The sequence below is a fragment of the Vitis riparia genome, chromosome 12 (genome assembly GCF_004353265.1).
Source record: "Vitis riparia cultivar Riparia Gloire de Montpellier isolate 1030 chromosome 12, EGFV_Vit.rip_1.0, whole genome shotgun sequence".
Lineage (NCBI taxonomy): Eukaryota > Viridiplantae > Streptophyta > Magnoliopsida > Vitales > Vitaceae > Vitis > Vitis riparia.
This window is the reverse complement of record NC_048442.1, coordinates 9,105,904-9,177,992: the sequence shown is the minus strand read 5'-3', so window position 1 is coordinate 9,177,992 and position 72,089 is coordinate 9,105,904. Positions and strand designations below refer to the sequence as shown.

At 32.4% G+C, this 72,089-nt stretch overlaps 4 protein-coding genes across 6 annotated transcripts; all 4 read left to right on the top strand.

Moving 5' to 3' along the window:
* Positions 1-6,766: 6,766 nt before the first annotated feature.
* Positions 6,767-7,596, top strand: LOC117927257 (vacuolar iron transporter homolog 4-like). The gene has a single exon (XM_034846708.1). It carries the CDS (start codon positions 6,790-6,792, stop codon positions 7,423-7,425), a length of 636 nt encoding a protein of 211 aa, XP_034702599.1. The 5' UTR covers positions 6,767-6,789; the 3' UTR covers positions 7,426-7,596.
* Positions 7,597-20,340: 12,744 nt separating this feature from the next.
* LOC117927357 (sucrose-phosphatase 2-like) lies at positions 20,341-26,468 on the top strand. Of its 3 annotated transcripts, XM_034846853.1 has the most exons (11): positions 20,342-20,475; positions 20,545-20,568; positions 20,858-20,928; positions 21,818-21,907; positions 22,183-22,482; positions 22,694-22,795; positions 22,960-23,154; positions 23,259-23,549; positions 24,897-25,083; positions 26,072-26,118; positions 26,189-26,468. In XM_034846853.1, the coding sequence occupies exons 4-11, from the start codon at positions 21,842-21,844 to the stop codon at positions 26,282-26,284; spliced, it is 1,284 nt and encodes a 427-aa protein (XP_034702744.1). In that variant the 5' UTR covers positions 20,342-20,475; positions 20,545-20,568; positions 20,858-20,928; positions 21,818-21,841; the 3' UTR covers positions 26,285-26,468. The 3 variants fall into 3 exon arrangements, with proteins under 3 accessions (XP_034702745.1, XP_034702744.1, XP_034702743.1); XM_034846854.1 differs by having other exon boundaries at positions 20,341-20,568; positions 21,818-21,880; XM_034846852.1 differs by having other exon boundaries at positions 20,342-20,568.
* A 7,466-nt stretch (positions 26,469-33,934) lies between these two features.
* On the top strand, positions 33,935-47,677 carry LOC117927299 (tRNA (guanine(10)-N2)-methyltransferase homolog). The gene is made up of 6 exons (XM_034846773.1): positions 33,935-34,292; positions 38,754-38,965; positions 42,439-42,756; positions 42,900-42,974; positions 43,112-43,186; positions 46,524-47,677. Exons 1-6 carry the CDS (start codon positions 34,094-34,096, stop codon positions 47,076-47,078), a joined length of 1,434 nt encoding a protein of 477 aa, XP_034702664.1. The 5' UTR covers positions 33,935-34,093; the 3' UTR covers positions 47,079-47,677.
* Positions 47,678-58,240: 10,563 nt separating this feature from the next.
* Positions 58,241-63,179, top strand: LOC117927228 (serine carboxypeptidase-like 42). Its single transcript, XM_034846679.1, has 10 exons — positions 58,241-58,612; positions 60,983-61,090; positions 61,197-61,289; positions 61,399-61,491; positions 61,586-61,671; positions 61,788-62,066; positions 62,171-62,304; positions 62,481-62,573; positions 62,666-62,783; positions 62,878-63,179. The coding sequence occupies exons 1-10, from the start codon at positions 58,357-58,359 to the stop codon at positions 63,040-63,042; spliced, it is 1,425 nt and encodes a 474-aa protein (XP_034702570.1). The 5' UTR covers positions 58,241-58,356; the 3' UTR covers positions 63,043-63,179.
* The last annotated feature ends 8,910 nt before the right edge of the window (positions 63,180-72,089 follow it).

The following is a 72,089-nucleotide window of genomic DNA, read 5'->3' as shown; positions in this document are numbered from 1 at the left end:
CATAAGAAATTCCAAAATTACCCTTTTATTAATTATAAATTTTATGCAATGATAAAAATTATGCAAAATAAGGAAATAAAATAATAAAAGAAACTTCTCATGGTCTTAGGGATCCTATTGTATATTTGGTAAGCACCAATATTGAATTTCCTAAAAAATCCAAAAACACTTGTAACACAAATTAGGGTTAGTAAAAATTTTAAAAGAAAAAACCCTTAAAATATCCCCCTTATACCCTTAAAAACTGTTGTTAGAGATGCTCAAGCGTTGGATGTAATGCTAGAAGAGTGCTCAAGCACTCAACAACTATTTGAGTAGTTGGATCAATGCTTGAGTGTTGTTGTCATGGTTGTTATTCTAAGAGTGATTCAAACTCTTCTCCAATCACTTCTCCATTGAAGAACTTAACTTTTTCCAGTTAGGGAATCATTTGTGGATGTTTTTTGATTAATTAGATTGCCTCCAAATTTCTCAAGGGTTATATAGAATGATAAAATCACAAACTTTTACATCTAAAAAGAAAAACCTATGCTTCATGAAACCAAAGCTTACAACCAATCTATGAGGAAAAGAAAAAAAAAAGAAAGAAAGACTTCTGTATTCCAATGAAATATCATATACCCCTTATGAGGTTTACAACCCATCTAGAGAAACAAAAACAATCAATCCATACATTCAAAATTCAATACATGAACAATTAATAATCATTCATTCATCCCTTTGGGCCATGGGATGAATAAAAAAAAATTAAAAAAAAAACCTACAAAACAATGGTTAGACTATCTTAGAAAGGTTCTAGCATGTTTTTCCCTAATTTAGGGCTTTGACACCACTTGTAGGGAATCTTGGATTACTTCATTCCCTAGTCCTAGATTAGTTAGTATTACTACTCAAAAAGAGCATATTTTAGATATTAATTCTCATGAGTTTCACATATTTTGAGTAGTAATTATACCTAAAACATTCAATTAACATGTTGTTACCCTTGCAAGAGTTACAAACAAGTTTTATGAAGTTTTAGAGTCATTTCAATGTATGATTTTAATAAATTGGTGACAAAAGAGATGAATCAAATTGAAGATAACAAATAAAGTTGATGAAGATCCAAATGCATAATGAAAGAAGTAATGCAAATTGTTTGGACTGGGATTTGGAGTTGATTTGGAGGTGATTGAGGTGGATTCAAAAGAAAAAAATAGAAGAAATGACAAAAAAGAGTTGAAAAATTATGTATTTCCATTTCACATAATCATGCGAAAATTTAGCACAATCATGCGAAATGGACCAAAAGGCATTTATGCTGCAAATCAAAGGGAAATCTCAAAGTTGATTTCGCATGACCATGTGAAAATTTCACACAATCATGCGAAATGCTCCAAAAAGGCGAAAATTAGTGCTTATTCATTTTTTACTTTGCATAATCGTGCGAAATTGCTGGATCTCGTGCGAAATGACCATTTCATTACTAAACTCCAGATTTCTTGGTGAAGAAGCCTCCAGAAGACCTCTTAGATGATGCCAAGTGTCCACTTGACCTTGGCCTATAAATAGAAACTTGATTTTCTCATGAAAGAAGCTTTTTGGATATTTCTAATTTGTAGAATTTTTCAGATTTCCTCTCTCTATAGAATTCTCTACTTTCCTTCATTTTCTCTCATTTTCTCATTAGCTAAACATGTCTTGTGAGACCAAATCTCCAAGCATGATTGGCTAAATCTCGTTTTTCTCAGATAAGGGAGGATCTAGAGGTAAGATTTATGGTGAATTAGAGAAATGAGACTGAATTGCAAAGGTAATTTGATCCAATTGATTGATTAATTGAATTTTGAGGATTTTTCTCTTCAAATTGTCTTGGATGATTACTACAATGCAAACTAGGTAGATTCATCAAATTCTTAAAGCTAGATTTGATGAGATTGAATAGTTGCATTGTGTGAATCATTAGAAGATAATTTAAGATGAATTGAATATATGATTTGAATTGATCTCTTGGATTAAATGACCTAATTTGAAGAGAAATTAGATCTAGATCTAAAGCTAAATAAAAAATCAGTTTCGATGAAAATTTAGGTTTTCAATCTAACTTGATGAAAATTAGATCTCAACATCTATTCACCATGGAAATTGTTTTCTAAAAAAATCCTAACTCCGAGAATTTCATTTTCTATTAATTTTCTTCTACTTCACATTTCATTTTTCTTCTCAATTTGAGACCATTATTAAATTGATTTTCCATCATGAATTTTTCAAATCAATTTCACTTTATCACAATCATTTCTTCTCCTCTCATTCAAGCCTTAATTACCAAGAATAATCTATCCTAGTGGACGACACCTAAAAACCACTATATTACTGTAGTTGGTACTAAAACCATTTTTGATCGGGTACAAGCTACTCTAGAATAGTGAATTAGGCTATAAATTGTGTTTTGATTCAATAAATGACAAAAAATCAAGTGATCAATTAGGTGCATGCAAAACTTTCTTAAGCTTCTAAATCTATGCACAATAGAAAAATGTAGTATAAAAAATAATCTATATTTAGAAGATCGGTGATTACCTCAAATATGGATGTTCACGTATCAATTCCTATCAGTGTAGAAAGCCCCAAAGTTGTAGAAGATCTCATAGACACAATAATATTGTATCTGGTGACTCTTCCTTGAATCATGGCACAAAGATGGTAGAGATCTCAAAGGTTTAGAAGCAATGGTTCTCTCTCCCTAGAATGTGTGGAAGAAAGGAGAAAATAATAGAACAAGCTTGAAGTCCTAAACCCTAAAGGGGCATTTATGGACTTCCCATGGGCTTAAGTGACTTAAGCCCACCTTGGGCTTGGGTCACCTAATTTATCCCAAAAAGGGTCCTAATTAATTAATTAGCTCAATGTGCATAGATCTAGAAGCCTAAGAAAGTTTTACATGCACTTAACTAATCTAAAGTTAAGAAATAGAGTAGTCCACGATTCCCTATAGAAAGCAGTAAAAATTTGAATTTCAAGGCATCATGTTGGATGGCTTGAAAATGAATAATAGTGAGGAATAGTCCCTGAGTGAGAGTCCATGAATGAAGAAAGGTAAAGTACCCTTGAATGAAATATCTAAAACATCCTTGGGAAGATCCATGAGTGCATATAATAGGAGGCATAGATGTATGTCCCTATGTGAGAGTTTCTAAAATATAGGTATCATGGTTGCATAAGAAAAAGTACTACTCAATATGATACATGGAAGCCTTATAAAAAGGTATATGGTAAGCTGAATATAAATTGTTGTGGAAATACATGTATGTTTTGGTAAGAATCCATGTCTTTAAATGAATTCTTGTGTGTTGTTATTGAAAAATATTTTAAAACCATTTAATAAATATTTTTATTATACTTAAACTCTTCCCTACTATGTTGTAGCTCACCCTTTTAAAAAACTGATTTTTCAAACAAAGAGGAAGGTGTGCAAGAGGGGAGGAATACTTGAAAATTATGTGATGTTTGAAGATAATTTTTTTTATTTGTGTTCAAAATGGATTTTTTTTTTTTTATGTATTTTTTGAATACTTTCTACCACTTAGTTGTTGTATGATGGAAGGAACATAGAGTTGTAATCATAACTCTACAAAAGATGACCATTGTTCATTAGATAGAACGTATTTGTAGGGTAATGTTTTAGAGATTTATAAATTTCATTTTGATTATATGAATTCAAGTTTCATTTATAAATAAGTTCTTAAAAGTTAAAATGTCTTCGATAGAAGTTTAAAGATGATTTCAAAAGTTTAAGAATGGAAAAGATGGAGAAAACTAGAAGAAAAAAAAAAAAAAAAACAGGAAAATTTCTCTTATTTGAAAGAGTTTTTAGCTCATGTTTTCATTGGTGAGCTACGAGATGCACTAGCTTTCTTGGTATGCCTGGAGGTGCACAAACTTTCCTCAAGGGCAAAAGGGTATGCTAGCACTGTCCAAGGATTAAAATATCTAGATATATCGTCGATATATCCACAATATATTCAATATCCGTGGATATCAATCCAAAATTCAGGAAAATATATCTGTTAACCAATATTTTCAGATATTTGATCAATTTTTCAATTTTTTTTTTTCCTGTTTCAACCGATATTCTGGATATTTTACCAATATTTCACTGATTTTTCGATTTTTTATTATTAAATAAATAAATTATAATGATTTATTTTTATATTTGATTTAATTTATTACCAAAAATATAAAAACATAATTTTCTTAATAGGTCTTTTTTATATAATCTATATATTTATTAAATATAATAAAAATAAATATTAAAAAAATTATGCATGTATTATTATTTATTTGATATCATTGAATACATTTAAATTAAAATGGACCATAATTTAAATATTAAATATATTTTAAAATTAGACAATTTATCATAATAATATTATAAAATCATCTATAATGCAACTTAATAATAAAGTACATTTATAAAATTTATATTTTTTATCCATGTAGAGGATATTATTATCAAATATGATAAATTATATGTATATATATATATATTAAAAATAACTTTAAAATATCTATTTTTACTTCTTATATAATTTTTATATTTTCAGAATTTTTATTGATTTTTTACCTTATCGATATTTTGTGTCAAAATATCCATCGATATGTCTTCGATATATCCGATATATATATCCATAAAATCGAAGTACCGATATATCTGTAATTACCGATATTTTCATCCTTGGTCCTGTCCACCTTAGGGTGCACAAACTTAAGTGGCACCTCTCCCCTCCCTATGTTTAAAAGGTGTGTCATACTTCTTTTAATTTTAAGGTGTGCCAACTTATAAGTGTGTCAACTTACTCAATGCATCCATCTACCCCTCAACACAATGATTTGTTTTATTTAGTATTTTTACCTTAGCACAGTTGTACTTTTATCGTATTTACATTTATTATTTTATCATTTATATTTTCATTTATTTTAAGTTGATAACGTAAATAATGAAATACATTCAAACGCTTTCTCAACTCAATCATGTATGATGGAATCATCAAATATTTGACATTTTCCAACCACGTCTATAACTCATTAGAGGCTCAGGAAACAAATAGAAGGTGTGTACAAAAGAAATCCAACAACAAGATCGATGATATCAATGAGATTGATATTCAAATATTTCTTCTTAGAATTTATTGATTTGACCATAATTGGGACTACCACCCAAAAGCATGTTGCTGCTGAAAACAAAATCTCATATTTCTTCTAAAGAATCTCCTAATTATTCCAGGGACATAGTGATCATAGAATTGCCAAAAACCAATCCTAAATTTCTAACCAATTGTGTAACCAATGGGCACCTGCTAGGTCCACGCTTTTTAAGTGAGAATTTTAAAAGGCAGACGGCGGAGAGAGAGACAGAGAGAGAGAGAGAGAGAGTACCCTTTTTCATCTTATTTTATTTTATTTTATATATTTTTTGTTTGTGAGGAACCAGTGGCTTGGGTTTGGAATGCATATATGATCTACCAATATAATGGTGGTTTTCTTGTAAAGTGAACACACCCTTCAATTTACTAGCAATATGTCTTTCCATAACCTTTTGTATTCATTTTAATAGTGAGGGCTGGTCTCTTTTTGTGTGGAATGCACACTCCCTTCAATTTACTAGTAGTAGACTTGCCACTAAATCTCCTTTGCTTCATTTTTATATTAACCACCGGCTTGTGCAATGCACCTACACTACATCTATAGCTTTCAGCTGCCTCATTTTCCGCTCAAGTGCTCTCCTATTCAGCAATCCATCCATTTAAGTTACCCAAGAAACAAGATTCCTCAACTCAACAAATTTACTAAATCACGGAGCTCGTTAGATGTTTGATAGATTGACTGAAAAATGGTTTAAGAGGTGCACATAAGTCCACAAAAATGCAAACATATATATATATATAGAGGAACAGAGAGAGAGAGAGAGAGAACTCTCAGAATTATCAAATATGTGTTAGGGACATTTGATAAGGATAACTTCTTTTATATATATAGCATTTCGTTAAAATATTATTTTCATGAAATGTACATTCACATAGTGTTGGCTGTCATTGAGACTTAGTAAATGAATATATACCCCTTCATAAATGTTAGCAAAACATTTAAATTAAACTTTTGAAGGTGTAAATACTAATTAAGGCTTCTTTTGATTCATGGAATTAATTAAATGTCTATTTCATGCATGAGTGGTTAGTCCAAGAATCAGCCATTCATATTCCAACATTTGAAGAATTTGTAAATATGGGCAGGAAATTGATTTTAGTCTTGATCATTTCTTTGTTGGGTTTCTTCATGGATAGAAATCTAGATTTATACTCATTGTCAAAAATGCTTTTTCCTTCAAGGAAAATGCTTTGATCTTTAAAATGTTCTCTCCAGGATGTTACTTAACAGCTTTAAAGCACTGATATTTTTATATGTATGAAAATTCAAGCCAGAAGATTAAAGAAATGGTGAGAAAATGATCACCATCTTTGTAAAAAGGTATAAAGCATGTCATTTTGTCTCCTTTGAATAATCCACTTAGAAGAAATAAGACTTTCTTACATTTCATAAACAACTACACTATCTGCTAAAATTAATTTAAAACAGTACCTTGAGAAGCATGTGTCTTCCTCACTATCTTCTCCTTTTCTGCCACCTGCAGTGCCACTAGCAATAGCAACTGGAGATTCCCTATAAATACCCTCCATGAAGACTACTAAAGACCACGAGCAATCATCCTATTTTTAGTCTCTTTGTGATAGTTACCCTTTACATTCATCCTTTATGGCAGCCCTTAATCCTGCATGTAAAAACGTTGAAATTTCGGTTCATGAGGATAACTTAGTGCCCCATGGACAACCCCAAGATCCTAAAGCTCAGCATTTCCACTCCTCTAACAGGGGACAATGGCTTCGGGCTGCTCTATTGGGGGCTAACAACGGGTTGGTCTCGGTTGCTTCACTGATGATGGGTGTTGGAGTTCTCAAGAGAGATGTCATGGCCATGGCTCTTGCTGGGTTTGCAGGGTTAGTTGCCGGGTCTTGTAGTGTGGCAATAGGAGAGTTTGTCTCTATATACACCCAGTTAGATATAGACGCAACTCAAATGAGAAGAAACAGCAGAGAAGATAGTAAGAATTTGGAGCTGCCAAATCCTTTTCAGGTTGCTATAGCATCTGCCTTGACCTTTGTGGTGGGGGCAATGGTTCCAGTAGTGGCGGCTGCAATCACAAGGGATCATAAGGTGAGGCTTGGGGTGGTGGTTGCTGTGTCGAGCTTGGCATTTTTGGTATTTGGAGGGGTAGGGGCAATTCTGGGGAGGACTCCTGTGGGGTGGTCTTGCGCCAGGGTTCTAGTTGGAGGCTGGATGGCTATGGCTATTACTTCTGGGCTCACCATGTTGATTGGCTCCAGTCATTAAATATATATGTGATTACTGCCTTTTGAAATATTCTTCCTCTCCATTTATCCTTTCTTTTTCCCTTGGCAGTATGTGTAGTATATATGTCAACTTCACCTGAAGAATCCTTTGAAATAAAGCATTCTGCACCATAAAATTTCGTATGAAGTGCTTTAGAGTGATAAAACTCCTTTGGGCTCCCTTGTAAGAAGTTCGTCACAATATCTATTGAGAACTATGTGGTAAAATCAGAACATTCTAATTAGATTGGATAAACATTAATTCTGATGCAATGGAGGAAAAAGTGGCAGAGAATCATGCCCAACCTGACTGAGAGGATGCATATTGCATTACTGACAATCTGGCGTTGAATCTATAGAATTGATGAATGTTACACTTCACAATGCAGAAATTCTAAGTATTATTCCCCCTATGAGAAGCTAGGAGCGTTTTTTGAAAAGAAAATTTTAAATTTAGATCCCTGTTTAAAATATTCATCATATTACAACTTTTCTAGCATATTAGGATTTATTTGACAATTGTTTTTTAAAACAATTTTGAAAAATAATGATAAAATTTGTTTTGTAGAAAAAAAAAATATTTGGAAATCTAAAATATTTGTAACCTGTTTTTAATATTTTTGAATATATTTTAAAAATAATTTTTATGTCTAGTGTTTTATTTTTAATCATATTACGTGTTCGTATAATTATTTTTTAAATCAGTCCTCAGAAAATAAGTTTTAATTATCAAACGGGTTTTCTCCCTCTTTTTTTTTTTTTTTTTTTTTGTAGAGAATAGAAAATTATTCTCAAAAGCAGTTACCGACAGTTACCGAATAGGCCCTTAATATCAATATGTTATTTTTACTTCTTTTTTTTTTAATCAAAATCACAATGGATAACTGTGATTTTAGCTTTAAGGTTAAACCCCAACCACCAACTGTGACCCTTGATATGGCAACTAGTTTGATGAATATGATGTAGAGTTAAAATTTTAAAGACCAAAAAAAAGAAAGAAAGAAAGAAAGAAAGATTACTTTTGTGGCCAATTGAGTTGCTATTTGGGAAGGATTATGACAAATGACAAAGTGCCAAACAGCGAAGGCAGTAGAGGTTCTAATGTTGATGAAAAAATAGCCTATTTAATGGTCAATGATGCCCAAATCCATGCATGAAACCGAGCTTCACTAGTATTAAAATTCATTGCCAATAATCTATATGAACACTTCAAGTGGTTATTGGTCTATTACAATAGGTGCTTTTTCCACAAAACACTGGCATTCTGTTTCCGAAAGTTTGTTGGGCAATACTGCAAAATTAGTGCATGCAGTGACTTTGGTTATGAAACTGAGCATGTGTATTACCTTAGCTGGTTTGGAATAGTTTTTCTGAGATGGCTGTACGTAGTGCATGTGGTCTTCAATTATAGAGATTATTCTCTTCTGAGGATCTTTCTCCTATTGAGAAGTTGATGATGATGGTGCCTTCCAAAGGTGGTGATCTCCAATATGATGAATTAATGATTTTTAAGTGATCAAAGTGTTGTTTAGATTTTTAATTCTATGAACCATAAGATTGCTTAACTTCCTTTTTTTCAAAATAGCTGAAGGTCCATGAGCTTTGCCAAATCAAACTTCTACTAGGAATGAATGAAATGTATCCTTATATCAAAGAACATCATACTTGAGATCCTATAACAAAGGCTATAAGAAAGGAAAGGACAAATTGTTTTCAATTGTTGGTTTGCTTGAAGCCTAAATATGACAGCTTAAGAGGAAAAATATTGAATAAGTGTTTACTATCTTATCCCTCCCAAGGATTAAAATGCTAAAAAATATGAAAATATTATTAATTTGAATTTATGAGAATATTGGGAAATATTGGGTGAAAAAGTGGAAAAAGTTATCGATGAGATGAAAACTAGTCAAAACTCATATAACATTGGAAAACAAAAATCTGATAAATGATAAAATAACACTACTTATAAAATAATGACACTCTAATCTATAACATTTGCAAAAAGCTCCATTATTGAGCTTATAGAGGGGACACTTTGAAAGAAAGAGGCATGGAAGAGATCAATGTTGACACCTGAAGGTAACTAATTATAGCAGGGCAGTTTGTAGGATTGGAACTATTTTTTATATATATAAATATAGTGCTTTATACAAGTGTCATTGAAATATCATGCATATAAATATATAATTCTCCTAAATTTCCCAATCTATCTATGGACCCACATTTTTTGTGTGCGTACCCACTTGAAATGGTGACTCGCTTTTTATTTGTAAAAATTGATTTTAAAAAAAAGATTTGGAGTCACTGCTTATTTTAGTTTTATTTTTAAAAAGGAAAAACAAAATAAGAAATAAAAACCCTAAGTATAACTCCTGAAAAAAAGGACAAGTCTGTGAAAATCGAGTCTGAATTTGAGGATCAGGTTACCTATCGGGAATGTATAGTGGTGAGTCGTACCACCCCTCAAAATTTGTATACATACAATCTATATTAAACAAATGAAAGAAATTGTGACAATTAATTAATTAATTAATCATGGATACATAAAAAATAATAACACAAATAAATATGTACAAATCATGGTAAAAATAAAATTACAATAATAAACAAAATAAATAAAAAGAGAAAAATATGAATCAATATATTAAGTTAATTAAAAAAGATTTTATTATTTCAAATATCATGACGCAATTTTAAGAAAATTTGAAATAATTTATTTGCATTAAAAAAAAGGTTGAGTTAATGATTTCAATTTGTAGAAAAATGTTTCAATTTATGAACAACAAATAATTTGATTTGGTTTAATTTGTATGCAATTTCTACTTTCAAGAAAGTTTTTTCACTCATTGTTGTTAAACGATTTATTAAAAACAATTTTATTTACAAGAAAATGATTTTTATTTACTTTTCGTCAGAAAAAGAATGAATTTTGACAACTTTATTTACAAAGTATTTCACTTTAACTATTATTTTAATACAAGTTATTTAGAAAAAGATACTTTTTATAACTTTATCTACAAAAGATATTTCAATTAAATAAACAAGACTTTTACAATTTTATTTACAAAAGAACATCAAAATTCAATCCAATTTTATTAATACAAAAAAAAAAAGATTATTAATAGGAAAATGAATTTTTACAAAATTATTACAAAAATGTTACAATCCCCTTTTTATTTACCAAAATTTATTTATTGTTTGATCTTATAAAAAAAATTATTGAAAAAAAACAAACTTTATCTTTGTTTGAGTTTAAAAAAAGGTTTATTTAATTTTATTAGAATTTAAAAGAAATATTATCCTTGATTTTATAAAATGAGATTTCAAATATATTACTTATCTTCCAAAATTTGGAATTTATAAAAAAAAAAAAAAACATAAAACAAGAGTTTATCCAATTTTATTTATAAAATGAATTTTGTTTAAAAAAAAAAAAACCTTATCTAAAAAAAAAGAGAATTTTTCTTAACTTTTACTAAATAGGGACTTTTATTTACAACTTCAATTAAAAAAATAATTTTTGCCTTTTAAAGACAATTTCACAAGTTTATCTAAAAACAAAATTTTGTTTATCCTTTATTTGAAAAAAAAAAAAGTATTTTCTCAATTTTATTTACAAAATAATTCTATTCCAATTACATTTATCTACCAAATATATCTTGATCATTTTTTTTTATAAAAAATGATTTTTATAATTTTATGAAAAAATAAAATAAAATAAAATGAAGCTTTTAAAAGAAATTATTTCAATTCTTTGAATCATTGTATAAAAAAGGGTTTGAATTTTATTATTAAAAGAATAATTGAAATTTGTATATAAAAAGAGTGATATCAATTTCCCAAAATACAATATTTTAGTTTTATTAGAAGCATAGATTTTAGTTTTAATATATATTTTAATTGATTTGTTATTTTTTAAAAAGGTGAAAAAGAAAAAAAAAATATTTGTTGAAAAAAAAAAATCTCTCCATAGCTTCCCAAACAAAGCTAAAAATACCAAGCCAAAATCTCTTAACCTCATTACATACAAAAACTCAAAAAATAACAGAGAGACCCAAGAAATCCAGAGCCATCCTCTTCTTCTTTACAAAAATAAAAAATAAAAAATTAAATCGAAAATATAGACAAGAAGTCTCCCATCCTGTCCACTCCAATCTACTTTTATGCATGCCCTGCTTTAACTACTCCAACTAAAACACTGTGCCCCAAATTTGCCTCTTCCCATCCTCAGTGCAATGCCAAAACACCAACTCAAATAAGCCCAATCAATTAAAATCAAATAATTTCAAGTAGACCCAACAACAATATCAAATCATTCAAGCCCAAATTAATGCCCAATAAATATAAAATCTCAAATCACACAAATTAGTAACCCAAATCAACAATCATGTAAGCCTAATATCTTCAAAGCCCATTACAAAATCCAATGCCCAATAATAAAACTCTAGTCTCTAAACAATGTACTGTGAAGATCTAAATGAAGAAAGAAATGAAGATTTACCATTTTCTAAGTTTTTGAAATGATAGTGGAAGGAATGGGTATCGTGGTGGAAATGATGAGAAAGAAAAGGAGAAAGAAAGACAAAATGATGGCTAGCTAAAAATGGTGTGTCGTAGCCAATAGTGACACCAACAAATATCGGCAATAGAATGTGGTGTTGGCAATGGGTGTGAGTGGTAGTCTTGTCGGTCGGAGATGGCCTGGCGGTAACTAATGAGGACAAAGGTAGATAAAGAAACGAGGAGAGAAAGGAAGGAAGAAAGAAAGGAAACAAGGAAAGAAGATATAAAAGGGTGGTCGGAGTAGGATGGTTGCTGCCGACAACGTGAGGCCACCGATAGTGACACGATTGATAGTGATGTGAAGGGTGGCCATGTCGTGGTTATGATGGGTATAAAGGATGAGTGAGGGAGAAAAGGAGAAAAATAAGGAGAAAAGAAAGGAAACGGGGTGAGTGGGCTTTGAATAGAAATAAAACAATGAAGAGTAAGAAAAAATAAATAAATAAATAAAAATAATAATAAAAGGTAAAATAATGAAAATAAAGGAAAAATGGGTGAGTGGGCTTTGAATGGGGAAATAAGAAAATGAAGAAAAGTAAGGGAAAAATAATAATAGTAATAATAATAATAATAATAATAATAATAATAAATGTGACAAATTTGGGGGTAAAAAAAAAATGGGGAGGACAAATTTGGGGGTCTAACTATTCCACCAAACATTTCCTCCAATTTCACATAACTTGACAAATCCTAAAAGTATAGGAGTTCACACACACAACATCTAAGGAATGGAGAAGTACCAACAAGCTACCAAAAACATATCAACAAGCCCAACAACCTTGACAACTCCATAAATCTTGGACCTACGCCTGTACTAGCAGGTTTTGGCATATTTTCTATGAGCTACAATGTGATACCCACAATTTGCTTGTAAAGTGTGTTTTCCACCTTCCCTGAATGATCCTTATTTAGCTTCAAGTTAAACTCAATTTTAGTGCTTATAGGATTGCAATCCTTCATTTGAAACTTGTCCAAAATGTCTCACACATTTCTTTTGAGAAATAAGGATTCCATTAGCAGACTACACTATTTTTATGCCAAGGAAGTAATGTATCATACTAATATCAGACATTTCAAATTGAACCATCATAGACTTCTTGAACTCTTCAAACATAACACTATCATTTTCAATAAATATAAGATCATTTACATATAAGCCGATAATGAGCATTTTTCCTCCATCCTCAACTTAACAAAAAGTATACGCTTATATGGATATTTGTGAAAACCTTCTTTCAAAAAAATATGCCTCAATACAACTATACTAAGCCTGTGGGGCTTGTTTTAATCCATAAAGAGTTTTCTTCAATCTGTACACTTTATGCTCATTTCCAGTCTTAAATAACCAAGAGGTTGATCAACAAATACCTATTCCTCCAAATTTCTATGCATGAACACGAATTTGACATCTAACTAGAAGATAGGCCATGAATTTTGTCTTGTAATTGAAGCAAAAACTTCTTTATAGTTGATCTCATATTCTTGCTTGTATCCTTTAGCCACCAATCGCGCCTTATACTTGTCAACTTCTCCATTCTCCTTTAGTTTTGTTTTGAATACCCACTTCACGTCAATGGTTTTATACCCCTTTGGAAAATCAGATAGCTCTCAAGTGTCATTTCTTTCAATGGCTTTAATTTCATCATCCATCGTGTTTCGCCATGTTGATTCTTTGATAGCACTTTCAAAAGTTGTAGGGTCACAATCTAGAAATAAAGCCAAACGAGTGACTAGATCTTTAGCTTGATCAATTCTGATTACCACATAATATGTCATCCATGCAAGCCTCTTTTGAGCATGACCAACACGATATTCATCCATTGCATTAGTGGCTTCCACTATTGTTGGTGAAGTTTCAACAATTGTTGGAGCTACATGTGGTGAATTTTTGGATATAGAAGCTGTTGGAATTTGTTGGTGTAGAGTATGTTGTCTTTGTTCTCCAGCTTTACTATAAAAAATGACTAGAGTAGGTTGTTGCTCATTCTAATTCCAAGTGCTCTTTTTATAAATAAAAAAAAAAAAAATGACATATACTAGTCACAATATTCTTTGTCAGTGAATTGAACAATTTATATGATTTAGATACTTCACTTACATTGAGAAAGACACTTTTCACCCTTATTGTCAAGCTTCATTCTTTTCTCATCTGGGACATGTGCATAAGCGATGCAACCAAAAATTATGAAATGTTCTACAATTGGTTTTTGCCCACTTCAAGCCTTTTCTAGTGTCATGTTTTGAACAACAATAATAAGACTTTTGTTTAAGACATGGAGGCTCCAATTCACTACTTCTAGACAAAAACTCATTAACATTCTCCCTCTTGCTAGCAAACTTCTCATCATATTGAGGATGATTCTATTTTTCCTTTCTAATATGCCATTTTTTTTGGGGTGAATAAGCAGATGTGAGCTATCTTTGAATGCCATGAGCATCACAAAAACTTCAAACTCTTTGAGCAATATTCTGCACCACAATCAGTACAAAGAGTTTTAATTGTTTTTCCTGTTTCATTTTCAACACATTCTTTAAAGCTTTTTGAATGCACTAAAATCTTTTGATTTCTCCTACAAAAAATAAACTTAAGTTTTTAAAGCATAATCATCAATGAAGGTAATTAAGTATCTTATACCCCCATTAGATGGTTTTGTCAACCTACAAATGTTGGAATGAACCAACTTCAAGACATTTTTTGTTATCCCAAACTTTCCTTTAAGGAATTGAGAACGATGTTGTTTGCCAACAACACATTCTTCACATACTTAGGAAGGAATGACAATTTGAGAAAGACCGGTCACCATATTTTTATGTTGGAGAGTCTTTAATCCACTGAAATTCAAGTGGCCATAGCAAAAATGCTAAAGCCATAATGTGTCTTTCACTTCAACGATCAAGCAAGGTTGAGCATAATCAATCTTTAATAGAAACAACTTGCTTAAACTTATTTGAACAACTACAATAGCTCCTTTAGAAAGGTCATATATTTCACAAGCACCTTTTTGAATAGTTATTACATAACCCTTATCTTGCAATTGACTAGACTTAACAAATTAGTTTTCAAGTCAAAAATGTAAAAAAAACATTGAAAATTGTTTCTACAAAACCATTCCTGGTTCTTACATTAATATCACCCTTTCCCATTACATTCACAACAGAACAATCACTAAAACTTACTATAGAATGAAATTCTTCATTTAAGTAAGAGAAAGAAGACTAACTTCCACAAATGTGGTTGTTGCATCCTATATCCACATACCATACATCTAACTGAGATCCTTCATTGACTTGAACCACCATCAATAAAGTTTCTGCTTCTTTCTTTTTTGTAAAATTTGATTTCTTTTCCTTTTCTTTGTCAATAAACAACTAAGTAGAACATTTAGAACAATAATGACTGAATTTATGACATCTAAAACACTCTACTTTGGATTTGTCAAATTGTTGTTCCTATCCTTTGCCTTCGCATTGAAATTGATCATCATCAGCTTTGAAATGCCTACTACCAGCTCAATTTCCTCGATCTCCCATTCCTCTACTTCTACCTCTTCCTCTAAAATTTGAGGAAGAAATAAAGGTAGAAGCTCTTAAAGCTTGCTCCTTTGTAGTTGAACTTCAATTCATCTTCTGTTCATAAGCCAACAAGAAGTTTTGAAGTTCATCAAGGGAGAGTGCATCTATATATGTCTTTGGATTCTTCAGTTGAGCAAACAACATAATCGACTTCGATGCCAAGAAACACAATATCTTCTCAACAATAGCAACATCCTCTATCTTCTCACCATGGAATCTCATGTTATTGGCTATTCCCATGGTTCTTGCACAATAGTTGGTAATATATTGATCATACTTCATTTGTAGAGTCTCGAAATACTTTCTCAAGGCTTAAAGTTATGTGTCCTTCACTCTAGAAAAGCCTTGATATTTTTCTTCATTGAATCCCAAATATCCTTGGAAGTTTCTTCGCTAAGAATAGTTTCCAGAATAGATCAATCAATGGCTGAGAACAAGTAATTCTTTGCCTTCAAATCTTTCAACTTTAGTCCCTCAAACTCTTTTGTTGTGCATCTATAAGAGGCTCTTCAATAGCAGGTGTTGTTAGATTGAATTCAACAACAAGCTAATACTCCTTAGACCTCAAGAAATTCTCCATCAACATACTCCAATGGTTATAGTGACCATCAAAACATGGAATGGTTGAAAGAAACACTCACCTCCTTTAAATTGAGACTTGTGGGTTACATTCCGATACCACTGATCACTCAAATAAAATAGATCTTGAAAGAAAAAATATTTTGTTCTTTATTTATTTAGAACTTTTAAAGCCTTTATATAGGCAGATACATAACAAGAGTAATGCACTAACATGCAAGGACTCTTCCTAAAAGATGCACTAATGTGCAAAGACTCTTCATAAAATATGCACTAACGTGCAAGGATTTTTTCCTAAAAGATGCACATTGTGCAAAGACTCTTCCTAAAATATGCACTAACATGCAAGGACTCCTCCTAGAAGATGCACTAACATGAAAGAATTTTCCCTAAAGTCTAGGTAACAAGACCATGTTATGCAGTAACTAATGCAATATCCCATATCAGATGGGAAGAAGTTTCTAGTACTATATAAGTATAGGTCCCACTTAACTAAGTAGACACATTTTAAATCCATAAGGGCCCCTTTGGGCCTAGAGCAAACAATATCTAACAGTTGAGAATGGGTCGTTACAAATGCTATTAGAGTTGATCCTTGACCTCGATGTGGGGGATTTGTTTAACCTCATAGGAGGTGTTTGTCTATTTGGCCCTATAATCTCGTAAAACACAATGAAAACGTTGTATTTGCATAGGGGATGTTTGTGATATCCCATATCTGATAGGGGAGAAAGTTCCTGCTACTATATAATTATGAATCCCTCTTAACTATGTAAACATATTTTAAAGCCATGAGAGCCCTTTTAACCCAAAGTAGATAATATCTACACGATTGGGTGTGAGTCGTTACAAATGGTATCAAAGTTGATCCCTAATCTCAATGTAGGGATTTGTTTAGCCTATAGGGGGTGTTTGTTTGTTTAACCTTGCAATCCCATGGAACACAACAAAGACATTGTGTCTGTATAGGGGGTGTTTGTGATATCCCATATCGAATGGGAGAAAGTTCCTAGCTTTATATAAATATAGGTCCCTTTTAATTAAGTAGACGCATTTTAAAGCCATGAAAGCCCCTTTAGGCCTAGAGCGAACAATATCTACACAGTTGGAAGCAAGTCGTTACAACTAAACTCCCAAAGACTAAGTCAAATTGGACTGAAACAACACAAAGTAATTAAACATGCAGAAATAATAAACAATATTTTATTTTTTTTTAACAATGGTAAGAAACCATTTCCTCACCATGAACTCCATTTTTTAATTACCCTAACCCCTTTCTCATTCCTAAAATATATTCATCACTTGTATGCTCCACAATTGAAATTCACTTTACCATTATAGGAGCCTTAATAGACATGTATAGATGGGTATAACTAGAAAAATCCAATACCGATTTCTACCATTGACATATGTCAATGGTAAGTCTCTTTTTATCTCATTGCTTTTCAGTTGTCATGGCTTAATGCGTTTTTTAGGTGTATTTGTGGATTTTATGGATAATATTATGAAGAGTAGCATTCACAACTCAAATTTTATAGGTATTTTGAAAGTGTAGATTCATGCATCCTACTAAGTCTAAGGCTAAGGAATGGAGCAATCTGAGATTCCCAGTAATCAAATGCGTAAATCACCATTTTTAAATTACCATGTCATGTGGATTATTGTTTTTTTAAATCACCATTTTTCACATTCATTTCAACTTTTATATTTATTTACTTATTATATTTATAAATATATATTAGCGCTAGTATCTTCTATGCTAATACTAATTGGTTTACTAACTTATACACATTAAATTTACATTTTTATATAAAGATACATTCATGATAATGTTATTGTATTTATAAGTACCAATCCCCAAAATTAAAATTAATAAACCTAAGATAACCATGAGCATGAATTCAATATTTGCTAAATATAACTTAATTCAACTCTCATCAAACTTTTTCTAATAACTACTAATTTTGTATCAATTATTCTACCAAGCTTGGGTTTGATTTCTTTATGTCCTCCATTCTTCTCCATTCGCATAGTGTATGCCCATTTGAATAGTTGCAACACATTGTAAAGCTATCCACACATGCATAATATAACTAGATTCCAATAGCCTTACAACCGTTCAACACTCACATTTGCAAAAATTGTTTTCAAATTTAATAGACATGACTCTTTTGTTGGTTAACAAGAAGTTAAAAGCATATATATTGTATACACAACATTTTTTTTTTAATTAATTATGATATTAACAAATCTATGATTGAATCTCATTGGCAAACACTTTTCAAATGGCAAAGCTTAGGAATTTTGAAAGTGGATGTGTCTTAATCATTTTATAATATCAAAGATTTTAGAGAATATTTGAATTAGAAGTAATACAAAAACAACGGAAATATGGGTTTTAACGATTGATCACTTAGCCAGTCCATCACACCATCCTGCTTGTATCCTCCATATTCCCACTTTGGTTAGGATTGTAAATTGGGTGGGTTAGTTGGGTTAATGACTAATGTGATTTCATCTCGAATTAAGAAATAATCAATCTAAACTCAACTCAACTCAAATTCTAACCTGAAGTACTCAACCCAAGTCACTCAACCTTATTTTTTTAAGTTTGGATTGAGTTTGAGTTGTTCAAGTTAGACTTGGTTTAATAAAGTTAAATTGGGTTGATTGGGTTAGACTCAAGTTTATCAAGTTGAATTCAAGTCGGTTGGGTTCTATAATGCAAAATCCATCTATAATATTTTTTTTTTTTAAAGAACTTATTATATTTATATAAAAATTTAAATAGTAAATAGGACAAATTTCAAGATAGCAACAAAAGAATAAACATAAGTTTATATATTTTTATAAAAGAAATGAAAAATATATAATATAATATAATTTGATATTTTTTTTCTTAAAAATAGAAGAAGAAAAAAGAATATTATTATATAATATAATATAAATTATAAATATTATAAAAATATTAAATCGAGTCCTTAACCCAAGCACAACCCAAATTGAGTTTGAGTTGAAAAAACCTAACTCAAACTTAACTTAAGTATTGAAAATGACTATCTAAGTTCGTCCAAACATCAGTTTGAGTTTGGGTTGGGTCAGATCAACCCATCCAAGTTGCACCTCTAACTTTGGTAGCTTCAAAAAGAGGGATTAGGTTATATAGTTTGATATGCTTGTATGATAAAAGACAACCTTCTTATGTACCCTTTTGAGCTTTCTATCTCTCTAAGAAAACATTAACCCTTATCCTCTTCTCAACTCTCACAAAATTTCAAAGAAAAAAAATTTAAAAATGGATCATATATTCTTTTAACCTAAAGTCAGTGTCCATTTTTAAATAACTTGGGGAGATTCTTGAGTTTTTTTGGATGGGTACAATAATTTTAAAAATATTTTTTTTAAAAAAAATTAATAATTGGTTAAAAGGGATGAACTTCATATTTATGAATTTATCTGCTTCCATATTTTTATTTGAAAAGTAACTCATTTTTTACATAAATGTACTTAACTATTTCAAGTATTTATAGTATGCTTTAAAAGAAAATGTTATTTGTACGAGAGAAAACAATAAAAACATTTTTATCGAGATAAAAAAAGGATGAAGGATTAGATTTCCAAAATTGGTTTTCCAATAACCCTTTTAAATCAAATAACCCTTTTTAAAAAACCATATTTCAAAAAATAAGCATGGTAAAAATTTTCAATATATAAATCCAATTTATCTTTTTAGAAGACAAAATGAACATAATAAGTGTAAAAACATTATAAGTGATGAAAATTATTGTATTTTTGTAAACCATTTAAAAGAAAAAATTTTAAGAATAAATCCATTAAAAAGAATAAAATAATGTTCACATTTATGAATTTAATCTCTTCCATGTTTTTTTTTAAAGCGTAACTCATTTTTAATATAAATACCCGACTATTTCAAATATTTATATATGAATTTTAAAATAAAAGGTTATTTCTATAAGAAAAAAATGAAGGCATTTGGTCAAAATGTGACAAAAAATAGATTGAAGATTAGTTTTCTTAAATTGGTTTTCAATGCCCTTTTGATCTAATAGCCCAATTTTTAATTATTTTTATAAAATATGGTCTAGTCAGTCTCCATGGCCTGATGTGGATATTACATATTATATTCAATCACCCATATTCCTGTCATCTTCCCGCTTAATAAACGATTTTAAGAATTGACCCCTTGAAGTTCACAAAAGAAAACGCCGAGGTATGGAATTCGATTCTTCCCCTTTTTCAACTCGTTCTATTGAAAGCATCCACCAATTATCTCTATATGCCCAAACCCTAATTTCCCAATCCAATATTGACTAAGGTGATTATTTTCTCCAGTTTTTTCAAGTCATTTTGTGATGGAATTCAAATGTTTCTCGTGAAACCACAGCTGATTCTGCAACCCAAGCACCTGGTAAATTGTTCATCATTGCCTTTATTCTCAATCTTTTCTTTTTTCTTTTTTGATCTTGTTTATAATGTCCGTTCAAAGTACCGGAAAAGAAAGGAAAGTTTGAAATTAATACAAACAACTGAGCTTAACAGAACTGAGAAAACAAAAACCCATATGCCAAACTGATATTGGAACAACTATTTTGCTCGGTGAAGTTGAGTTTGTCATTTTAATTTTTTCAGAAATAGAAGTCAACTGAATGAAAATTCATCTTCTTTCATTTTTTTTTCCTCCTTGGTTTTATTGGCAGCCGTGCAAATCAGCGGTGAAGTTTGGCTAGCTTCCTTTGCCTCGATTCAGGCTTTTTATGTGTCGATCTCTGTAAGTGTGTCTATATATATTTTGTGGATTATGCTCCATGGTAGTATAATTACAATCTTAATTTGGGATTTGCTTTTAAGCTTAGGAAATCATGTAATGGCTTTAATTTCTTGGGTTCCTACTCGTCTTAGAAACCGTATTTTGCACTCAAAAAATGATTTGTGTTTCGAACTGCCCCTCCCTTTTTATTCTGCTTGAAAGTAAGTGGGCACTCATACAAGTTAACGCAAATCAGTGATATGGATCACCTTGTCTGTTTGGAGAAGCAATCCCTAGAGTCACGAAGTGATCAGGGTTAACCTGGTATACATTGCGAGCCATTACCAAACGGCTTAAGCTTTTTTGGTTGAATTGGGAGGTTAATATGGTATCTAGAGTTTTAGCTTGACACTTTTGCACCTTACTCTGGCAGTTAATTTAAAGAAAAAGAATGGTTTTCTCTTTGGTAAAGATTAAAGGATCAGGTTTCATCATTTAATATATCCAACTTACTATCTTACGTGTATTCAAAATCATCGCAATTTGATTATTTTATTGATTTGTTAGCTAGTGTAAATGTAGATGAAAGGAATATTTACATTGCATGATCAATATGATTCTTTAAGATAAGGTGCAACGGTTAAGGAATTGGACAATTGATCCTTGGGTGGAGCCAAATCCTTATTTGCAGAGAAAGATTGTCTCTTTTGTTGTCATTGAGAAAGAAAGAATTAGGTGATCAATACCCACTAAAATGTAATCTGAATTCCGCCCATTACCATCACCCTCCCACAAATCATTGAGACATGATTTGGTGTTCGACTTCCAATGTTTTCTTTTCTCTTTAAGCATACTTATTTCAGTATATATAGCATATCTTTATGCTCACCATTTTTCTTGATTTTTGTAGTTATCAAAATTATTAATTGGTTGCATGATCATGGCTGGTGTCAACAGTTGTCCACGTCTCATGGTAGTCTCAGATCTCGATCTTACAATGGTAGGTTTTATAATGTAATAAATATTAGGCTGGCCACCTGTTATATCACTTAAGTTGGTGGCTAAGATAAAATTATCATATTAGCATGCTAACCCATATCTGTATTACATACGGTGACATGGTGGCACTGATGTAGTGAAGAAGTGTCTTCTGTGAGATGAAGTGGTAAAAGATGGTCATCTAGTATCATCCTTTTGATTGTTTGCTTTCCACTAATGGTTTCCTTTTATTTTTTGATAAGAATGCTGCAGTTTGACAAAATGTTCTACTTGCAGGTTGATCATTATGATTCTGAAAACCACTCATTGCTTAGATTTAATGCCTTATGGGAAGCCAATTATCGCCATAATTCTCTTCTGGTTTTCTCAACTGGAAGGTCACCTGCAAGCTACAAAGGGTTGAGGAAAGAGAAACCCTTGCTAAGCCCAGATATAACAGTTTTGTCTGTGGGAACTGAGATAGCATATGGTGAATCAATGGTGCCAGACAATGATTGGGTTGAATTTCTAAATCAGAATTGGGATAGGAACATGGTCATAGAGGAGACAAGGAAGTTTCCAGAGCTGAATCCTCAGGTGTAGTTTCTTAAATATTAGAACTTGTTTTCTTGATGATTAACTTTGAGTCAACTAAGGTTAATTAGACATTGGGCTTGGATTTATTTTTTTATTTTTTAAATTCTCTGTTACCAAGATATCTGAAGGGATTTGAGAATGTCACATCAATTAAGAAAATGGTTTGTGTTTTTGCACTCTTCTTATGGTGGAAATTTATGAGGTAGTGCAGTCAGAAACAGAGCAGCGGCCGCACAAAGTTAGCTTTTATATTGAGAAAGATAAGGCTGATGAAGTGATAAAGGCTTTGTCAGAAAGTTTGGAAAAGAATGGGGTAAGATTTTTCTCTTTTGGGCTTAATTTATGTTGCATGAGAATTTGTGAGCTATTTTTCATTGTTGCCTAGATTTTGGATAAAGGTAGAGTTTTATGATTTAATTTTGAAGCTTCTTTTTTCTTCCACTGTTAACTTTCAACTTTCGCTTGGTTATTGTCCAGTTGGATTTTAAAATAATTTATAGTGGAGGAAGAGCTTTGGATGTATTACCCCAAGGTGCTGGCAAAGGACAAGCTCTTGCATATTTGCTAAAAAGGTTAAAGACTGAGGGAAAGGTCCCTGATAACACTCTTGTTTGTGGGGATTCTGGAAATGATGCTGAACTTTTCAGTGTTCCAGAAGTTTATGGTGTCATGGTTTGTAGTTCACCCAGTTCTTTATTGTACTTTAGTTTTATATGCATGATAAGAATTTGTGAGGTTGTTATTCTCTATTCCCTTTAACATTGTTTAATGTGTAGGTTAGCAATGCCCAGGAAGAGTTGTTGCAGTGGTACACTGAAAATGCTAAAAATAATCCTAACATAATCCATGCAACTGAAAGGTGTGCAGCAGGAATTATACAAGCCATTGGTCATTTTAGCCTAGGTCCAAATACATCTCCAAGAGATGTTCCCCACTTCTCAGAGTGTAAGCCAGATAATGTCAATCCTGGTCATGAAATAGTGAAATTTTACCTGTTCTATGAGCGATGGAGATGTGCAGAAGTTGAGGATACAGATCCATGTATGGAAAATCTGAAAGTGGATTATGTATGTTTCCGTTATCCCTTCTCTCAGCAGCTTATCGTTTTTGTGAACATATAACATGTGACTTTTATTTGGTACTGATCAATGTCTAATACTCTTCCAAAGGAGAGATTTTAATGCCCTGCATACATAAGATTCTGGCATCCAGGACTTCCGTGCAACATTGCTGGATTTTGTATGCTCAAAAGTTTACATGAGATCTACTTGATTTTGAGTATAATTCTTCTAATAGAGAGTTCAAGGTGGAAAACAAAACAAAACTAAGGTGGTGTTTGTTTTTTTTAACTTAATGTTGAATGCAATTTGCTTTCAGACTTTGAATGGTTTGTTTTTAACTTTTTTTTTTGTTTGGTTATTACTTATTCTTTAAACTTTTTGACTGAATAAAAAAATCAAAATATTTAGCTTTTTGTTGAATGCCAAAAATTACTTTTTGAAACAATTAAAACACAATACCGACATGACCCTCACCCTATTAATACTTAGTACTTAACATAAATAAAATAATAAAAAAAAAAGAACTTAATACTTAATACTATTAAGTTGTATTTATAATTAAGTTAAATTAAATTCTATTTAGATTTAAGTGAAAAAACAAAAAACACCTAAATGTTTCTCCTTTTGTGTTTGGTATTTAGGAGGATTATTAAAATTTGATACCCAAATTGTCTAACTTTATGAAGTTCCTATTTTCTACCATGTTATTTGATTATATAGTTTGCGTCTTGAATCCAATTATTGGACTTATAAAGATGGATGCTTATGATTTTGACTGGGTGTGTTTTTGTGACTTTGTCAGATTTTGGTTCTCATCCCTTTCTTAATGCAGCTTATGTCTGATGGGCTAAGTAGATGAGTTAGATTGTGAATTTGTCATATTATTTGCCATATTGTATGATTAACCAAAGTTGAATTGTAAAGCTGGGTACTACTAATATATCATTAGGTTAAAATTTTAAATTGTCTTGAAATAATCAAGTAGAAACCGGTTATGAGTTACTAATTGAATCAAACTTGCTCACATCTGTATATGTACTTTTATGTGCATTCATCATTTTTTCTAAGAGCCACTTTTTTTCAGTAATTAGTGTTGGATTCCTTGGTTCCCAAAACAAATGGTTGCAATTTACTCAGGACACACATTGGCTTCCAAATGCTTTGTGTATGTCCATTCTTCATTGGCCTTGAGTTTGACAACTATTCTCATTGGAGAGAGACCACATGCGCATTTGCATATGTATTATTAGGGCTTGGCTACAGGAGTCCTGTTCACTTCTTTGTCATTTCAAACTGTTAATCTTGTACATCGCGACTAATCATCAAACTTTACTGCTATTATTTTATTTTCAGCATCCAGCTGGTGTTTTTGTCCATCCATCTGGTGTTGAACGATCTCTTCATGACTGTATAAATGCAATGAGAAGCTGCTATGGTGACAAACAAGGAAGAAAATTTCAGGTGTGGGTGGATCGGGTTTCACCAGTGCAGATGAGTTCAGACACATGGATAGTGAAATTTGACAAGTGGGAATTATCCGGTAAGGCCTACACAACAAGATAATCTTTGACTTTGCTTGTTGCCTTACTTCTTCCTATCTTGCCTTTTCCTCCTTTCCCTTTTTCTGATTTTTCATTGCACCACATCTTGTAAATTTAGTTGATGCCTTGGTATATTCTTTTGCTTTCAATAAATTATGTATTTTATATACCTGAATATCACTTATGTTTTGAGCCCATGCTTTTTCTACTGTAGTTAATAGGCAGAGAGAGTGAAAGGTTCTCTATTCCTGAGATTCTCTGAAAATTTAATTTATTAGGGAATATGTGGAACATACACTGTGAAACTTATTTCCTTTTTTCTTTCTTTTACACTGTCTAGAATAAACCTAATACAGTTGTGTACCCATTGAAGAGAAAGCAGTACTTCAATTTTGAAAGAAAAACTCATAATTGCATTTTAAAATTCTCATTTGAATTTGTCCACCTTTAAGGAGAAGAAAAAAGCAACATTGTAAATGAGGTGGATAATTTATTGCATATACAAGTGTTCTTCAAAATTATAATTTCTTACCCGATTGTCATTTTTTTTTTTCTGCTACATTTTCTGCTTTAGTTCCAAAAAATTGCATTGGGAAACTAATACTCACGATTCATTATTCATCAGTATGATGATTTGAAGAAGGATTAGATTGCTAAAGGGAACTTAAAACAGCTGGTTGAGTTTATTTCATCCATATCTGTTGAGCAAATTTCCAATAATTGGGCATGCTGGCACCAAAATCATGATGATACAGTTGTCATCCAACTCTTTCAACGTTCTCATTTTCCTCTTCTTTCATTGAAACAAATGCTGCTGCTCTTTCTTACATTCTAATAATGAAAAAGGTTTGTGTGATGTAATTTCTGCATAAATAGTGGGAAATTCTCAATACCATTTTTCTAGTTACTAGGGAAGGATAGGTTTTACTTCCTCTCTTGTTCTCTTGTGGTTTTCTGCTGCTCCTAACAACTGTAGAGCTCTTGCAGGAGATGAGCGGCACTGTTGCATAACCACAGTTGTATTGAGTTCCAAGGTAGACTGTAAGTCAATAGCATCCCATTAGCTCTTGAACATTTCTGAAATAATGGATTCCTGGATTTCAGGGGGGCGATGCTTCAGATGGTTTCACTTGGCGGCATATGCATCAGACATGGTTGGAAGGATGGGGAGTGAAAGACCATTCAAACTGGCTCTTCTAGATTGCACACACACAAAGATCTGAGTAACTCACTGTATCTTCTGTTAGAATAAATCTTACAGTAGTTAATACATATATTTTTTTTTTTTATCCATGTATCACATCATCAACTTCTTGAAGATGACTGATGAAATAATTAAACACAAGTCAAAATTTGCAGTCAGATCCCTTGTTATATTTTCTTCCTTCAAATGTCTCATTCTGGTTTGTTTCCCTACTGAAATAGAGTCATGCCATGAGATTGATTTCTCATCTGCATTGTGCCTACTTTGGTGTGGAATTATAGGAGCTGGTTCCATGTGACATTCCACACCTCACCCGATGCGTCCCAGTGCTTTTGATTACTAAGCCTGTAGTTCTCTTTAATCTTAGAAGAGGGACAGTGCATTTTCACGATATGTCAATTGACTATTGGACGGTCTGATTGACTGGTAGAGTATTTTTTAATATTCCGATATAGCTATATTTGTTCCCGTTGTCGATGTGGGATTCGTCTTCACAATGACAATTAGAAATCATAAATCCAAGGGCACTTTGGGCTTCTAGGATATGAAACACGGTTAAAACACTTAGAAGTTAATGTTTTTATCAATTTACCAATCACTCTTTTGGTCAATAAAATACATATAACATATATATTATATAATAAATTATAGATTAAACAAGATAAAATTATTGTAGTTAACTTTAATTATAGTAATTAAATACAAGACAAATGTAAATTTATAAATAAAATTATTAATATTTTTAAATAAAAAAATACTTATATATATAAACAATTTTTTTATATTCTTTAATATATCTGAATTAAATGCATAATATCCTTCAATATATATCAATTTTTTTGTTAAAATAACTGCAATATATGTATTGTTATTTTTGCTATTATTTTTTGAGTTTTTCCAATATTTTTGAATTATTTTTATCAATTTTCACCCACATATGTTTTAAATATCCATCAATAATTTTCAATATATCCTGATATATTTGTAAGATCAAGTTATTGATATATCCGTTAAAACCGATAATTTTATCCTTACTTTTAAGTTATCTATTTATGATTATTATAGTTTACTTGAAAATATATAAAATTTAATTGCTTTTAATTGATCCTTGGAGAGCCAACCTGTGTTGCAGGAAGTAAATATGGACGAGCAAGACCACCTTCGGCTTGGAGAAGAAGGTGTTAGCTTCATCAGGTGGTTCAACACCCTAATCCCTGATATGCAACATTAATTGTGGAAATAAGGGTTCTCATATATGTTTGTAGAAGTTCACAAATTTGCAAAAGCAATGCTTTGCACCCATGATGCAACCATGATTCCTTTGTGGCTTTTATAATTTAAAAAGTAAAAAATAAAAAGGATGACTTTAATGGAAATGGAGATGAAGTCTAGTATAAGCTAATGGGAATTAATATAAAGACTAGGGATGAAGAAGATTAGGATGAGGATTAATACATTTGGAAGAAGCCCATTGAAAAAGTATTTTGTTTGAAAGAAGATGAATAATTCCCATCCTCTTAATGTTGGTGCTTGGGAAGAAAAAGATCAACCATGGTGGAGCATATGCTAGAAAAATAATGAATAGTGATGTCAAGATGAAGTGATGGAAGAAGAAATATTTGGATAGAGAATTCAAAATGATCATAAAATTGGAAAATTAACCCTATTTGGCGTTGCATTTAGTTCTGTACATTTTTCTCTTTCTTTATCTCTCTCAAAACATCGCTTATTTCTCATTTTTGTCATTGTCTCTTGCTCTCTCTCTCTCTAACCAACATTTTTATTGCAAACCCTTACCATAACTTTTTTTTCTAGCTTGGTCTTTGTTTCACCATCATAACTTTACTACGAGTTAAGAAAAGCATATGGCAAATTTAAATTAAATAAGCAATGTAACCTAGCTGTCAAAACTTATGGTAGTTTTGATGTCCTTGGCACCTTTTAGTCGTGTGAGAAACACCAAAAATTTTGCATTACCATTCTAATATTGGTATTAATAATTCTTAGTGTTTTTCTTATTTAGTGGTTGTTGAAGTGGGAATAATACTTTTTTATGAAAGGGGTTGAGTATAAGATGGAAACATGTACCACTTCTAAGAGCATCAAGGTAAAGATATTAAGGATAGTAAGATTACAATTTATGAAGAATTATTGAGGGTTGTCTATCACATTCTAAAACTAGATCCAACAAAAGTATCATCTTTTGATGGAATACATATTCAATGTCAATATACCAACAACTTCGATACAACTAAGAGATGATGAGGATGTGAAACCTTTTATCTGTTTAAAATGCATCAGAAGCAAGCTACCGATTCCATTATTTATCAAAATAAAGCAAAGAAGTAAGAACCATAAGCATGAATCAATCATCAACACTAATTTTAATTGTGATACACTATCTCATAATGAGAAAGAAATCAATGGATATTCGAAATTCATTCATAATAGCTCTAGTCAATGATGATGAAGAAAATGCACCAAGGTTAAGCTATGAGCCACTTAAGCATTTTAATAATCATGACTAAAATGCAAACAAGGATGACAAAATGATAGGATAAATGTTAACCTTGTTGAGGATGACTACCAAAATTAGTTTAATGGAAGAGTTAAGATGCAACTACTACAAAACAAAGCATAAGACAATCATCTATAGTTGGTGTTGATGGCAGGTAATATGGAAGAGTACCAAATATATTCCAATAAAAAAATAATTGTAGAAGAAGTTTTGCATGATTACTCTAAAAAGAAACTTTGAGTTCAAAATATTGAAATCTTCAACCAAGTAATCGTATGTTGGATGTGTTGATAAAAAAATGCAAGTGGCAACTTCATGCAATCAAGTTGGAAAATTTTGATCTATTTCAAATAAATAAAAAATATCATTCAAGTCACACTAGCAATTTGGATATAATATCTTGTGATCATAACCATGCTAGTAGTTGAATGATTGATAAAAATCTAAGAGAAATGTGTCTAGGGTTAGTCGTCGATACCAACAAAAAAAAAGTTGAAATTAATATTTGAAAAGATTATGTGTTTGAGATCAACTATGATAAGGCATGGGAAGAAAGAGAATTTGCTCTAGGTTCTATTAAGGGATCACTAAGGAGTCCTGTGGTGCTTTACCATTTTATTATTGTATCTTAGAGCAAAAGAATCATGATACCACTATCCACATAGTCATTGACCATGACAATCAATTTAAGTATTTTTTTATGACTCTTGGTACATGTCTTCCTAGCTTCCAACAATCAATAAGGTTAATCATTATAGTCAATGGAACATATGTTTTTATAACATACAAGCATGGTAACAATCAAAATACCCTTATGCTTTGGAATTAGTGATTTTGAAAAATGATGCTTCTTGGAAATGGTTCCTCACAAAATTACATAAAACAATTAGGACATTTTGAATATCTAGTTTTGGTTTTGGATCATTGTAGCAACATTAAAAATTTATGAAAATGTGTTTTGTTATGCAAGACATATTGTGTGTAGTTACCACATAAGGTAAAACCTCAAAATAGAGTTTAAGAATGTCATAGTCTATAAATTACTTCATGATGCTACGTATGTGTATTGCTTTTCAGAGTTCAATATTATACTTGGGTAATTGTGGAGGATTTCTCCAACAGCAACAACATATGAAATGGATGTGGGGGTTGATTATTGGATTGTTCACCCTTTACTAGAAAAAAATATAATATCATGGCCATCGGGCCCACCAAAAGTCGTAGTGTTGTGTGGAAGAATGCAAATGATCTTCCCATTTTTCAATTATTTAAAAAGTTAAGAAACTTTTACAATTGAGCTACTTCAAAAATGATTTGTAAAATGTCAACAAGCATTGTCAATGACAATTAAGCTTAGCACATAAACTAATGGAAAATTTTGCCTAATGTATAATTCAATGTTAACCTATGAAGTTGAAACTATCAACTTAATAGAGTATAATATTAAATATGATGGCTCTATTGATCATATGAATTTTTACAATCATTTATGCAAATATCGATATTTTAATCTTGACCACATACTATGTTTACACACTATTGCTACCTTAGATATGCATATATTGTTAGGAATACTTGGATATATCAATGCCCATCCTTGGACCTCTCTATGCCCATCCTTGGACCATTAGGATGCATATTAAAACTATCCTAGGCTTCTTTAGATCTAAACAATGAAAGCAAAAGCATTTAAAACTTAGATCTAGATATAAGAAGACCATACCTGTGGTAAAAATTTTCCCATATCAAATCCAGTCGCTGAAAAATTGAAGTGGATCACGTAGACTAGTAGATTTTCCACTCAATAACTCTTTTTTCTGGATCTTAGCACACAAAGAAGTGGAATCGTTTCTAAAGGAAGTGGAATCTAGGGTTCCTCTCTTTATAAGTTTGAATGGTTGAAGATGTGAAGCCCTAACCCTTAAGGGTGTTTATATAGACTTCCTTATGGGGTTAAGTGACTTAATTCCATCGTAAACTTGGGTTATTTAATCCAACTCACTAGGTCCTACTTAATTAATTAACGTTATTAGACTTTAATTAATTAGTTGAATCTAAAAAAACTGTTCATAAGCTCCTATGCAACCTTACATTTTTACTAGAACACTTTTATGCACACATATGAACAAGGAACCCAAATATCTATTAAAAAATATGCCACCAAGGAATATGAGTTCAAGTGATGACCTATAGAAAAATATTGGCTCCTTTAGAATCTAATTCTAAAGTTAACATTCCACTACCAAGAGTGAACGACACTCCAATATCCTATGATATTAAAACAATTGGGATTGAGCCTTTAAAAGCAAGACATGATATAATAAAGTTAGAATTGACCATTCCCTTGCTATCCCTTATATGCATTGAGATTAGTTTGAGCATTCAACTTATATCCTTTACATTATACATAATTTAGGTGTATTAAGAGTTGTACAAATGATATAAGTTATGAGTTCTTTGTAAGTAAATAAGTTATCCATAGCCAATTCATGAATTTGGGTAATCCAGTAGGGATTATGGTGCATCACCCGCTAATTGGAAGGATGACTTATCTTGGTCGTCAAGATGAGTTTCTCATAGTGAGTACATTAGTGTATGTGATGCACATTGGATAAGACCTACGGTGGATCATGATGCAAGATTATCAATTGTTATGATTCACCAAACTATTATACTGTATGGACTCTTAACCTTGAGAGGATATTAAGCCTATGCCAAAATCAATTGGAGGCTTTGATCTATGGGTGAGATCCTAAAGTGATCTAGTAGGGATTATGGTGCATCACCCGCTAATTGGAAGGATGGCTTATCTTGGTCGTCAAGATGAGTTTCTCATAGTGAGTACATTAGTGTATGTGATGCACATTGGATAAGACCTACGGTGGATCATGATGCAAGATTATCAATTGTTATGATTCACCAAACTATTATACTGTATGGACTCTTAACCTTGAGAGGATATTAAGCCTATGCCAAAATCAATTGGAGGCTTTGATCTATGGGTGAGATCCTAAAGTGATCATACATCCTTATAGATTGGATCACTATTGATAGAGATTGGTGGTAACAAGTATTCTCAATAGAGGCACCATGATATCTCATAGATTGAAATAGTGTGTCCTCTTAGATGATCCAAAGTACATATGATCATGAAATCTATGGTTATAGTAATTCCTATAGTGAAATTTAACATATGCTCATTGGAGTTAGAGTATGTTGATTGATCACATAATAAAAGAGATTTGTAACTCAAAGATTTGAAAGGTAATCTTGATAGGTGATAATACTTCTTTGTTAGATTACGAACACCAATTCATGAGAAGTCTGCATACAATGGACAGTTGGTCACGAACTTGAGCTTCGTCTCGTTATTATTTACATAGGGATTGAAGTGTAGTTAATTCTCTGTAGTGGGATATTGAATCAACTTTAGAATTGAATTATGAGGGAGCCAACACTCCTATGGGTCCCAGTGGTCCCTGCTCTTAACTCATATGTCATGGCATGGTTTATGAGGATTGAATTAGCTTTAGGTTCACTCTTGTGCATGAGGGCGTTTTGATAATTATGTAAGGTTACACAAGGGACAGTGAACAAGGTCTTTGAATTAGGATAATTGATTAATTAGATGACTGTATATGGTTAGTTAATCAATTATAACCTATTTTGGGCTAAATTAAATGACCCAAACCTTGGTAGGCTTAAGTCACTTAAGTCTAGTAAGGGAACCCTATAAATATGCCTTTAGGGGTTAGTTTGTGAAAGTCATCTTCCACCTCTAGAGAGAGAGAAAAAGTCATAGCTTTCTCTTTTCCAAAGCCCACACTATGGAGTGTCAAGATCGTGGTTTAAGTCATAAAGCAGAAGATCTTAAGTGTACAAGACTTTTGGACTCTTCAAACTTCATCTTCATTGGATGGATTTTGATATGGGAACATCCAGATCTAGGTATGAGTTTCAAATCTCTAAATTTTTATTCTAAAATGGTGTTGAAGTCATTATTTTTCGTTATGATAGATTTAGAGATGCCTAAAGATAGATGTATGCACCCTATGAGATACAGGGCATGGAAATGTAGTAATTCGGGGTTCCCAACAAAAACAAGATATAAACCTAAGTTAGTAACTTACTATTCGTTGTATGCAAACTTCTCATGAATTGGTGTCCATAATTTAACAAGGTAGATGCTATCTACCTCTCAAGATTTCTTCTCCAATTCTTGAGTCTCGTACAATCTTATTATGTGATCAACTAACATAGTCTAGCACCCGAAGAACATATGTCAAATTCTAATTAAGGAACCATATATTCCCTGATCATATATCCTTAGGAAAACCCAAAGGGACATATTGTTTCAAATTCATAAGATATCATGATGTTTATTTTGAGAATACCTGTTGTAACTTACCTTAATCAATAATGACTCAATTTGTAGAAAATGTCTAACCACATTAAGGTCTTACTCGTAGGTCAAAACCACTAAAGACTTTAACACTATCTTAATATTCTTTCAAGATTGAGAGCTTATGCAACATAGTAGCTTAATAAATCATGACTACCTAATAACTAATGTCATAATATAACTATAAATCCTATCCAATGTATAACCATACACACTAATATAGTTATTATAGGAAAATATCCCGATAAACCAAGATAAATTATCCTTCAATTATGAAGTAATGCATTATAGTCTTAAATGAATTACCCAAATTCATGAGCTAACTATGCACTACTTATCATCTTGTAAAGAACTCATTTTTAATGCACCTAAGTCAAATACAATATAAGTGATATAGACGTGAATAATCATATAACGAATAATGCAAACAAGGATGAAAATGGATGACACTCCCATACGAGATCTCTTTTGTTAATAAAAAAGTGGATGAAAGTGAAACATACCCTATTCTTGTGTTGGATGTTTGTTGTTTTTTAATAAATAATGGCTGTATACGTAAATAAGGCTCAAGTAATGTATTTTTTCACAATAAAATCTATTGTGGTTAGATAAAGAAAAATGATTTCCCACGTGTAATTAATTGGAAATTAAACAGGATTTATGTATAATTTGTGAAATTAGTTGATTTTACCGGGTGAATTCAGAAGTGGAGGTGAGGTCATTCATTTTCCGAGTCGTGACTCGTGAGTTTATTTTTATGGGGTTTAGGGTTTAAGCACAAGCGTAGTGACAGGGCAAGGAGATTCCGAGCCCACAATAGTCCCTGCCTCCTCCTGTGGTGGAATCCCTTTTTTGTTTTTTTTTGCTTGTTTGGTTGGAGAGAAAATGTGGTATTTGTGCGTGTTCTACCACAGATTGTTGGATTACAGGAAAGCAGAAGTGGAATCCCTAGCTCATCTCTTTGGGGTTCTGGAAGATGGCTCTGCTCTTCAATGGAAGCTTCCCCAGCACCACCACCCTGATTCCCCTTTCCATTTTGTTTATCTCCCTTCCGAGGATGTGGCCAGGAACATCGCTAATCGAAGTGAGTCTTCTTTTTCCTTTTATCTCGCCAGTTTGGTTCCCGAGAAAATCCTGAGCGACTTCCATTTTTCTTTGTCTTTTTGTTATATGATGATGAAATCGACTTTCGGTAGGTGCATATGTTGTTTTACGTGTCAATCGAAAGACAGTCTCTTGAAATGTTCTTTGCTGTATATCACTGGTCGTTGTGTATGAAGTGGTTTGGTTTCTGAGTCAATCAATCAATTAGCAGACCCTTATCTTGACTATTTGTGGTTAATTGCATGATTTCTAAATCCTGTTCTTCATAGCCTAGTGGTATCTTTGGGTTCTCAAATACATGGGAATACAGTCAGTTTCTAAAAGCAAGGTGAACTTTCTTCAGTTAGTGGCACCTTATTATCCATGCAACATCCTATCGGTAATTATGCATTTTGAAAGATTTGGAACAAGCCCTTGTTAGGGAGCCCCATATGAGTAATGACAGGATATGTATAAAGTTAGACGTTCTGGATATGCTGTGTAGCAAGAGGAAAGTAGATGGGTTATGACAATTGTTTAAGGGTGTAAGCATACTGTGTTTTTTTCCCCCAAGGAAATCGATAATGAAGTTCTGGTGAAGGGGAAGATGGTCTTTCAAGAAACTTATGAGATAAAAATGCCAGCATTGAATTAAATTCTCTCTTCTTATGGCATTGGTTTGCTGGAAATAGCAGTAATTGATATCAATATCCTAAAAGAGTTTTTAGATCCAATGTTGACAGGGAGGACTAAATGGTGTGGTTTTCAGCTTAAATAAAAATGTCCCATTGTAAACAGTAGCAAATTTTGAGTGGTTAACTTCAAACATTCTGGATTGGTTCATTATTGGGTTTGCATCCTTGGAAGAAATCTGAATGACTAGAAGCTTAAAATGGCAGCTGGTGATCTTTATCAGTGCGAGTCCTCTAATTACAAGGGATTAGGAGATGACTACAAGTAGTTTGAGATGAAGGGGATCTCTTTTTCTCCATTTTAGCTGGTATAGATTATTTATCAATTCCTATTGGTTTAGGATGTGGCTGTTTAGGAGTACAGATAATCGCCCCGGTTGGGTTAGGAGACCTTGTGAAATTGGTAAGAATTTAATTGATTAGTGGGGAAGGTTGTGTGGATGTTGAAACATTCAGAAAATGCCATTTTTACCTGAAAAAGTTTTAAAGAACTTGTTTTTGGCTCAAGCTGGCCAGCCAATTGAGTGCCAAGCATTTTGAATTCCTTAGACAGAAGAATGGGTGGGAAATCATACCTTTTGCAGAATCTTTCAAGGAAGTAGTCGGGCATTCTGCAGCCTTGTTTAGCAGGGTCTCCAAGCCCCTCATGCTGATGGGTCCAAATCATTCCTGGAACAACTAGGTTATTTCATGTTTTGTGTGTGCCATGTGGATGTCTTTAATGTAGGAGAACCTATTAAGTTCTCACTTGGTTTGCATGGTGCATCATTCTCAATGTCAGGTAGATGCACTAGACTTAATTGTCCATAGTCGATAAAACATTTTTAATCCCTCTCAAGTTAATATTCTCTTTTATGAAAACAAAAACTATTGTATATGTTTGACATAGAGGTAGAAAGATGGATAATGATATTGAAAGTCATTAAAATCAATTGTCATACTGGCAGTAAGGAATGGATGTGATTCCTTAAGAGGACAAAAATGTCATTGAACTAACCATAGACTCACTCCTATGCCACTAGTGTGTAGTATGATTTGCGTGATGTGGTGGAACTCCAAGAAGAGACCAAGTCAACCTCTAAACGTTGTACAAACTCAATATAATAACTATCCAAGTGCCAAGTGCCAAGTTCCTTAATTACTTAATTATCCAAAATCTATTAATGTCTCTCCTTAAGCATGTTAAGGCTATGATGCCACGTTTACAAAGTTAAGTAACAATAAAAGGTGCCATTTGTGAGATCTTTTTTTTTTTTTCTTAAAGAAAATACCAAAAATTAGGCAGAGTCTTGTTTATTCAAAGAATAAAGTAAATATAATTAAAAGATTTTTTTCTAAAACCTAATTTTATTGATGAATGATGACAATAACCATTCCTATCAAAAAAAAAAAAAAAATGATGACAATAATCATCTTGATTCCCAATGTTTTAAAAGGCTAAAGTCTATCTTGAGGCGTTTTGCCCCCAATGAGGCGAAGCGTAAGCCTCGAAGTGGAACAAGGTGTAAGCCTCGAAGTGGAACAAGGCATAAGCCTCAACATAAAAATAATAATGAAAAAAGAAAAAAATCTCAAAAATCAGAAAAATACTAATAAAATCATATAAAAATTAAATAATGAGACGACCAAGGAATCATATTAATTAAATCAATTGTATTTCATTTTAAATAGTTTCTAGTTTAGTTCCTCTTTGTCTCTTCTAAAATCTAATTCTCTTGCGCCTTTAACAAATAACCTTTGAAACTCTTATCATTATCACTAGTAGGATCTTCCAATGAATTGTAATTATATCGAACTGATCTATTATCCTCCCATTAATGTTAATGGCAATTTATTTTTCTTTTTTATTCTTTAATTACCATGATCTTCTTCCCTTTATCTATCAATAATAAGATAATAATTATATAAGAGCTCAGTTACTATAGTGATTAATAATTCCTATATTTCTCCTTCTCAATCTCTTCTTTCCCTTTCCATTTAAAGGGTTAATTGGTAGCCAATTAAGCTCTTATTTTTTAAAAATGTTTAACACTAGTCTTGGATGCAAGACAAAACTTATAAATCTATACCCAAACCCCATAAAAGCACAACTCATGGAAACATATAAATATTGAGGCTAAAACCTCTTATAAAATCTATGCAAAAAACCTTATAAAAACATTAAACTCATTAAAACCTTTTGAATATTTGAGGCTTAAGCCTCAATAGCCTTAGGCTATAACGTCAAAGGCTATAAGCCTCAATTACCCTATACTAAGGCTATAGCCTCAAGGCTAATTTGCACAACCTCGTCTTAAGGTGAGCCTTAAGGAGTAAGGCTCATGGTCTTTTAAAACAGTGTTGATCCCTAATCAATCAATGTTTCCTAGAAGGGAAATTTTTGTTTTTAATATGCAAGTAAAAAAAAAAAATATTAATAATGCCTAAAAAAAGTGCAATAAAGTGCACAAGTTGTATAGCTTGCCAAGAGGCAGAGTGAAAAAAGTGAGGGGCATAAAAAACAAAAGCTCCATCACAAAGACCCCAACTAATCAAGAAAACCTATTATAGTTAGGGAATCCTCATCTATGTACATTCTAACCCACAACATAAGGTTACAAAGAAAGATGGGTTTAAGGCAATTCTTTGTTCTTGAATGCCCTCCAATTCCTCTCATTACTCAAAGATCAAAATATGCAGAACAAGATAACACTTGAAATCTTCTGCCATGTTTTTCCTACAAAAGAACCATGCCAACAGAAAAGGAATCTTCTTACCGAACTTTACTTAACCTGTGCAATCTTGAACAAAGAAAACACTAAAGCTCAATGCAAAAGGTTGTGATCTATATTTATTGACTCTTCATCTTCCTCAAAGTAAACAACAATTCACTAGAGGCCATCCCCCCTTTGCAGCCTATCCAAAGTCAAAACCTTTCCCTGATAAGCTTCCCATGCAAAAAATCCTACTTTGGTTAGAGCATCACATTCCAAATAACCCTGGAGCTCTTCCACACTTTCTTGCCCTAAGAAATTGTAGAAAGATATAACTAAAAGTTTACTCTTCTTTGAATCCATCTATTCCTTCTTGTCTTTCTCATTCCTTCTCACAACCTTGCCTTGAAGCCTTAAAAAGATGGCCTCAACCCTTTTTTGTCTCCCAGTCATTCAAGTTCTTTGGAAAAAGAGGGTTCCAATGCCCACCCCTCACCTTGTCAATCCTAAACATCAGCCACCCAAGCATCCTTTGTCACAACTATGGAATACAAAGAGGGGAAGGACTGTCTTAGGGATGAATCACTAGGCCTCCAATTCATAATTGATTACCTAGAGAAAATATGAACATAAATGGGAAACCTAGAAGGATAAAAGCCCTAAAAAATAGGAAATCTAAACAAAATAGATATTCTAAAAATTTGGAAATCTAAAAATTTAGGAATAATCTAAAAGAAATAATCTTCATACACCAGGTCTGCGTCACTAAAAGCAAGCAAAATGACACATTTAGCAAAATTTCACCTTGTAGGTAAGATAAGGTTCTTGAAGCCAAACATGATTAGCAGCATGTGCAAGATGGTCATTGCGTGGGAGGATCAACTTGAGCCTCACTCACATACGCATTTCTTGATATAAACATGTCAACTGTCTTGACTTGAATCCCCAAAGGTTCTTAGTATGTTGACAAGTTAAAATTTTCTATTAGGCATTGACAACATATGAACCATAATTTTCAAGGTTGTGCTAGAGTAACTGCCAGAAACATTACAACATTATCTTCTTGAAAAATTGCAGGCATACTTGTGAAGGGAATCTATGAACTTTGGGGAGAAGGAAGCAGCTATGAGGAACTGGAAGAGGCTATAAGAAGTTATCCTGATGAGCGTAAGCTGCCATACTTGGCTGCTGAAAGCACATTCAAGATTACTGTTGATAGTTTTGGGAAGGTTATCAGCTTTCAAGAGCAAAATGATCGTATTCAGGGGCTGACTTATATTCCTTTCAAGGTTTTGTTCTTTTTTTGTGCTCTTTTTTAGGAACTATAAGATGGTCTGAAGAGTTTTTCATCACATTGTGCTTTTGCTATGATTTATATGCACTTGGAGTAGTAACATTGATAAACTATATTGAATTCTAGCACCAGAAATTGTGTCACTAGTTTTTGCACTTGCTATGCTTGGTAGTGTAGGTTTATACGATACACTGTTAGACCTCATTTACAAGAAGCATCCTTTTGCTAGCCTTGTTAGTAGAAGTGCGAATAACCATGTTTATCAATTGAACTCCTCAGTAAGTTCTTATAGTTATTAGTTGCTGAAAAAGTTGAATTTCATATATATATATATATGACCTATTCTTATATATATTGAGAATATACACATTATCCAGCTTATTTTGTATATGACCTATTCTTATGTCTTACCTGAGCTCATTATCTAGCTTGCCCATCTATTTTATGTTATTGTTTTCCATTCCGAAAGTAGTCAGAATGAGGCTTGGGAGGATTAAAATAGACTTCCTCTAGGGAGGTGGGGCATTGGAGAAAAAAATTCATCTAGTGAAGTGGTCAAATGTCTGCACGGAGAAAAGAAAGGGGGTTTGGATGTTAGAAGTCTTTCTTTTCTTAATAAGATTCCATTAGGCAAGTGAAGTTGGTGATATGCATCTAAAATGGGAACCCTTTAGAGACAGGTTATAAGTGGAAAATATTGGGGGAAGAAGGAGGGGGTGGTGGTATTGTGATGTAAATGGCTTGATATAAAGAAAGAGAAGAGGGGGTGGGGTTATTCCAGTGGGCAAGTGAAGTTGGCGATATGCATCTGAGATGAGAACCCTTTAGAGACAGGTTATAAGTGGAAAATATTGTGTTGGGGGTGGTCTTGTGATGTAAGAGATAGGTATGATATTGGTTTATGGCTAGATATCAAGAAGTGTTGAGATATCCTTAATAGTATAATTTCTTTTTTTTTTTTTTGTTTTGTCTTTTTTTGTGCAGGAAATGGGAGGAGAGTGAAATTTTGGAAGGATAGATGGTGGAGGGATGAGCCCTTACATGTTTCTTCTCCATCTTTGTACATTCTAGCCTTATCAAAAGACGCTTGGGTGGAAGAGTTGCAGGACTAGATAGGTGAGAAGGGTTATTGGAACCCTTTCTAGAAGTCTAAATGATTGGGAGTTGGATGAAATAGAGCAACTCTTCTCAAGACTGCAAGGTAAGGTGGTGAATAGAGAGGACAAGGATAGGGCACTATGGATGGATTCGAGGAATGAGACCTCCTTCTCAATGAAGTCTCTTTAGGCTTCCTTGGAGTTTGGGAGTTCAATCTCTTTTCTGATGAGGGTTATTTGGAGTTTGTAGGATCTAAGGTAAGTTTTTTTGCATGAGACATTTGTTGGGAAAGGTATTGTTTTTTATTAGCTTCAAAGAAGAGGGTGGGCGTTGGTTAATTGATGCTTCCTATGTAAATTCAAAAAAGAATCAATTGATCATATTTTGCTGCACTGTCCCAAGACAAGGGTTCTTTGGTTGTTACTCTTCTCCTTGGTTGGTTTTACTTGGATATTGCCAACTACAGTCAGAGAGACTTTTTAGGATGGCATGGATCCTTCCTGAGAAGAAGACAGAGAAAGATTTGGAGAGCTGTTCCATTATGCATTTTTTTACAGTTTGGAAGGAGAGGAATTGAAGGTTGCTTGAGAACAAGGAGCAGTGAGTACATGTTTTGAAGAGCCTTTTCCTTAATAACCTTTTTTGGGGGATGAAGTTGTACATACATGACGCCTTTAATAGATTTTGTTTGATTGGTTGAGTTCTAGCAAAGGGAGAGTATTTGTTGATCTTTTAATGCTCAATCTTTTAACGCACATTGTTTTTGCCCTGTGTGCCCTGGTGCACTGATTTTTTGGTGTTTGTTCTTAAAATATTATTGTTGCCCACTAAAAATATTAAGAATATAAACATTTTAGTTTTCATGTCATTGTTTTTATTTATTTATTTTTTTAACAATCTTGCACATTGAGTGGTTAACAGCACGAGAAATGCAGAAAAAGAAATCATTCTTAATATTTAAAAAGGTTGAAATGCTGGAAAACCCATTCTTGATATCGAAAAAGTTGTCTAAAAATTCCCCCATTAATCAACATATGACTGCATTTTCTCTACTTACTATAAGTCTTCAACGCTGCTAGTTTTTGCTTCCTGTAGGTCAACATTGCTCGATGACTGGATGTTGCTAGTGATTTGGGTTTGTCCTTCTCTTGGTCTCCTCTTTTAGCTAATCATGTCTTCCATCAATTAGCAAAATGAGAAGCCAAATATTGCACTTCTTTTGTAGGGTATTTCTTACCCCCCTTGAGGACTGTAGAGTTTCTCTAACTTGAACAAGTTCATGCTATATTCTTGAGATGTATATAGCTGTCCTATCATTTCTACCTGAGAAGTTCACTCTCTTTCTTCCTTTGACGAGCTTTTATATATTTTTCTAAGGATTGTTCATCCTTCATTTGTACTTAAAAATTCATATTAATGAATTAATTTGTTTCTGATAAAGAAAAAAAAATGCTTCATTACATGATACTGGACCAAGAAGAAAAAGATGCTGTCACAAACCTTTTTGGTGCCCCATAATAGATAGGGGATGACATTTATGGCATTATTTCCATGTTCTTAAATCATGGCATCATTAAATCAATTTGACCACTCCGTTTGGGTGCCCTTTGGGTTGGCCTTTGGGTGCCCTTTTTTCTTCATTTATAAAATTTATTTGTGCTTTTACCTATCAAAACAAAAAATGAATTTGACCACTTCATGTTCTATACAAGCAAGAGAAATGAGAATCTCTATAACTAGTGTTTTTTTCTCATGCTGTGAGTCTAGAGGCACTTCTTTTTTTCTTTACTACTTGGTGGTCTAAACACTTTCCTACTTTTTTGTTTACTGCTTGGTGCTTAGTACCCTAGCATGGTATTGTGCTCATGTGTGGTTCCTCAATATATGCTACTGGATTTTGATATCTCCATGTCCTAAACAGAACAGTCTGCTAGTTGCACTTGGCCCTGTTGACCCTTTTTTCTGGTGGTATAATAGTTTTTAGCTAGTAGAACAATTTTTTTAGGCAAGAAAGCTTAGATTTCAACTAATTCACTTGAGACTGTTTGCATTGTTGCTCTGTTCCTTGGAGAATTGACATTAATGGCTATTATAGGTAAATGTATTATAATTATAATTAATAATAATTACTGTTATTATTGTTATCACAATAATTAAGTTTTCTGACTGAAACTTGTTAGAACCTGGGATTTTGTTGGCCATCTACTAAAACCAACACTATAGCTATGATTTATTAAACACACACGTACACACACACACATGGAAAAAAGTAAAGTAAACCAATGCTCCAGTTATTTGTTCTGCTTTTTCTATCTATCAATGGTGCACAAATGAAGTTCATTCATGTAAATTTGGATGAATTTGTTTCAGGGTCGAGTGAACTTAAAAAATCCAGAACACAAGTTTTGGCTTATAGAAACTGATGACTATGGGTCTAATAATGGGCTTCCACCTGTAGTCCAAAAGAGAATCTTTTTTGGTCGGGAGGTTGGTGCTGCTGATAGGAAGCTTTTGCCCACCTATCAATTAAAAAGCCGCACTTATCTTGGCCCAACAGCCATGGATGCAGAAATGGCTTTCTTAATGGCCAACCAAGCACTGGCCACAGCAGGGAAACTTGTGTATGATCCTTTTGTTGGAACTGGGAGCATTCTTGTTGCTGCAGCACACTTTGGTGCAATGACAATGGTTTGATTTCTCCTTCTTTTGCTAAATCTTGAATCATTTTCTAGATGCTATCTGCCTGATAACATTTGGAAAATTAATGTGAATAATTAGGGTGTAGATAACCTTTTTTTTTTTTTCAGTATCAATTAATTTAAACTGTTCAGGGTGCAGACATTGACATTAGGGTAGTCCGTGATGGGCGAGGACCTGACTGTAATGTTTGGAGCAATTTCAAGCAGGTGAGTTTGCTATATGATGTTGATTTATAGTTTGTAAATGTATCTATTGAATCATCTTGAAATATATTACTCACTCAATGGTACATAATTGTGTAATGAATGTTGAATTCCATACTTCTTTTCATGCCTTCTTGCAGTATCACTTACCAATGCCAATTTCTCTGTTGAGGGCAGATAATAACCTTCCTCCCTGGCGTCCTGGATTAAAAGAGGTAATTTTTTGTGAACTGTATTTGTCAATTAAAATTTGTTTCTTTCCTTTCAATCTCTTCAGTAGGTTTACTATTACTGATCTTGGTACCAATGCACATTTTTTTTCTCATTGCTACCAGTGCATTTGATTGTGGCATTAACATTGCTGTAACTTGTCTAATTGCTCTACAAGTTAATTATAATCAACATAATATGTTGTTTGACTTAATCGTATAAACTCATTAAATATTTGATAAAACATCATAAAAGGGAGTTGTAGCATGTTAAGAGTGTCTCAGAAAAGAGGCAATAAAGAAGCGAAAATCCTTTCAACGAACAAATGGAGGAGGTTCCCTGTAAACACTGTGGAAATTCTCAACGGTTTGATCGAATAATAACAGAATAAGCTGGAGGGAGAAAATGAGCTATTGGACAACCTCCACACTTTCTTTCCACCAACAGCCTTGAAGTGTACTTGCCTCATGAGCTGCCACTGGAGCACTCTGAGTGTCATTGACTTACTGTATCTCCAGGGTTTGCAGATTAGTTTTATACTGCCAATAAAACTGAATTTTGACCCTTAACCATCATGAAGCTCTTCATTCATACATGCTAAACTATAACTCATTACAATAACATTAAGTAGATTTTTCACATGGCTACAATATGTAAATTAATGTATTTAAGAACTAATTCGAGGGAGGTGGTTATTGTTGGAAAAACAATAATGACTTCAGTTAAGCTGGATTTATTGATTCTAATTGTCAAAATATAATTTCATTATATCAGTCCTTTTGTGTATCAATCTCTTTGTTTTATTCTTTCCATGCTTTTCTATGCATTCATTCACTAAGGAAGTGACATTATGAAACAAAGTCGAACAGGTAGATTAGTTACTGGGACTATGAATCAGAAGTCCTGAGTTTGACTTTAATTGGGATTACCCAATCATGCAGCTTTCAGACCACGAACCCTAGCAGGAGTAGGGCTGGCATACCCCAAAATGTTGAAAAAAAGTAATGATGAAACAACATGGTTATGCAATTTCAAGCACATGGAATAAGAACAAATCAGGAGCAGCATTTAACACTTGTTAACATGGATAGCAATTTAGAATAATAAATTATCATCATGAAGGAGTGTGTAAGCTCATGTTACATGTGAAATGTATTTTATGAATTCATTGGATTGATTTTGTTGACCTGACTCTTGATCGCCTAATTTTTGAACCACATATCTTGGTCATAAATGGCATTAATAGTCATGATGGTCATTGATGAGTGATAATGTCCAAAGGTAATAGCTTTCACTGTAGATGTTCTGAGGACTAATATTACTGGGTTTGTGGTTCTTCTGGTGATAAGTAGATATGGAAAATTTGGGTCAATTCAAGAATTAACCTACCTGACCTCAATGGGTTGGTTTAGTTTGGTTCTGGGAAAGAGGGCAGATTAGTTCTGATTTTGGTTGTCGATTTGATTGAACCGGCCCAAGAACAAGCCATTAGTTGTCTAAAGCTTGGTTTTTGTGACTTAGAGCTAGAACCTATAATATTGAATCCTAGGCATAATAATGTATATCAGAATCCTCAAACAAAAAAAGGCTAAAGATGGAGAGTTGCAATGGTAGGCGCATGTGGACAAAGGAGGAATTTGGTTTTGGAAATGTTAAATGCACCCATCTTTTCTGTCTCACCATACTTCTTTTTTTTTTTTTTTTCTCAAACAAGGTGGGTGTAGAGAGAGAAATGGTAGGTGTGTTTATCATCACCCGTTTGTTTTTACCTATGATACACAAATTATTAAATACCATTGCTTTTAATGGGGAATGGGCCTCTTTTATCCAAGAGAGACTGAGAACAGTGATAAACCCCTCCTATTATCTTGGTAGATATGAACTACTTGTAGCAGATTGGATCATACTATGATGAAATTATGTGTTAGGTTGCCAAGTGAACACTTTTCAGCTAACTGCTAAGTGTTAATTAAGCATATTTAGAAATTATTCAATTCAGTATCTTTATAATTTTGGGCAATGTCTTTATTAAATATACTCAAATGCATTCTTGTTTTCTAATTTGTCCATCCCAATTAAGTTTATATCTATTTAGAATTTTTTGACATTTTTAGCATCTGCATTGAATTTGTGCTATTTTATAATTTTCAAGATCTGATATTTGATTACATAAAAGTTTGTGTATTGAAGATTGGCAAGTTTGGCATTGAATATCCCCGCCCTTTTTGGGTAATGGTTGAAATTGATGATGAACCAAATCTTAAATCCTGATTTCAGTTATATCCTCAATCAATCTTTTATGTTGTATCTGAGAAAATTTTGTTTAATGAGTAGTCTTGTTGTTTATTGACTCTTAAAATAAAGGAATTATGACATTCACAAGCATTTCAGGATCAATGATACCTTTTTGTAGTTGGTAGAAAGACACTTCAAATTTGAAATTGAAGTCCTCGAATCAGCTTTTTGTGCATACCCTTTCATACTCATGAAATAGAATAAAAAGAAGTAACTGAATGGTAATATGAAGTGATTATGCAATCATATAGAGTGTTGCAATCTTACATTGCTACTTTTTATCTTTTGGGAGACCTGGACTTTATGACTTTCTCAGGTTGCCGCACCCTGACTGTCCGGCCTACTTAGTTTCTCAGCGCCACACCGGTTGTTCAAGGCATGTAATGTTGTTATTATTATTTGAACCTGAATCTCCCACAACCCACCCCAATCCCTCACCACTTGAGCATTATTGTTATTATTATTGTTCAAACCTGGATCTCCCACAACCTCATCCCAATCCCTTACCACTTGATCTAGGTCTCAAGGATGCATGGAATGTTATTATTTCTATATTACTTTGTATTATGTTCGAAATGAATTTTTGCCTTGCCTTTTTTAGTTCAATTTTGATAACAAAGTGTCTATTTGGACACACCAGTTTGGGTTTTTTATTTTTTTATTTGGAAATCAGAACCTTCTATATAAAAATAGAACATTTTCTACAAAAAATGTATAGATATATCTTATGTCTTTAAAAATCACTCTAAAAAATTTTAAGATTTGAGATAGTAAAAGTATTTTTATACCTCAATTTTTTTAAACAGTTTTTAAAACCTTTACTTTTTCAATTTAAGTCTTTAAAATTCTTTTATCTTATATAAAAGTTACTATCATTTTCTGATTTTAAAAATATAAAATCTAAATGGGCACTAAATGATTGCTTTGCCTATGGTGGTAGTTTAGGGTTCTTCCCAAGAAGTGTTTCTCTCAAGTCAAACACTTGTATTCATCAATCTTGTTGCTATCCTTGGTCTTATTTTTGAATTTTTTTTGGTGATTTTGTAGGTATTTGATGCCATAATCTGTGACCCTCCTTATGGAGTTCGTGCTGGTGGACGGAAATCTGGTGGCCGGAAACTCCTAAAGGGTGTTATAGGCCCCTACACTGTTCCAGATGACAAGAGGACAGATCATATACCATCAACAGCAGCCTACAGCTTAGCTGAGTGTGTGCACGATTTGCTCGACGTTGCTGCTAAGATGCTTGTAATGGGTGGCAGGCTTGTGTACTTCTATCCTGTACTAAGAGAAGATGATTCAACTGAGACCCATTTCCCAGAGCATCCATGTTTCAAACTAATTGCCACATGTGAACAGATTCTAAGCTTACGTTACAGCAGAGTCTTACTGACAATGGTGAAGATAGGACCATACACTGAAGAAATTGCAGAAACAGCTAGGTTAAAACATTTAGAGTTCAAGGAGAACCATCTGAAGTGGTTGGAGGAGGGTAATCTTCATGCTGCTGTTTTTAGTAGTGCTGACCCTCAGTTGGGTGATGCAGGCGATTCCAAATCCAGTAAAGACTCCAAACCAAAGTACAGAGGGAAATACGTGTAGTTTCTATCTTTAGACTCTATTCTTAGTTTCTATCTTTAGACTCTATTCTTTGAGCTGTTTAGCTTCGAGTACTTGCGGCCCAATAGGTGATTATGAGTCATGGGAACATCAGCTATTTTTGTATCGATGAGTATTGTGTAAGGCTTTTTTTTTTTTTTCTTCATTGCTATGCTAACTCCCCCATTGCTTCTGGGAATTCTGACTTCATTTACTTGATAATGATAGCGAAAGTAAGAATTATCGTATAATTATCAGCTCTCCTCAATCTTCCATAGGTGGAGGTTGGTAACAGTAGCACCAAGATCACTGCCTTGTAACAGCAGTGCCTCATCACCTTGATATTTGGAATGCATTCCTCCAGCATATTATTTGATTCCTCACATATCAGTAGGCCAGCTTTCCTTGTATGATAGCTTTTGAGGTCCTTTCATCACACAAACAACCCACAAGGCAAATACAAAGTGATTGAGCTCTGTAAAGTCCAACTGCATTTGGTCCAACAAATGATAACTGAGAGAAAGGTGAAAGGGCCTCACAAGTAATGGTGGGGGTATAAAATGTAATGTGTTGTGTGATCTTAATTACCAGTTTCTTCATTGTTATCATGACGGTTTTATTTATATAGTGGCTTCCTGCAGACAGTCAAAGACACCCCCACACCCTCTATTTCCCTTTCGTAACTTCCACAACTGTACTTCACTTTTCAATTTTTTTTTTACCTATATATTTATTACAACCTTTGATTTCAATGTCAATTAAAACAATAAAGAGAGATAATAGAACAGTGTTGGATCTTATCCCTTGTTTTTTGTTAATTATTTTCTATTTGTAAAAGATAAATTTACCTACTTACTGTCCAAGAAATTAATAATAGGACACATCCTGAAACTGTGGGAAAAACCCAACCTCATAACATTACACCTTCCTAAAATTATGTTTTCTTAATTGATTGGATGGGCAAAAATTGAGAATTTTAGAGAGCCTACAAATTTCATGCTTGAATAATGAAAGGAAATTAATAGCTCATTTGAGAGTAATTATCACACATTTAGCACATTTAGCAGGTACTTGGTAAATCAATTTAATAACTTAAAATGACTTAATAACTTAATTTAAGTCATTAAGTAAATTAAATATGTTCGATAAAATAACTTAATGGTGCGACTTAAAGTTAAAAATAACTTTAAGCAATAAGTAAAAATAACAAATTTATTTTTAAGTCAACATCTTCATTTTACCTTTTTACCTCTATTTGCTCTGGTTACCTTCACGATCTCTTTTGCTACTCCATGATACCTCAGTTGTTACTGGATCTCATTTGCCCTAATTATAATTTATGAAAATAAATATGTCAATTTGATGATTTAAAATAAAATTTAAGTTAATTTTATCAAATAACCTTAATACTTAAAGTAAAAATTAAGTAATAAATTTTAAACTAATAACTTAAGTATAATTTAACTTAAGTCATTAAGTAATACGTGTTAAATTTTATCAAACATCCCCTTAGTCTATACTTTCCTTGGATAAACCACTCCAGCATGTCACTTGATTTCTCCTCCATCAATAGGTCAATTTTGCTTGTAGTAAAACTTACTACAATTTTATCATTGTGTATTCAACTCTTGTATTCTACATAGTTTTCTATGTTGAGTACATAACATTGGTGTTTGTTTTTTGGTTGAATAGAAAAAGTTAAAATATTTGACTTTTTTTATTCAATTAAAAGTAATATGTTGATATCATCCAATATAAGTAAAGTGAACTTATTATCAATATATTCAGTTTAGGTATATTGGTTGATATCAACAAGTTACTTCTAATTGAATAGATAAAGTAAAATATTTTAACCTTTTCTATTCAGTCAAAAAACAAACGCCATCAAGTCTTCCAGCCCATTATTGTGGTTGTCGTTATATGGTATCAGAGTCTGTACTGCTCCTGTGTTTTTGGTTTCCCTTGCTTGCTGTTTGTCACTACAATGGCCACAGAAAAATCAGCAACTTCAGCAAATGCTTGAGTCAGCATTATTCCATCTGTTTCCATCTTCAATAATCCAACCAATCTTACATCTATAAATGCAGCTGCTCAACTTCCATTAAAGCTCACTCCTTCAAATTCCCTTTTGTTTGTTTGACTATGTAGATGGCATTCTTACCTGTCTTCCTCTCCAAATTTAGCCTACAAAAGTTACATGTTAATCGTTGGGATCATGCAATTGAAGGATAAGCTCTCCTTCATCACAAGTGGTACCAAAAGTATTTCTGAGCACATGAAGCCCATTAAAAGTACTGTTGATGAATGACGAACTAGCCATCATTGGCCCTTTACTGTCTCAAAGGCCTTGGTTCTGAGTGCAAAGGGATTGTTGGCGCAATTCATGCCCATGATTCTCAGCGCCATGAGAGCTTTCTCAAGAAAGATCGGGAAACCCCAATCTAAAATCCTCCAATCATGTGCATTCTCATTCGCGAAGGTGGAAATTAATACAAGAATGGAAAACCAATCTCACGGCCAATGTCCAGATCAACGCAACAAGAACACAAAATTTCAACTGTGAACACCATTTTCAAAATCGAAGTGGACAGCAGAATAATCATGGTCAATCTTGGCAAAATAATGTGACTTACGGATTCTATGACAAAAAGGATCATACTACACGACAGTGTTATCAATTGCACTCTTTTGTACCCATGGCACACACACCATATAGCAGCATATCCCTCTTTCACACTAAACGGGATTGTCCACTTAAGAGGCTCTCATCATGTGACCCTTGATCTTAATAACTTGAGTATCCAACAAGAATATATGTGAAGGGCCATATAACTTTGTTCTTGGAGATGGGATAGGTCTTAAAATCACTCACACTGGTTTTACAAACCTTTCTACTCAATTGAATATTTTCTCTTTATCCAATGGCCTTTGTGTGCTTAATATGCAAAACAATTGATCTTTATTTCTAAATTTTGCAAATCAAATTGTGCCTCTACTCTAATTTTCTCTTCTCAATTTGTTGTCAAGAATTTATGCATGGGGGTGCAACTTTTTTGTGGTCTCAACAAACATGATGTCTATGAGTGACCTAATAATAGGATACAAGTATGCAACCTCCACTTGCTTTGGTTTGGTTGGGGCTAAGGCTTCTCCATATTATTGGCACAAATGCCTTAGTCATCCTTGTATTAAAATACATTATCACCTTGTTATTACAAATCTTGTTCCATCTTTGTTAAAAATGTCTCCAAACATCTTTTGTAATTTATGTTGTTGGAATGGAAGGCATCGTCTTCCTTTTGAAATTTCCTTTCTTCAAAGTCATAGTCCCTTGATTTACTTTATGCTAATATATAGGCTAACTCACCCTCTAACAAAATTAATGGTATAAATGTTATCGGTTTTCATTCATACTTTTAGTTTTAAGAGGGATATATATATATACAGAGTTGCACAAAAAATATCTGACATTTTCAAAGAGTCTTAAATACAAAGAAAAGTTAAAAACAAATTTTGAATGCTGTTGTACAACTAATTGAAGAAAATAGGAATCAAGTTGTAGCAACTGTTGGCATCTTAGATCTAAGTAACAAAAGCAATACCAATTTTTTTTTATAAAAAAAATTGATCTTTTAGGGTTAAAGTACTAACCTTTAGGTTTGGATATTCTCTAACCTTTAGGTTTGGATGTTTTCAAACTTTGAATTCCAAGTGTTGAAAGTTGTTGGAAGTCTTGTAAATCCATAATCTTCCTCTCGATGACTCAATCTTGTTCTTGACACACTTTTGATGGGAAGGAAAGGAGGGTGGAGGTTATGACTCTCTTTCTCTCTGGATGGTGGAAGACAAAAGTTATCAAAACTCTAACCCTTGGGGGGTATTTATAGGGATCCTAATTGGACTTAAGTGACTTGAGCCCATATGGGTTTGGGTCACTTAATCTAACCCAAAATGGGTCATAATTGGTTAACTAACCCAATAAGGCATATTAATTAATCAATTAGCCCAATCCAGAGACTTTGTTCACTTACCCTTGTGCAATCTTGCATAATTACCAAAATGCCCTTATGCACAAAAGTGAAGTTAGAGCTAATCCGCCCCTCATAATATGTGTCAACAAGGTATATGAGCTTCGAGTGAGGACCATTAAGACCCATAATAATACTGACTCCCTCAGAATCCAATTTTGAAGTTGATCAATATCCTACTATAGAGAATTAACTAAACTCCAGTATCTTATGTAAATAACAACGAGACACTAAGTGCTCAGGTCTGTGACCTGCTATCTACTACATGCAGACTCCCCCTGAACTGGTATTCGTAATCTAACAAGGTGGTGCTATCACCTATCAAGATTACTTCTCAAATCCTTGAGTTATAGATCTCACTTATTATGTGATCAAATAACATTCTCTTAGCTCTAAGGAGCATATGTCAAATTCCACTCCTATGGTCATAGATTTCATGATCACATATCTTTTGGATTTCCAAGGGGATACATTGTCTCAATCCCATGGGATATCATGGTGCCTATATTGAGAATACATATTGCCACCAGTCTCCATCAATAGTGACCCAATCCATAGGGATGTATGACCACTTTAGGGTCTCACCCATAGGTCAAAGCCTTATATTGATTTTGGTATAGACTCAATATCCTCTCAAGGTTGAGAGTCCATGCAGTATAGTAGCTTGATGAATCATGATAGTTGATAGCCTTGCGTTATGATTCATCGTAAGTCCTATCCAATGTGCATCACATACACTAGTACGCTCACCATGGGAAACCCATCTTGATGGCCAAGACAAGCCATTCCTCCAATTAGAAGGTAGTGCACTACAGTCTCTAATGAATTGCCTAAATCCATGAAACAATTGTGGACAACTTATTCACTTACAAGGGACTTATGACTTGTATTTTTTATGCAACTCCTAATGCACCTAAGTCATGTATAATGTAAGAGACATAGATTGAATGCTTAAATCAATGTCAATACACCAAAGGGATAGTAAGGGGATGGTTAAGTCTAACTTTCTTACATCATGTCTTACTATGTCAATACATCAAAGGGATAGTAAGGGGATGGTTAAGTCTAACTTTCTTACATCATGTCTTACTTCTACAGGCTTAATCCCAATAGTAATAAGATCATTTGAATTTGATGACATAAAAGTGGCAGTCGATGCTTTAGGAGAGACTTGTGGAGAGGCCACATTTGGTGCCAAGGCCAAGTCTATTGGTGAATTATATGAATCTTCCATAATGTGTGGAGTTACTATTGATGTGTCTTTGTTTAATGGACATTCTCTAACATACCCCTGCAAAAAGGTGCTCTCATTGGAGATACCAATGAGTTTAATTGATGAAAAGTGATGGATGGTAAAGGCTTTATGAGAGCATCAACAAACTGATCTTTAGATAGGATATGATATACAATAAAGGATCCTTAAGCCACATGGTCACGAACAAGATGATAGTTAATTGAGATATTCTTCATCTGTGGGTGAAGCATAGGGTTAATAGAGAGATACGTGGCACTAATGTTATCATAAAATATGCGAAGCTAATAGATAGTTAACATGTAACTTAGTAAGTAAATGTTTAAGCCAAAGCAATTCAGCAGCACAAGATGCAAAAGCTTGATGTTTTGCTTTGGTTGATAAACCGACAACGAACTTTTTCTTCTTTAAACATTAGGAAATAACATTACCACCTAAATAAACAATGTATGCTAATGTGGATGTGTAATCATCATGATTGCCTGCTCAATATGCGTTCATGAAGGCACTAACATAAAACTGTAGGTGATGTTTAAGAAAGAGGCCATGATGGATATGTATTTTAAGTAGCACAAGATTTGCTTGGTTGCATACCGATGAGTCTCAATGGAAAAGTGCATGAATTATGTTAATTTGTTGACTACATAAAATATGTCAAGTCGAGTAAGTGATAAATATTGGAGAGCAAATCGAGTAAGTGATTAATATTGGCGAGTACCAATTACTTGGCAACACTTCATAGCATTTGCTAGTAGATAACCATCATTGAGTTAAAGTGACTAAGTAGAGGACATAAGCATGGTGTAGTCTTTAGCACCAACCATATTTGTCTATTTTAGTAAGTCTGAAATGTACTTGTTTTGAGTGAGAGGAAGACTGAAGTTGGTTAGAAGTACCTCAATGCTGAGAAAATAATGAATGTTGCCAAGGTCTTTGATAGAGAAATGAGTGATCAATGCTTGCAAAAAAAAAAAAAAAACATGTGAGAAACTCGTTGTCATTGCCTGTAACAATCAAATCATCTACATAAACCCAAAAGTAAAGTGTAATATCATTTTTGTGATAAATGAAAAGTGATGTGTCATTGCAAGAGTTAATAAAACCAAAGGAGAGTAAAAATCCTTTTAACTCAATGTACCATGCTCGTGGTTCCTATTTAAGTATGTGACTTGCCTTTCATAGTTTGCACATGAATGTCGAATTATTTTGATAAACAATACCCAATAGTTATTGCATATAATCTTCTTTAGACAATGTTCCATGAAAAAAAACATTATTTACATCCAATTGACAAAGTAGTGACCAATCATTGGTTAAGACAAGAGCTAGGATAACTCGAAATGTTGTCGACTTAACAATTGGGCTAAAGGTGTCATGAAAATCAATATCAAGATGCTGGTGAAATCCTGTTGCAACAAGACGAGCTTTGTACTTAAAGATTGTACCCTTAGGTTGTTGCTTTATTAAAAAAAAAAAAAAAACCCATTTTCAACCCATGGTATTTTGAGAGGGTGAAGGAGGAACAAGTTCCCATGTTTTGTGTTAGAGAAGGGTTATAAGCTTAGTGGGCATGGCTTGTTGCCATTCAACCTGTTTAATGGCTTGGGTGACGCACATGGGTTCAATAGAATCGTGAAGAGGATATTTTGTAGATGTTTAATAAAAGTGTTGGGGTTTAAATATGTTATTTTTGGAGCGAATGCTAAGGAGATAAGAGGAAGGAGGCGAAATTAGATGAGATGGATTTGTTGATATAAAAGGAATTGAAGGTGGTGACAAAGAATTGGGAGCAGTAACATCTACTACACAAGAACTAGATAGAGGAAGAGAGGAAGAGACATGAATTTAAGGAGTAGGAATGGAGTTACCTGACCCTACAAAGAGATGTGATTAGGAAGTTGGGAGTGACCATGGTAGAGTACGCAATGAAAATACTATGGCAGTTGTTGCTGGTGTTTGTTGTTGGGTAGTGAGCAATGGCATTTGTGGTAAAGATAACACAATTAAAAGAGGATTCCAAGCATGGGCAGAGTTAGAAAAAGTAGAAAAAGCAAGGGATAAGGTTTAAGAAAAGGGAAATTTAATTTCTATAAATCAAACATGAAAAAAAAGTATAGATTTTATGCATTGTAATATCCAAACAAAAATATGCACTTTGATTAAGTGAATAGCCAAGAAGAAGACATGGAGAAGATTTTGGTTCATGTTTATTGGAATTATATGGTGTTAACCATAGGAAGCATAAATAACCAAAAACTTTTAAACTGTCGTAATTTGGTTTCTTGTGAAATAATTTTTCATAAGGAGAAGAAAACTTTAGGATGAGAGTGGGAAGAAGATTGATTAAGTAGACAACTATGTGAAAAGTATAAGAACAATATTAATGAGGAAGCTTAGCTTAATAAAGAAGAGTTGGGCTAGTGTCAACAATGTGTTTATAAAGTCCTTTAAAAGTACCATTATGTTGAGGTATGTGAGGTAGTGTTTTTAGATGTTGAATACCCATTGTGCTAAAAAAATATTTTAAAGTAATATATTCTCTACCACAAAATATATTAGACATATTAAAAAAAAGAAATTAAACTAATGCAACATATAATAATAATCAAAGTGTCAAACTCAAACCACCAAAAACAAAAAAATTCCTTTCATGTAATCACAAAATAAAATAAATAAACAAAATACAAATAATAATAATAATAAAATAAATCAAAACTCACTTAATCCTAAAATCAATCAATAAAATAAATAAATAAAGAAAAACAATAAAACAAATATAAGTGAAGCTAAACCTAAAAAAGCGCCTAAGTGGGCTTAAGGTGGTGCCTAAGGGGCCAAGTGTATCTAAATGACCCTAGGGTGCCTAAGTGGGCCCAAGGTGGTGCCTAATGGGCCAAGTATATCTAAATGGGCCTAGGGTCCCTAAGTGGGCCTAAGGTGGTGCCTAATGGACCAAGTGTATCTAAATAGGCCTAAGGTGCCTAAGTGGGCCTAAGGTGGTGCCTAATGGTCCAAATGCATCTAAATGGGCTTAAGGTGCCTAAATGGGGCCAAGGTGGTGCCTAATGGGCCACGTGCATCTAGAAGTTATCCTAACAAGGAAGGAAAAAATCTAAGTCTAAATTAAGGCTGCCTAGAATCACAATGGGGTCAGATGAGTCGTCCCTTAATCAACGTTTCTCAGGTGGTGTCTAATGGATCACCAGAGAATTATTGTAAAGTACCAAATGAACACGTAATAGGACATGTGCTAGTAGGACAAAATGGAGGGTCTACACCTAGATATAATTACCAATTTACCTTTATAATATTGTGAAATACCTAGAAAGTCATCCCTATATATGATTGCTTCTTAATTTTTTAGGGTTTCTTTCATAGCTTTGCTTGTAAGAAAGCTCTCATTTTCCCATCTTCCCATTTTCTCACTTCTTTGGAAATTGCTTCTTCCCATTTGCCCTAAAAGCACACATTTTTCTCTAAAAAACCATATTCGTAGACAACAAATTATTAGGGTTTTTGTATATTCCTCCTTTCTAAGAAAGAAAACCCTAAATTTTGAGGCTTTGTTAGAACTATGACTTGTTTTTTTTTTTTATTATATTTTTTTGGCTTTAGTTGATGGGTTTGAATTATTTTAGGTTGTTTATTTGTAAATCTATCTCTTATGTGCATTTTCATTTTTCATCTTATATACCTTTTATCATAAATATATGGGTGATATGTAACAATGAGCAAAACTATGAACTAGTTCAATGGGGACATCTTAAAAGTTTAGTGCATAGATCCATAGCATGGAGGTAAGAATGAGGGTAAATATCTATCTTATGGTTATTGAATAAAAAATCTAGCAAGTAAAAATGATATAATAGAAAAAGGTTCACCTGGTTTCTTGGTACACTTGTTCATTAAGTCAAAATTTGCTTTTTCAAGTCAGTATGATAACTGAAAAATGCAAACATCATCCACAATGCAACCATATTTAGTTGATACACTATAACAAAAAATAAAATTTAAGGCACTAGATTTCTTAGCACTTTCAAGAAGCGTCATTATTTGGCTTTTATAAGGGCAATTGAGTAAATAAGTGGTTAATGTTGGCGCTTAGAAGGAAAATATTAAACCATGGCGCTACGTTTCCTATACGTCTTTATTATTTATTTTTACCTTGGTGTTCTATAAAAAAGACATCAAAATAACACATTTGTATATGACTCATGTATTTCCTATTCCTTCCCATGACCTCATAGTGCACCAAACATTCCTTTCATTTTTGCAAAACCCTGATAAACCCTTTGAGATCAGTGAACTGCAAACTATATTGATTAGTGGAGTCTCTTGATGTTAGAGATCTTGTCACACGATGCATTTCCAAGGCCTAGTGTGAGAGACAACAAACACTCAGAGGAAAAAAAAAATAAAAAATTCAGCAATGAGGGCTGAAAAGAAAATATCCCAAGGAACCAAATTTGAAATTTTTAAAACCTTTGGCACTATACCTGGAGGCACCCTTAAGGGTGTCTGGCCTTTTAGGTTCCCACACTTGTAATGTTTTCTTATCCTTTCAATTTTATTCAAATTTTCAAATATTTTTACTTTTAAATAATTTTTTTAACCATTTGACAATAAATAATTGTAAAAAAAAAATTAAAAATAATAAGCCCTAAATTATATTCATGTGAAACAAACATAATATTAGTTTGTTGATTAAAAATAATGCATAAAAGATGTTGGAATTGGTTTTGATCTTGACTTTTTTTTTTTTCTTGTTGGAAAACAAGCTTGGGCAAATAAGATTTTGCCTTAGGGTTTGTTAAGAATAGAAAAATAAGAGAAAAAAGAAAAAGAAAGTGCGGTATGGAAGAGAAGAATGAGAAAAGTATTTTAAGTATATTCATAACATTTTAAGATGGATGGAAAATAAAGTGGATGAGTAGAGACATTAGGCGGATGCATACATAACCCTTTGATATGAAATGAATTGATTATTCGTTATTATTTGGGGGTATTTTTAATATAGAAAAAAGAATTAATTTATTATTAATTATTAATTATTAAAATATATAGAAAATTTGTTATAGTGGAAATTATAAAAAGGAAAAAAATACAAGGAAATTATTTGGTTTGATATTTAATAATATTCTAATAGCAAACTATAACTTTGGTGTAAAAGATTACTTTTGATATATGATATATTGATTGAGAGAACATACTATATAGAAAAGTTGTTAGAAATAACGAAAACCATAAAGAGGAATACATAAGCAAATATTTGGTTGAGAATAGTTTTATAATATAAGGAAAAATAAGGTTGAAAAAATGGGTGGAACATTAGGAATGTTAACTAAATAAACTATTTATTTATTTTTTTTATAAAAAAATACCAAGAGATTTATTAAAGAATAAATAATTAAGAGAAACAATAGACATTTTAAGTAAATAATTTTTTTATTATTTATTATCTATATTTTTTAATAAAAAAATGAAAAATAAGATTGAGAAAATGGGACTTGTTGGGAATTTTCAATATATGAAAGGGTATTTTAGGAAAGAAAAAATCAATTTATTTATTTATTTACTTTTTTATTTTTATATTTATTTAAATTAATTCATTAATTTGATTTTCATTGAATTTATAAGATGTCATACAACCAAAAATAAAAAAAGAAAAATATTCAGGGAGACTGAAGAACCACCATGGTGGACCCTAGTAGTCAACAGAAACAATAAATTGCTCGAAGCTTCCGCTGGAGATAGTCGTATTTTATACAACCAAATTCTGTTTATCAAAGCCAAAACGTCACTTATAAAGGTAAAGAAACCCCGATATTCACGTGCCACAATCAGCCCCATTGATTATTTCCAAGAGCCGGTACTAATGCATCTTCATCATTTCTCGCTATTGAAGAATATCAAAGATTCAAAAGAGCCATCCCTTTACACATCATATGCCATATTAATGAAAGCATCAAGCCTCAAAACCCAGAGTTTGTGATCTCGTTGAATGGCTAGTGGGTGGAGTTGGGAGAGAGCTTTTGTGGGTCTTGTGTTGTTGTTATGTGATGTGTGTGGAGCTGTGAATAATGGGTGGCCGGAGGAAGACCTTGTGGTGAGATTGCCAGGGCAGCCAAAGGTTGGTTTCAGGCAGTTTGGTGGGTACGTCGATGTGGATGAAAAGGCTGAGAGGAGTCTGTTTTACTACTTTGTTGAAGCTGAAGAGGATCCTCAGAACAAGCCCCTCACTCTCTGGTTGAATGGAGGTTCATTCTTATCCTTTGCTTTCTTGCCTTCTTCTTGCCTTCTTGTCTTCTTGTCTTCTTGTCTTCTTCATGTATATGATCATTTTTGTTACAATATGAATGCTACCATTGTTACAGTAAGGCCACCATTTGAACAGTTTCGCATGAACAAATGCATGTCATAAATGTTTGTGATATTCTGTGATGAAATGTCTTCTCTTGTCTCATCTCTAAAAATTTTAGGGCTGTTTGGCCATGTTTTTTTAATTTGAATCTTGTTTTCAAAATAATATTTTTAAGTTCAAAAACAAAAAACTGTTTTTGAATGTTTATGAAAAAGGTGTTTGACAATTGTTTTTAAAAGTAGTTTTTTTTTTCTTCAAAAAACTTGTTTGAATAAGATATTTTTAAAAATAATTTTTATGTATCAAATATAGTTTGATTGATAATTTATTTGTTTAATAAAGAATTTTAGAGAAAAAAAATATATTAAAGCGGGTATTAGATGGTGAAGAAAGAAAAAGAATGATATAATATTCACTTTGATTTGTTTTTTTATGATTTTTTTTCTTTTATTTTTTAAAAATAGATATTAAAACAACTTATATTTGTTCTCTAAAAAGTGTTCTAGATTTCACTTTATTTTTAAAAACTGTTCTCAAACAACAACAACCAAATTCCCTTATGAATTTTTTAAAAACAAAAAATCATTTTTTAATCACACGGTCAAATGGGCGGGCTTTTAGTTTTGTGGTGGAAAAACCTTAGATGACAAAATAATCTAAGCTTTTCATTTATATAATTGTTTTTAATTTTAAAAATATACAAGGAAATAAAGAAATTATTTGTTGACATTTTAGATTTATAATTAATTTTATGAAACAGACTTACACCTTCTATGTTTCTTTGCCTTGCTTTTCCTTACCCCTCTTCCCTTTCACGTGCCCCATTATTATACATGCAAGTAGTCTGGTCAGAAAAAGAGATTTGAGTTCTCCCTACGTCTCTCTCATTTTTGGATATCATTCCTTTTAAGCTTTTAGTTGATGGGTCATTCAATAAGGTATCTTTTTCTGTCATTTAATATTAGTAATCAGTTAAGATTCCTTGTTTAATTTTGATTTGAAGCCAGATTTTTACCATCAATCATTAATTGATGTGAAATCAAAGGGAGAAGAATTGACAACTTCAAGTTTGATGGGGTTGTTGGAGAACATAAATTTAGGTTCCCTCATTAATTATTTGAGAATCCAAAAGAAAAGTAGTTGAACTGTTTAATTTTATTTCTGAATTTATTAGCATCTTTATCAAATAAAAAAAAAGAGAAAGACTTGTACATCCAATAGCTTTAAAAGGATATTTTTCAAGCTAAGCAAAATTTAGGGGAAGTTGATATTAAGATGGTTTTATTTTTATTTAAAACCTAAATAGATGTGAGTTTATATCTAATTTTAATAGAAATTCATAAAAAGAATAAAAATATTTTTTATTCTAATTGAATTAAGAGTCTGTTTGACAATGATTTTTAGAAAACGTTTCTAACATTTTTAACATTTGAAAATTTTTATATTTCAAGTATTAGAAATATTTAAAACGTTTTCTAAAATTATTATTTAACACATTCTAAATATTTTAAAATAAGAGAATTGCAAAAGTAAACAATATTAAAACACTTTTAATCCATTTTGACTTTGACAAAAATAGATAAATAAATAAATAAATAGAGCCTAAATTTTTGTACAAGCCTTAAATGGGAAAACAAAATATAGAAACCAAATATAGATTGAGGGTGTTTGTTTTTCTATTTTTTTTAATGATTTATTGAAATTTTTTTGTTGAATAAAAAAAACTAAATATCTTATCTTTTTCTAAATGAAAAAAGTAATATATTGGTTTTTCTTTATAAAATATTACAAAAATAAATAACTTAATACTTAATACTATAAAGTACTATTTAGTATTAAGTTCTATTTAGGATTAAGTGAAAAACAAACACCAAAGCAGCAAAAGTAAATTAGCAGAAATTTCAGCATAATTTCAAAATGTTGCCAACCAAAAACAATTTGGAAAAAATAATGATAGAATTGAGGAAGAAATAAAATATTTGGAAAGGAAGAGGACATTGGAAGCCATGATGAGAATTTGCTTTCAAACCATGTGGCCTCATTAAAGAAAAATGCTCAAGTTGCTGTAATGGTGTAGATGGGTCACACCTAATGTTCTCACATCATGTGTGCTCCTTTTGAGAAGCCATATATTACCTTTCTACTACTAGTGCAATGTATGAATGTGCCTAATATCAATCCTTGAAAATTTCAAAATAGAGGTTGATTTTTTTTTTTTCAAGATAATTCTTCAAATTCCATTGTTAATGAGAAGTTTCATGTCCAGGCCCTGGTTGTTCCTCAGTTGGAGGTGGTGCATTCACAGCACTAGGACCTTTCTTCCCTAAAGGACATGGCCGAGGGGTCCGAAGAAATTCAAAATCATGGAACAAAGGTGTTTCATTCTTTATACTACTCAACATTAGGGATAGTATGTAAATATTGATCAATTAACAGACGTGATTATATACTGACTTGCCATTTCATAATACCCATTGTAGTATCAAATCTCCTCTTTGTTGAGTCTCCTGCTGGAGTTGGGTGGTCATACTCAAACACAAGTGCTGATTACAATTGCGGGGATGCTTCCACTGGTAACATGATCACTATTCATATAGACACCAAATTCTTCTTCTGTTTCCTGTATAGATCTAATTAATGTATGTTTACCTAACCTAATGTTGATCTTTTTCCTTTTTCCAGCAAGTGACATGCTCACTTTCATGTTGAAATGGTTCAAGAAATTTCCAGGTTACAAGTTAAGACCTTTGTTTCTCACTGGTGAAAGCTATGCAGGTTTGAACTCCACAAGCTAGATTGAGTTGAGAGCCCATACATATATCTTTTCCTTGTATGCTGATTATATAGTGGGAGTCTAATTTTCTTGCAGGGCATTACATACCACAGTTGGCTAATGTTCTACTTGACTATAATAACAAGTCCAAGGATTTCAAGTTCAACATCAAAGGAGTAGCAGTAAGGAACCTCCAACAACCTTTGAATTCCCATTCTTGCATTAGAAATATAACTATTTTTGTAGATGATTTTGGTGTAATGTTTTTTAGTACTACATTTTTCTTTGGCTTTAATAGATTGGGAATCCACTCCTCCAACTTGATAGAGATGTTCCTGCGGTGTATGAGTTCTTCTGGTCACACGGGATGATTTCTGATGAAGTTGGCCTTGCCATCATGAATGACTGTAATTTTGAGGATTACACCTTCTCAGGTACACACAATGTTTCCACCGAATGCAATACAGCGCTGAACGATGCCTACAGTATTGTGGGCAGCTATATAAACCCTTATGATGTTATCCTGGATGTTTGTTATCCCTCTATAGTTCAGCAAGAGCTGCGGTTGCGCAAAGTGGTATCTAGCTAGCTACATATACTCTCTTTCTCTCCATTCATCTTTTAGTTTTTCTTCTTCTTCTCATTCTCTCTCCATTCATTTTTCTACTTTTTTTTGTACAGGTTACCAAAATTAGTATTGGAGTTGATGTGTGCATGACTGCAGAGAGAACCTTCTACTTTAACCTTCCAGAGGTTCAGAAAGCCCTCCATGCAAATCGGACTAACTTACCGTATCGTTGGACAACGTGCAGCAAGTATGTGCCAATGCTATCTAAAGATCTTTATATTCATATCTTAGGTTTAGGCCATGCCCATATAGATATGCAGCTGTTAATATTAGTAATGGTAGCATCACTTTTATGTCACATTCTATGCCTTTTTGTTGTGAATTGATTTTTTTCTTTTTTATGTTTTTGTCTTTGGATCATAGTATACTGTTTTACAACGAGGGAGATAGTAATCTTGACATGCTTCCATTGCTTAAGAGGATACTCCAAGATAAGATACCCGTCTGGATTTTCAGGTTAATGTTTTATTTTTGCTCTTTTGTTCCCTATGAAACATAGCTAGCATGGAAATGGTAGATGTGATTGAGAATTATCTTCCTGACTCCAGTGGAGATCAAGATTCTGTTGTGCCACTGATGGGCTCTCGGACACTCGTTCGTGAGCTAGCTAAAGATTTGAACTTCCAGCACACAGTCCCATATGGAGCTTGGTTTCACAAGGGACAGGTACTTCGAAAAATCGATATAATCTTCAAATTTGGCTGATAGGTTACTTGATACTGTTTCCTTGTTTCTGAAATAAAATGGTGATGATGAACAGGTAGGAGGGTGGCATACCGAATATGGAAATCTATTAACATTTGCAACTGTGAGAGGAGCTGCTCATATGGTACCATATTCACAGCCTTCGAGAGCTTTGCACCTCTTCGCTACATTTATTCAAGGCAGGCGATTACCCAATAATACTCGTCCTTCCATTGATTGAAAAGTTAGCTGCAATCGATCTCCCCTATCGACATTGGCTGTAGTTAGCCTAGTTTTGAAAATCTTGTTTACCCAATTTTGTTTGCCAATGAACTTTTATATTCAATCTTCTAGTTATAATGGCGGAAATAAGATGGAATGATGCCACATAAAGTGTAACATTTTTCTATGTCAATTGAATATAGTTATATTATTTTACTAATTTACTCCGTAGAAGAGAAAAAAAATACTTCACTTAGAGCTAGTTTGAGAGTGATTTTGAAAAGGGTTAAAAGTTATTCCTGATCTTTGAAAATACTTTCATACAAGAAATTAAGTATTTAGCAAATTTTAATTTTAAATTCACTTCGAAATTCTAGAAAATCGCTCACTTCAAGTGATTTTTCGATAATCATTTAAAGAGTGATTCTTCCGAACATGACTTTTTCTTATATAATATAAAGGTTTTGAGGGGGGAAAATCAACTATGTTTTAGTCAATCAGCATTACATTAAATAGGGAGAGAGAGAGAGATGTTAACCATTCTCCCTTAAAAATAGGATCCCCTAAAAATAGGAACTAAAAAACAACCTAAAACAGATATATAAAATCATTTGAAATCTAACAAATCCTAACTCAATCTTCAACACTCCCCCTCAAGTTGGAACATAAATATCAATCATGCCCAAGAGCATAGATATCAATCATGCCATTGATTAAATGTTCAAAGTGAGATCTTGGAAGTCCCTTGGTCAAGATGTCTACTATCTGTTGCATTGTTGGAATGAATGACAAACAGATAACACTAGCCTCAAGTTTCTCCTTTATAAAATGCCAATCAATCTCAACATGTTTGGTCCTATCATGTTGTACCAGGTTATGTGCAATGCTAACTGCAGCTTTGTTATCACAGTACAACTTCATAGGATGATGTGTTGGTCTCTTTAATTCTCTTTGAACTCGTCTTAACAGAAGAATCTCACAAATTCCATGTGCCATTGTTCAAAATTCACCCTCAGCACTGCTTTATCCCACTACACTTTGTTTCTTGCTCCTCCAAGTGACAAGATTTCCCCACATGAATGTGCAATAGCCTAAAGTGGATCTTCTTAAAAAAAAAAGTCCCTTTTCTAGTGTTGGCTTCAAATATCTTAGGATTCGATAGACTGCCTCTAGGTGTTCTTCATATGCTGAATGTGTGAATTGACTAACCACACTTACTGCAAAAAAGATATTCGATCGAGAGTGAGATAAATATATCAATTTGCCTACAAGCTTTTGGTATTGAGTTGTGTCAACTGGAACTCCACCTATATTTTCCCCAATTGTCTTATTAGGGTCCATAGTTGTATCTACACGTTGGCAGCCACTCATTCTTATTTCTTTAAGGAGATCAAGAATATATTTTCTTTGTGACATAACAAGTCCTTTTTTGGAGCAAGCAACTTCCATTCCAAGAAAGTACCTTATCGAGCTTAGATCTTTGATCTCAAATCTCAAAGCCAAGTGTTCCTTCAATCTCTTTATTTCCAACAAGTCATCTCTTGTTAGAATAATATCATCAACACAAACTATCAGAATGGTTACTTTTCTTTCATTAGAAAATTTGAAAAATAAGGTGTGGTCTCTTTGAGCTTGAGTGTAACCGAACCCTTTTACAGATTAGGCAAATTTGTTAAACCAAGCTCTTGGTGAGTGTTTCAACCCGTAGAGTGATTTCTTTAGCTTGCAAATATTCAAGCCAAACTTTTCATTGAAGCTTGGAGGGATATCCATATAGACTTCCTCCTCCAAATCACCATTAAGGAAGGCATTTTTTTATATATAGCTGTTGTAGAGACCAATCTAAGTTGGTAGCAATGGATAATAGGACTCTGATTGTATTTAGCTTCATGATCAGTGCAAAAGTTTTAAAGTAATCAATTCCATAGGTCTGAGTATAACCTTTTGCTACTAATCAAGTTTAGTGCCTTTTTATGGAGCTATCAAAATTGTATTTCACTATGAAAACTCATTTGTAGCCAACAATCATTTTTCCTTTTGGTAAATTCACCACTTCCCAAGTTTGATTCTTCTTAAGAGCCTTCATCCCCTTGAGTATAGCTTCCTTCCGCTTAGGATCGTTTAGAGCATCCTACACACTTTTAGGAATTTCTATATAAGAGAGTCATGAGAGAAAAGCATGGTAAGATGGTGACAATGGTTCATACAACATGAAGTTTAACATAAGATATTTTGTGCTACATCTAAGTCCTTTTTGAAAAGTAATAAGAAGATCAATAGACTCAAGACAAGGATTTAAAACACAAGACTTTTTGCTTGATTTTCTTATGGATTTTGAATATGACCTCAAGTTAGAGTCATGACTCTGTTGCAGAGCTTCAACCTTCTTTTGCTTTCAGAACATTCTTGAGTAAACATTGCTAGTCATTATTTTTGCTTGTTTTTTACCATCAATTTTTATTTTTTTGTCTTTATTAGTTGGCATTAAGGTAGGTTGTAAAATTTTCTCACCTGAAATATAAGTTTCCTTACTAGGATTTGAAAAAGAACCCTCACTTGCAATCTCAGGTTTTGATTCAAGTATTGTAGCTCTTATAAGGAGTTCAGTAGGCGTTGCAACATGCACATTAGGAGCGTTTTTGGGTGTAGTAGCAGCCTGGGTTTTGAAAGAGCAGCAATAGTAGTAAGTTCATCCTTAAGCATGGGAAAAAACAAAGTTGATTCCTTAGCAACAACAACAGGTTTGTCCTCAGGCATGGGAAGAACTAAAGTTGATTCCTCTAGTTCAAGGAAATTATGAAACAATGAATCTTTACCATTGGTCTCCCCCTAAAGATGAGTGTTACTAAAGAAAGGTGTTGATTCAATGAAAGTCATGTCCATGGTCACAAACAATTTTTTTAAGATCAGATCAAAACACTTATACCCTTTCTATGTTGGAGAATATCCCAAAAAAACACACTTCCCAACTCTTAGATCAAGTTCTCCCAATTGTGATTATGGATATGAACAAAGGTTGTACATCCAAAGATTTTCAAAGGAATATTTGAAGAAAGTCTCGATGTGGGATAATGATTTTGAAAAACTTTTAATGGTGTTTAAAATTTTAAAATTCTTATTGCATGCAGTTAATTAAAAAAGTAGTTGTTAGAATTGCTACACCCTAAAGGTATTTAGGTACTTTTATAGAAAACATTAAAGATCGAGCTACTTCCAATAAGTGTTTATTTTTCCTTTCAACTACCTCATTTTGTTGTGGAGTATCATTATAACAACTTTGATGCACAATCCCATTTTTCAAAAAATATTTTCCAAAATGTTTTTAAAGTATTCCCTTCCATTATCACTTCGGAAAACTTGAATTTTAGTTTGAAATTGTGTTTGCTCCATGATGTGAAAATTTTTAAATACTTGTTCTGCCTCATTTTTCCTTTAACAAAATACCCAACAAATTTGTGTGTGATCATCAATAAATGTGATAAACTATCTTTTGCTAAAAAAAAGTAGTAACTTGAGAAGGCTCCCAGACATTGCCATGAATAATTGAAAAAGGTTTTGATGCTTTGTAAGGTTGTGGAGGAAAAGATGCACAATGATATTTTGCTAATCCACAAATTTCACATTGAAACAACGATAGATTTTTATTTTTAAACAAGTTTGGAAAAAAATAGTTAAGGTAATGAAAATTAGGATGACCTAGCATAAAATGCCATAACATTATTTTTTTTATCACTAAAAACAAAAATAGATTCTAAACAAGTACTTTGAATTTGTCTTCCGAGTTTAGTTCCGTCTTCAAGGTAATAAAGGCCTCCACTCTATCTAGCATTGCCAATCATCCTCCTTGAGTTCATTTCTTGAAATTCACATTGATCATGGAAAAAATTAACTTTACATTTTTTTTTTATCTTGAGTTAATGTGCTAATAGATAGAAGGTTACAAGACAACTTTGGAGTGTGAAAAACATTACAAAGTGTGTGTGTGTGTGTGTGTGTGCGTGGGGGGGAGGGGGTGGGAGAGAGAGATATATAACAATTGATCCTTTTCCAACAATAGTTGGAAGAGAACCATCTGCTATTTTTACTTTTTGATTCCTTAGACAAGGATTGTAAGTAGAAAAAAAATTGGAACAACTAGTCATATGATCTGTTACTCCCAAATCTATGATCTAGGCTCAATTTGAATTAGCATTACCCAAGGTTGCAGTGAGGTAATTACCTTTCTAGGCTAATCAATAAGAAGAAGAGGAATTTACGGAGTTTTGGAGAAGCTTGCAAAAATGATCTAATTGATACTTTTTGAATGGAAGAGTCTCCAAATTAATTTGGTGCCCTTGAAATTCCTTAATAGTTACTTGGAATGCCTTGCTATCACTACTTGCCTTTTTATTCCAATTCTATTACTTACCATGCAATTTCTTATAGGTTTCCTAAGTATCCCATGGCCTCTTGCAATGATCACACCACAACTTTCTCATCTTCTTGTTATTCAATTTCTCTCCACTGGGTTCAAAACTCTTGGATGCAAGTGCTGAATTCTCCACTAGTAGTTCAATGTTGGTTAACATGACTATACGACGTGTTTTCTCATTACTGACATTAGAAAAAACGGCTTGTAAATTGGGCAGTGACTTTCTTCCAACTATTCATCCTCTTACATTGTCAAGTTCCTTGTTTAGACCTGCTAGGAAGTCCACAACATGATCATTCTCAAGAAATTGTTGGTACCTCATGCTATCAGTAGAACAACTCCATCCATATCGATGACTAGATCTAATTCATGCCAAAGAGATTTTAGAGTGTTATAGTATTGTGTAATAATTTGATCTCTTAGTTTTAAACCATGGAATTGTGTTCTAATATCCAATTTAAGAGAAGAATTTCCATGGTTAGAGCACATCACCTTTAGATTGTCCCAAACTTCCTTCACTGTTTGATAGTACATGTAGGGCTGAGAGATTTCAAACTCCATCAAGTTGAGAAGCCACACCATCATTAGAGAATTATTGGCATCCCACTTTTCAAAGGTTGCATTTTTCTTCTTAAGATGGCTAATTGCTCCAACCAAATAACCTATCTTCCTCCTTTTATGCAAATAAAATTTGATTGCCTAGGACCACTATAGAAACTTCAAACTATTTAGTCTATGGTTCATAATTTATTGGTTCAAATTAATCTTTCTATGGTCATGTCCATTTGATGACTTCTCCAATGGCGGAATAACTGGTTGAGTTTCTGAGGCATCCCCTCTATGGATTCCCATCATTGATGTCTTCACCATGAACATTAGTTATAGAACCTGATGCTCTGATAGCGTGAAGGTTTTAAAGGGAAAAACAAAACAAACTCTTTTTTAGTTAATTAGAATTACATTAATAGGTAGATAGATGTTAACCACTCTCCTCTAAAAATAGGAACTGAAAAACAACCTAAAATAAAAAATATAAAACTATAACAAAATACAATCTAAAATTCAATTTTATTTTAAAATCTAACAAATCCTAACTCAATCTTCGACATAATATATTACTAAAGACACTATTAAATTATTCTTTTATATCTAAATGCTAAACAATTTCTTTAAAAATATTTCTAATAAAAACGCTACTAATAAAAACAACATAAATAAAAATGATTTTACATAATCTCTTTCAATTGGGTTCTTACTATCTTGTAACAAAGATAATAAGTTTGATGTATATTTCTATATTTCTCACTTCTATAAAATTTGTTGCTATAAATTACATATCCTAATCCAATTTGTAGATAAGTAAAATGCATCCCAACCTTAAAAAAGATAGAGAGAGAAAAAAAAAAGGCCTAACATAAGGTCACAAACCACTATCTAACAAGCTTAATTTGCCTTTATTAATTTGCTATGCCCTAAGGAAAGGAAATAAACCAAAATGAAATAGTAGTTATATATTATGGCCGAAATATTACATCAACATGATAATAATAATAATGGAAACTCTAGAATTGTATACATGTTACCTTTTCATATCTATTATACCAAGGTTTGAGTGGTAACTTTCTCCTAAGAAGAATCTTTTAGAGTATGTTTGGTTGCAAGAAAATTTGAGGAAAAATGTAACAGAAAAAAAAATACAAAAGAAAAATAGAAGGGAAGAAAAAAATGAAGAAAAATAAACAATAGATTAAAAATCAATAAATTATTTTTATCTACTACTTCAAATTCAATTTACTTATTTTAACTCATCGATATAAAATTAAATAATTTGAAAATATATAAGTTTTAAAATTGTTTTAATTATATTTGATTTGATTTTTTTTTTTTTTTTGTATTTTTCATATGATAACCAAACCATTATTGAGGAAAATTCCTATACTTTCCTCAACAATGATATTTGGGGAAAAAAAATTTGACCCTAAGTCATTCACAATTTTCTCAACCAAACCATTGAAAACATGGTTAACACACCTACATGAATACAAAACTTAAGAGGGATATGAAATTTGCGCTATTATACAAGGGTATTACATTAACTGTATAAGGGAAATGTGTCAAGTGTACAATGGTGTACAAGACTCCTAATAGGTTTTGTACGATTTTTAAACAACTTGAGTTTGACATTAAGATGATTATATATATATATATATATATATATATATATATATATATATATATATATATATATATATATATATTACCAAACTATGTCATTAAGACCTTCCCTACAAAAATTAACACATAGGAAATAAAATTAAAATTAATCATGTTTGAATTGTTCATTACAAGTAAACTAAATGAAATATATATATTTTTACTATTTTGCCTTTATAAACATAATTTTATTGTTATCAATAGATATTAAAAAAATCATATTTAAATGGAATTAAAAATAAACAAAAATTATTTTTGTAATATTTTTATTTTTTAAAATTATGAAATTAGTTTTAAAATTAAAAATATTTTTTAGTAATTATAGTTTTGAAGATTTTATGATTTTTATCTTATTACTTTTAAAAAATTGCTTTAATAAGAAAATATTTATTTAAAAATATTTAGGATTAGTGTGGAGCAATTAGGTAATTTTGGAATGAAGAAATTTTGAATATCTTGAAGACTTTAATTTTGTCCATTACCCTATTTACACTTTCAAAATTATTGGAAGATTGGTAAATTAGTCTTAGAAATATCATTTTCTTTATTAATATTATATATATATATATATATATATATATATATATAGCATGTGAGTGTTTAATTATTTTCAAAATAATAGGGGAAATAATAAACACTTTGTGTTTAATTTGCAAGTTATAAAATAAAGATAATAATAATATTTTATGAGGTATTTAAAAGTTATTTAATATATAATGTACAACATATTTACTATTTTGTAAGTAAGAAACAAAAAAAATATTTGCTAAGGTATTTAAAATGTATTTATAATATATTCTATAAGTTTGAAATAAAGAATAATATTTATTATATATTATGTAAGTTTGAAAAAAAGAATAATATTTGATGAGGTATTTAAAAGTTATTTACTTCAAAAATGTATTTAGTAATAATAATTTTTAACCATTATTCTTTCATATTCAATTTGACGGAGAAAAATGATTAGAAAATGATTCAACTTGGTCCCATTAATAAATAGGTGAGAGAAGGGTGAAAGAGCCAAAAAAGAGAATGAAAAAGGTGGGGTGGCCCATTAGCTTTTTCATTTATTAGTCAAGGGTATTTTAGAGATTTTTTAAAGGCAATATCCTTCCTCTCAATTTCTACTCTTTCATTGGGTTTTGAGTTTAATTATGAGTGATAGGAGGATTACCTCAATTACTAAATCTAACTAGGCTAAAAACACAATTTTCCCATTAAATTATTCTTTTATATCTAAATGCTAAATAATTTCTTTAAAAATATTTCTAATAAAAACGCTACTAATAAAAACAGCATAAATAAAAGTGATTTTACATAATCCCTTTCAATTGTGTTCTTACTATCTTGTAACAAAGATAATAAGTTTGATGTATATTTCTATATTTCTCACTTCTATAACATTTGTTGCTATAAATTACATATCCTAATCCAACTTGTAGATAAGGAAAATGCATCCCAACCTTCAAAAAGATAGAGAGAGAGAGAAAAAAAAGGTCTAACATAAGGTCACAATTAACCCACCATCTAACAAGCTTAATTTGCCTTTATTAATTTGCTATGCCCTAAGGAAAGGAGATAAACCAAAATGAAATAGTAGTTATATATTGTGACCGAAATGTTACATCAACATAATAATAACAATAATGGAAACTCTAGAAGTGTATATATGTTAGCTTTTCATATCTATTATACCAAGCTTTGAGTGGTAACTGTCTCCTAAGAAGAATCTTTTAGAGTATGTTTTGTTATAGGAAAATTTGAGGGAAAATATAAGAGAAAAAAATACAAAAAAAAGATTAAAATCAATAAATTATTTTTATCTACTACTTCAAATTCAATTTACTTATTTTAACTCACCAATATAAAATTAAATAATTTAAAAATATATCAGTTTCTAAATTATTTTAATTACATTTTTTTTCATAAGATAACCAAATATGAAAAAAAATCATTTTTCTTAATAAATTTTTTCTTTCCTTACTATTTTTCGATAACCAAACATAACCTCGACTCTTCAATGTCTTATATCTCTAATCCAAAAGAACTTCTCACCACAGATGTGTCTGCTCCTATGGCTTAGCGCGAAGCAGGTCCTTAGAGACTTGAGGCCAGCTACCGCCCTTGTTCTATGTTCTCTCTTTGGCTGCCATGGTATCTCTCCCCATGGATGTGTCGGCTCCTATGGCTCCTGTGTTGGAAGATTACCATCCATGCCTGTCGATGTTGATCTTTCAACAATGGATATGCAAAACCAAGCTGGCATATTAATTAACCACCAAAGCAGATGAGACACAACGTGTCAGCAACAGAGGCATTGTATATATTAGTGCACTAGTACAGGCTACAATCATATAGTAAGTAGGGGAGACACCCAAAATTAAGTGCCCAACAACCCTGGGTACTACTTGTACCATTAACAAGCAACACCAATGCTTGAG

Bases quoted from the DNA above. Each gene is read 5' to 3' on its own strand.
- LOC117927257 (XM_034846708.1), top strand. From the start codon at position 6,790: ATGGCAGCCCTTAATCCTGCATGTAAAAACGTTGAAATTTCGGTTCAT.
- LOC117927357 (XM_034846853.1), top strand. From the start codon at position 21,842: ATGATCATGGCTGGTGTCAACAGTTGTCCACGTCTCATGGTAGTCTCA. The intron at 21,908-22,182 runs GTAGGTTTTATA...TTCTACTTGCAG, and splicing joins CAGATCTCGATCTTACAATG to GTTGATCATTATGATTCTGA. The intron at 23,155-23,258 runs GTTTGTAGTTCA...TTTAATGTGTAG, and splicing joins CAGAAGTTTATGGTGTCATG to GTTAGCAATGCCCAGGAAGA.
- LOC117927299 (XM_034846773.1), top strand. From the start codon at position 34,094: ATGTGGTATTTGTGCGTGTTCTACCACAGATTGTTGGATTACAGGAAA. The intron at 34,293-38,753 runs GTGAGTCTTCTT...GAAAAATTGCAG, and splicing joins CAGGAACATCGCTAATCGAA to GCATACTTGTGAAGGGAATC. The intron at 43,187-46,523 runs GTAATTTTTTGT...GTGATTTTGTAG, and splicing joins GGCGTCCTGGATTAAAAGAG to GTATTTGATGCCATAATCTG.
- LOC117927228 (XM_034846679.1), top strand. From the start codon at position 58,357: ATGGCTAGTGGGTGGAGTTGGGAGAGAGCTTTTGTGGGTCTTGTGTTG. The intron at 61,672-61,787 runs GTAAGGAACCTC...TGGCTTTAATAG, and splicing joins TCAACATCAAAGGAGTAGCA to ATTGGGAATCCACTCCTCCA. The intron at 62,574-62,665 runs GTTAATGTTTTA...TCCTGACTCCAG, and splicing joins ATACCCGTCTGGATTTTCAG to TGGAGATCAAGATTCTGTTG.